The sequence below is a fragment of the Mytilus edulis genome, chromosome 12 (genome assembly GCF_963676685.1).
Source record: "Mytilus edulis chromosome 12, xbMytEdul2.2, whole genome shotgun sequence".
Lineage (NCBI taxonomy): Eukaryota > Metazoa > Mollusca > Bivalvia > Mytilida > Mytilidae > Mytilus > Mytilus edulis.
In genome coordinates this window covers 20502064-20552659 of record NC_092355.1, presented here as the reverse complement: position 1 = coordinate 20552659, position 50596 = coordinate 20502064, and the positions used below count along the sequence as shown (strand labels likewise).

The 50596-nt window shown below is 31.8% G+C and overlaps 2 protein-coding genes and 1 long non-coding RNA gene across 3 annotated transcripts; 2 read left to right on the top strand and 1 right to left on the bottom strand.

Moving 5' to 3' along the window:
- Positions 1-725: 725 nt before the first annotated feature.
- Positions 726-3643, bottom strand: LOC139497994 (uncharacterized). Its single transcript, XR_011657782.1, has 3 exons — positions 3429-3643; positions 2427-2492; positions 726-1714 (listed from the first exon to the last, which is right to left on the bottom strand). It is a non-coding gene; the product is annotated as an uncharacterized lncRNA (long non-coding RNA).
- A 3822-nt stretch (positions 3644-7465) lies between these two features.
- On the top strand, positions 7466-40107 carry LOC139497988 (uncharacterized). Its single transcript, XM_071286247.1, has 9 exons — positions 7466-7715; positions 8247-8335; positions 10527-10769; positions 12931-13101; positions 15238-15472; positions 36082-36299; positions 37557-37780; positions 38543-38729; positions 39917-40107. Exons 3-9 carry the CDS (start codon positions 10625-10627, stop codon positions 40105-40107), a joined length of 1371 nt encoding a protein of 456 aa, XP_071142348.1. The 5' UTR covers positions 7466-7715; positions 8247-8335; positions 10527-10624.
- Positions 40108-40250: 143 nt separating this feature from the next.
- LOC139497984 (ankyrin-1-like) lies at positions 40251-43028 on the top strand. Its single transcript, XM_071286243.1, has one exon. It carries the CDS (start codon positions 40251-40253, stop codon positions 43026-43028), a length of 2778 nt encoding a protein of 925 aa, XP_071142344.1.
- Positions 43029-50596: the final 7568 nt, after the last annotated feature.

Sequence of the window (50596 nt, the reverse complement as noted above, 5' to 3'; positions counted from 1 at the left end):
TGCCCTTGTTCTACTCGTTTTTATAACCGACTCTTCAGTATTTCAGTTAAATCGTCGATATTAAAACGCTCCATTGACTTTCAATGTTCCAAACGAGTTACTCCCCTTTGCTAACAGAGAACGCTGATTTTCGTTCTAATAATCAGAATTAGCTTGTTTTTCTGTCCGTATGCTATTTTTTTTCATTTTTTATAAACACTCTCACCTTACAGTTACTTTGTATTTGTTTGTGTTTCAGTACAGTTGGATAAATAATATAGTTGGAAAAAGGGGGAGGGTCAGGAGAACAACATATTTCATCAGCCAATTTTGAAATCTTCGGTTTTTTTTATATCTGGAACTGTAATTAAGGCACTGCTAATTTATGAAATTTGTTGTATGCAGTTGAAGTCATTCTTTCATTGATTTGAACATGTTGAAAAAATAAGACGATGTGGTCAGTTTTCCATTGACATTGACCATTCATTGAACAACACACATTTATGCAGCGCATTCTATAAAGATAAATTAAGGGTCTAGGAATGCTTGAAGGGGCCTTTATTTCATACAAACTGCATTTTTTAATGTCTGCAACCTTTTCTGTTATACTGTTTTGTCTGATAATCACTACAACAAACAGACACTAATCAGCACTATATATATTCCCCTTTTATTTTTGTGCAGTGAGTATTGGTCATAATTATCCCTTTGACACTCTGATGCATGAATCATAAATTCTTGCTCAGAGCAATTTTTAATATATAATGTTGTACTTGTTGCATTGTTATTCTAATAATGTCATGTAGTCCCTAGATCATCAAAGAATGACCCACTGATTTTCAATTAGCTGTATATTTAAATGGTCTGCTTTAGGTACATTATGAGCAAATACATTAACAATCAGGGCACCAGTAGCCAAGGCTGGTTTAGGCTTTTGACTTGGCCACTAAATATCTCTTAATTCTAATGCAATTAGTTTGAATCAAATTTTGTGAAATCCTCATTCCTTATAGTTAAGAAAATATCCATAATGTTTATACAAGTTTATCTTTCATATTTTTCACAAGTTGGGCCCTATATTGATAATATTAGTCTTTCTCCTTGCTTTTTAACCCTGTTATAATATTCAGCTGGAGAGGTTTTTTCATAGTCATATATATGTAATTTAATATCATGCTCAAATGAGAACCATTTTGATATATAGGTATAAGATCAAAATCAGCATTATAGGAGTAATAGTGATTCTACTCAGAATTGGTCTATCTGTATAAAAAAATGGAAATATTGTCTGACATAAGAGCACTTTCATTTTTATTGCTAAAAGTAAAGAAAATTACATTTAAGTTTTGAATAAAATACATTTGTAGTTTTACTAATGTCATAGACAATGAATGTCACCTTTCAAACTGTTGATAAACATTTCCAATAAAACAGTGTAATATCCTATAAGGAATAATGTATACTTCCTACCTCCTTAACAATGAATGATTTCCTACACATTTATTTTAATCACTGTATCCTTGTACATGAATCACATTGAATTTTCCTTTTCTATTCACATTGCCTAATTACTATTTATTCTCATAGCAATTTTGAAGTAAAATTTACACATGATTGTTGATGAATATTTTGAAATCAATCCTTCCTTTATCCAATTGACATCATAAAATCTATGTTTTACTTCTAGTGTAGATAAATAGGTCACTTTTTCATAGTTTGAATATCTTCATTTAATCTGAAATATAATAATAAGGATAACAAATCATTTGTCATTAAGAATTTAACTCACTGTAAACAAGTCAACTACCATAACTAAACACACAATTTCACACAAATCATGTACATTGTGTATGTTTCAAACATGTCAAATACATTGGAATATTTTAACTAATATATAAATATACTATGATCATTATAACTTCTCTAAAAATTGTGATCACCTTCATCATAAATGATTGTTCAAAACACACTATCAGGAATTCATCCTGTCAACAATACTTGTGAAATCAGGACCCAAGAAAATACATGTCATACATGTGTAATGAAACTGTTTGTAAATTTAATAATGTGCAGCTCCAAGTAATTAAAAGTCTTGATTGTTTTGAAGTTTCTTAAAAAAATTAGCTGATCATATTTTAAAAAGTGTTATTGTAAGCTGACATGTATATAATGACAGCAATGAGCATGAGCTTGAAGTTATATAATTAAAGAGATTCATTTTGTTCAATTGGAATTTCTATCAATTCAAATTCTAGTACCATACTTAAATTATAATCATGAATGCAACTAGTTCATTAAATGAAATTATAGATTTCAAATTTAGTTTGAGTTTAGGTTAAACTACTGATAAATTTATAAAACAGAATACATTTTGTAGTACAAATGTATCATAATTTTATCATGATTTGCAATCACACCTCATCTTCTTTTTTTACACTGAAATTTACCTGTTTTATATTCAATTCTAATTGATGACAAATTCTTTTTAAAGTACAGCACAGTCTGGTCAAATCCTGTATTAAAGAAAATAGAGAACACATGAATAATTGAAAAACTTGATATGCCAAAATTAAATGAGATAATTTATGCAAACAATTGATTAAAAATGATTTAATATCTTTACATTTTATTATACAAGGCTATCTTTTTGACACCTTTTTTATGTACAATGTATATATTTTCTTATTAATGCTATGATATGATAGAGGATATAAAAAAGGAGTTTTCCCTTAAACTATGAATACTTTGTACTTGCTAGCTAGCTACATTTACATAATGTGCACACACTTACAACCATATATAGCCTGATACTGGATAAATAAAGAGAAATAAATGACACATTTATAAAAAGTGCAATTATGTATCTCCACTTTAATTTCTCCTGAATGAAAGTAATAGTTATTTTGACAAAGATTTATAAACAATGAAGTCTGTCATACAATATTATATATTTGAACTCTCAATATTTTCAGAGTTATGTTGTTTTTTTAAACATCAATATTTCAAATTACTTATTCATAACTTTTCATTTGAAAAATACCCCCACATTTTTATTTCTACACTATTTTCAATGAAACGAAGTACCGATGAAATAAATTCAAATTCAGGTTTGTCTAATACTTGTCAATCTTATATTAGACAATCAATCAGTAAATTTATGTAAATATTTGATTGTTTTTTTTCTGAAATCAAATGGTTATTTATTCGTAAATAAATAAAGAACACTACAAATAACAAATAGTGTTATATGCTCGAATCCACATTTATTTTCGACTTAAGAAATACACTTCATAGTGATCACGCGGTTAGATTATAAAATAACATGGTCAAGTTGAAATTCGATAACACCTCCCCCTTTTTTGGTTAGAAAAGAAAACAACACCTAACGTTTCCCGAATTTAACAAATCGTATGAAAAAAAAAACATAAGATAAGTGATATTGTACTTACGGTTGGATATTCGAGTCATGTTTTCCGTCAGGACCATCATCAAATCGTATAAAAACTTCATAAACAGCTGACACGCACTTGCTTGTTTTGATGCCTTTTCAAGCTTTAAAATGACGTTGCGTGTAAGAATAAATGTGCTGACAACCAATAGAAACGACTACATGACGTCACAATTAGATTGCGATAGAATCTTTGAAAGCTTATGGAGAACTGCCTTAACATTACTGCGCATCCCGATGCACATATATAACCTTCAATTCACATTCAGCATCCAATGGATATTACCTTGAAAAAGAATACAACGGAGTAGTTCAGAGCTTTTTAGAAAGCTAAAACTTATAATTTTCTTAATTTTCAAAGTGAATATCACTGATGCGTTTTGTTTTAATCTGTGTCAAAAAAGCGTTTACCATAATGTAATAGGTGTTTGCACATAACGTAATTGGTGTTTGGACATAACGTAATAGGTGTTTGCACATAACATAATAGATGTTTGGACATAATGTAATAGGCATTTGCACATAACTTACATGGTGTTTGCACATAATGTAAGCGGTATTTGCACATAACGTAATAGTGTTTGCACATAATGATGTAGTTGTTATACATAACTTAATAGGTATTTGCACATAACGCAATAGGTCTTTGCACATAAGGTAAACTATGTTTGCACATAGGGTAAACGATGTTTGCACATAAGGGGAACGATGTTTGCACATAAGGTAAACGAGAATTGCACAAAACGTATAAGTTGTTTGCACATAATGTAAATGGCATTTGCACATGACGTAATGAATGCTCACAGAGAGTATCAATTCTATACCATGATGTGTTGTGTTTTTCACTGGAGATCCATATGTATTAACACAACGCGAAAAGACTACAATACCATGAGGTTTACATAGAACAAAGGTATATCAAAACAAAACCTTTAGAACATTCGGCATAACAATAACACTTGAGACCGGACGCAATTTTTAACTGACTTACGTAAAAGAAGAATAGACATAACATAGATAAAATATGAGAGAATGTAAAGGTGGTTGATCATAAAGTTTCGAAGTATTCACAGAATATATAGTAGTAAAAGCATGATGTAATGCTTATTGTACACAACAAACTTTAGCAATGACATATAATACTACTGTTTGACCAAACAAATAACTAATTTGACATAACACAAAGATGCCGTGACAAGAAATACAGACATTTAAACATTGCAATATAAGCGGGAGTTTGGCTAGCGATAAAACTAGTTTCAACCCAACATCGTGTCTCAAAATATCCTGTACCAATTCAGGAATATGACAGTTGTTATCAAATAGTTCGTTTCTATGTTGGTGTTTGCTTTGTTTCAGTTCAATGTTTCTATTGTTCCGTTGTTTTCCTCTTATAGTAGATAGGTTTACTTCGGGGTTAGTTTGTTAACCGGATTTGTCTTCGCTTAAACGATGTATGACTATTGAACAGCGGAATACTGCTGTTGCCTTTATTTAACAGAAATTTTAATATTCATTTGCATTTTCTATCCGATGCAGCTCATATGTAAACAATAAAAGGACAAGAAAAACATTCAGATTTAACATACGATAAGAAAGGACGAGATTCCTGGCATGAATAGGTTATTTTGAATATTCTCGACCATTTAACAATCAAAGCGTACACAAAGATCACACACAATAGTACACACATACGTAGAAGAAAGTACTGACACATTGACATGCACAATAATAATAATAATAATAACATACAATTAGAAAAGTCTGCTCAAAGAATAAAAAGCCAGTACTAATTTTACTGGCAAGTCAATCTGTCACTTTACACTCTACTATCGGTTGCTGTACTGAATAGAAAATTACACTACTTTAATATATAGGTATAAATATTAACCGGCATCTTTTTAATTGGACTCATAAATCTAGTTAGAGAGTTTAAACCTTAGTGTTAGTAGAATTCGTATGATCTTGAATGTAAAGTACAGTTGGCACTTGCTCTTTAATTTCAGGAAATGATTCTTTGAACATTGCCGTTAACAAAAACGCAACACAAGTTTCAACACGGAATAATAACGTTTTAAGATTTGGACCTAGGAATGCTAATAATGGAAAGAGAAATCAGGTTGCAAATAAAGGTGACTGTACGCACACTACTGATACAGATCCTGTTAAATGGTGGACAGTAGATTTTGGAAATATGTATACCATCGAAAGCGTTCACATCTTTGCAAGAACAGATTGCTGTCGTGAGCCTATTGATATAATTTATTTATAATGTGTTCAACAGTTCAAAAAACCTTTTTCTTTGTTGAACAAACTTTTATTCCTTTTAAGTTCGTGCATGACAATTTCTGAATACTGTTTCCTCCGATTTTACTATGATGATCATTAACATATTGAGCAAGGCGGCTCATGCAAGTGACCAAGGAGCATCTTCCCCTTCCAAAGCAACTGACATCAGGCTCGTTTTGCTTATTAATTTCTTATCTTCGTAGACTATTTACTGTCTTTTCATCGTAGTTTATTTTGCCTTTGTGCTTTGAATTTTTTTATTTTTATAGTCCTCCTTGGTACCTGCCATCTTTTTACCATTTTTTTTAACCTTTGTTTGATGTTGTTTTGTGTATGTTTATACTCGGCAACCTGTGTGTTGTCTGCATGTACTCCACAGACTTGTATTGTTAACCCTTGATTAAAGCGTATAAGCGTGTATGTCTCTATTGATATCCTATATTCGTGGATTAGGAAATATAAATTACATGAATATTTGAAATGAACATACATTTATTAGTTTATTTTATTTATGTTTTGACACACATTAGTTACCTTTTTAGCACTTCTCTGTAGTACTGCGCTCTGGTAAAATTTGTAAATAAGACTAACTTGCATAAGACAGTTAAGCACCTAGAGATTTATATTTAAAGGCAGTTATGGGATAACGATCTGATAACGACCAACCAATTTGTGATGGTGTTACATATTTCATCAAAATTTAATAGTTGATTTTTAGTTGCATTACGTTCAGCGGTTATCGAAATGATGAACTTATTAAGTTTTATTTCTAACGAATATTTACAAAGGTGTACTGAGACTTATGTTTGACAAAATAAGTTCAATGATTAAATGAATACACATGGTACACATTTCAAAGTAAAAATACACTTTCAATCTGGTAAAAATCATAGGTTATAAATAATTCAGTTCCTTATTTGATACATTTTGTAGTAGTTGTTTCATATTTTGGCAAAATGCACCTGTGCTATTGTAATGGAACAATTCAATACATCTATTTATAAGAACATTGTTTTTATTTCAATGTGTATTTATCTAGGACACAAAGACAGTACTAACCAGTGTTCCACAAGGGAAATAAAAATAGTCAATCTGAAATTCAAGATATAATTAGTGCCCTTCAGTAAGAAATTTTCGTAAATCCTCAGATACTGGGTAACTAAAATGCTGAGAAAGGGAAATGCATCATTGTCAATCTGTAATCCCAGCGATAACAATTGCTTTGTGACATTAAAACTCGTCAATCTTTAAACACACTGAGAGCTACAATAAGGTAACCATTTATTGTATAATGTTTAATGTTAGTTTCTTGTGTATATTCCGAAGTTCAGTATGACGTCCATTATCACTGAACTAGTATATATATTTTGTTAGGGGCCAGCTAAAGCACGGCTCCGGGTGCAGGAGTTTCACGAGTCATTGAAAACCCATCGGTGGCCTTCGGTTGTTGTCTGCTCTTTGGTCGGGTTATTGTCTCTCTGACACATTCACAATTTCAATTCACAAATAAATTACAATTTTAAACCACAGGGATGACAATTGGTACAGACGGTTAATAATTCATTTCTAAACTTAATCTCAATCTCAGGAAAAACTTGTGCGCCGGAAAGGTTTTGAGTCAGGCAAAGGTTATATTGTCAATATTTTTATGTAAGTGTTCCAATATGTAATGAATCATGTACCAAAATTGTCTCAGATATAAAGACAAGTAAACATGATAAATCACAAATGATATGAATTGTATTTCAGTTGAAAAGCACAGCGACTTTGAAATACGACTACATAATACATCTGATTGGAGTAGTCAGTATTGTCTGTGCTATAAGCAAATTGGACAGGCACCTACTGAATTGTATGTTAACTGTACAGACCACCTATCAGGGAAATATTTGACAGTATATAAGAAAGATGATTATCACCATTATCCTTTGACATTGTGTGAAGTAGAGGTTTATGGAAATGAAGTTACTGGAAAAACAGTTAATACGAATGCTCTGAAGCCAACAACCGAAATAACCACTATTACAAATCAAATACGACAAATGACTACCAATACCCGCAATAACTACGATATCTAACCAACAGGTATAACGTAGCGTTATAAATATTAATTTAAAATCTGACTGTACGACCCTGTTGTATTCAAAATCATTTCTAAAATAGCTTTCATAAAACAGACTCAGTCTCATTTGTGTTTTTTAAATTTTATTTAGTACTTTATGATTCCTATATCCCTCCATTCATGTTTAGAAGTTTCAACCACAGTTAATGTATATCCATTGAATACTGCAAATTTTGTGCCGTTTTACTTTGATGATTTTTTTTCATGTTCAATTGAAAATGAAATATAATTACTCTTTATAGATATATTGACAGTATATAAGAAACATTATTATCACCATTATCCTTTGACATTGAGTGTAATGGAGATGTATGGAACTGAACTTACTGGAAACACAATTAATACACATATATCAAGGCCAACAACACTTAGAATATCACATGGACATCACATAAAACATAAATCAAGGCCAACAACTCTCTGAACTTCACTAAGCGATCTTAAAACACATGAAAATAATTTGATTACCAGATTTAATATTCATGGCAAAACAACAGGTATTATAGCTAACTGAAAATTTTTAACATCAATCATAGCGACGTTAATATGTTAAATTTTGTAACACTTCTTCTGAAACAGCTTATATCCATCACAGCTAATGTGAAGTTTGTCTGCAAGAGACTTTTTCATTTTACAAGACCATTATAGTAATATATGTTTTTAATGAGTTTTCTTTTTGTATCAAGTATTAACGCCGAAAGCCGGTTTGCTTACTTTTGTGAAATGAAGACCGTTTAGGACACCGATAAATTAGGTAAATCAACTCTTATATTTGATTATGTCAATAAAACGCCAAAATACCCTGTTCATATAAAACAGTAATCATAACTCGTGGATCTGTTTCCCTGGTGTATGATTACACGTTATGTTTCAATTATTTTGTTGCATTTAAACCTGCTTACTTTAACATGAAGCAATGGCCTATAAGGATTTCATTCGATCACTTAAATTTAATCGGAAGATCAAATAGGGCGCGTTGTTTAAAAATATTTTTGAAAACGTTGCTCAGCTCTTATTAAGTATAAACAGTCGTAATAACGTGCTCTGAATATTAATTGATTATACTATGGTGACGAAAATAATATGCATCTTAGTTGCCTAATTCGTATAATTTGTGCGGTAACGTAGTGCTGAATATAATGAATATAAAAGGTTTTTTGTTTATATATATTCTTGTAGAAAACAGTATCTCCTCTTCTATAACAAATTTCAAATTTTTATTTTACGATCCTTTCTTACCATTAATTATTATTCAACAGTTCTTTCGCCAAGAAGTATACTTTAAGGAAACTGGCTTGTCACGTTTTATATTTTTTTTTCAGATTTTCGGAATCCTATGGTTTTAACCATTTGAATGCTTTGAAAAAATTTGCCCAGTGACCCCCATTTTCTTTTTGTAAATCTTTTACATGTATGATTATAAGCCATCTGTAAAAGTCTTATAAAATTTTAATTACTTTTTAACAGTTTTTGAGAAATCAACTTGTCAATGAAAAAGCTATGAAAAGTCAAGAGAAAATATTTTCCCGTCAAAATTTCAATGGCTAATATCTCGAAAACAAGCACGGTGACCTATATATTTTTTTGCTCTTTGGATTCCTTTATTAATCCCCTATCTATATAAACTAGTTTTTTAAAATGTTAATTACTTTGAAACTGAGAAGCGAACTCCCTTAATTGATACACTTTCTAATATTATATATTGTACGAGACCTTCTTTTGTCGTTAACTACTTTCAAATTACCTGTGAACCAACATGAATAAAAATTGAACGATACCTTTCTAGATGATTCTTCTTAAGCAGCTGTGGGACGGCCTCGTTTCATCATTCGCCGTTGCAGCATATAGTGCATTCTGGGTTAGATTTTCAAAAGCGTGCACAAAAACGTTGTGATTTGATAAAAACTTTCTATAAACAATTTAGTTTTCAATTTGGAGTACGAACAATGAAATAACCCATAGGCTTTTGGGATATGAAACGACAAATTATGGTCGTTACAATTCACTTTCTATTGAAGAACTTATAAAACAAATCATGCTTGTTGTATAAATCGAGCAAACCATTAGGTTTTTCATATTCATGTTCGTGAAAAGAATTTACGGCAAAGAGATCTGTATTTCGATAAGGACCTACTGTTTATTTACTGAAGACAATGTCCTGATCCTTTGACCTAGCAATTTTTTTGGAATATATTGTTGATTTAAGGCAGCAACCATTTAATTTTCTGGGGGGGGATATGGATATGGATTATTTTGGGGAAAAAAAGGTTTGTTTCTAGTTTTTTAAGAAGAAAATAATTTGTTTTCCACCCTTAGAAAAACAAATTGTTTGTTTCACCCTCAGCTGCCACTGTATGTAATGCTAAAGTTGATAGAAAAAAATTGTTTTCGACTTGTCGCGAAAAAAATAGACCCCCCCCTCAGAAAATCAAATGGTTGCTGCCTAATATTGAGGTCACACATTTCGTATTTGCTGTAAACCGACCGACTATAGTTTATCCCTGTCGACCCTAATTTTATGGCGTCGATAACATAAAACAACCCTACTTTCATACTTTGATTTAGATGTAGATGTTACCCGAAGCACATAATTTGCTTTAGGTGTTGCCCATATCTTCCTTTTTCTTATTTTAATCAATTCCAATTGCTAATCTCGATTAAGAAACTCATGCTAATATTATTTTTTAGGTTATACCCAATGGAGTTTTAAGGAACTGTTTCCCTCAAAACAATGGAATCCACCGAACCCACCATTCTATCTTTTCATACAGCCAGTAACCTCATCGATGGAATGTTCGATAATATGTACTGGATACCCTAGATGTAGAGCGGTCTTTACTTACAAAAACACATGTTTTGGATTATCCTCGTTAACACCAAACCCAAAACTAATTTCAACAGTACGGGTATTCACCAAACAACCAGTAGACGGTATGTAACTTTTGAATATAAATGCGGCAAATCGTTTCAGAGTTTTTTTAATAACAAAAATAAAAAATTATTTTGACCCGACCAATGCTTACGACTATCTTCATATCATAGATATTTTGACTGCTTTCTTCGTTAGCATTTAAATCCGCTAGCTTCTACATTATATGTTAACAATTTTAATTTGTATTCTCAAAACTTCTTTTTGTTCTGTCTTAGGATTGTTGGATTGCTGCCACTAGATTGGTAATTTTAAGGAAATTTTGCTGTATTTAATTATTATCTTGAATATTATTATAGATAGAGATAAACTGTAATTAGCAATAATATTCATCAAAGTAAGATCTACAAATAAGTCAACATGACCAAAATGGTCAATTGACCCCCTAAGGAGTTGTTGCCATTTATAGTCATTTTTTACCAATTTTTCGTAAATTTTTGTAATCTTCTACAAAAATATTATCCTCTGAAACTACTTGGCCAAATTTAAATAAACTTAGCCACAATCATTATAAGGGTATCTAGTTTAACAATGTGTGCGGTGAACCGGTCAACTAACCAAGATGACCGCATGGCTAAAAATAGAACATAGGGGTAAAATGTAGATTTTGGCTTATAACTCTGAAACCAAAGAATTTAGAACAAATCTGAAACAAACAAAACAGTTAAATTGTTTATTAAGTCAATATCTATCTGCCCTGAATTTTTCATATGCATTGGACAACTGTTCGTTAGGTTGTTGCCCCCCAATTGATAATTTTTAAAGAAACTTTGCCATTTTTTGTTATTATCTTGAATACTATTATAGATAGAGATAAACTGTAAACAACATAATATTTAGCAAAGTAAGATCTACAAATCAGTACATTACCAAATTGGTCAGTTGACCCCTTAAGGAGTTATTGCCCTTTATAGTAAATTTTTAACAATTTTCATTAATTTGGTAAATTGTTCTAAATTTTCACAAAATATTTTCCTCTGTAACGAAAGGGCCAATTTTAATATAGATAAATTGTAAGTAGCAAGAATGTTCAATAGAGTAAGATGTACAAACACATCACCATCACCAAAACACAATTTTGTCATGAATCCATCCGTGTAATTTGTTTAATATGCACATACACCAAGGTGAGTGACACAGGCTGTTAAGAGCCTCTAGTTTATTCTTTTGCTCATAATGTTGTGAAAAACAAACTATATCTGCTTCTTTTTTTTTATCCATTTGTGTCAATGTATGTTTTAATCAATCAATCATAATGACACTGGCTTTCATTATTAAAAAAATAAAAACAAAAAGTTTAATAATTTCATGCGTCCGAAGCGCTTGACCTTCTTATTGATTCGTGCGCCCATGGGGACTCTTTAAATATTGAGAAGAAACGCGCGTGTTGCTTACAAAAGTATAAGCCTTAACTTTGTTGAGTTTTATATAAAATAATGAACAAAGGCTTGATCTATCTCTTTTATATATGTTACAGGCATTTTTTAAATTTAGGCATTTTGTAAAATGACTGAATTTTTAGCCAATTTAGGAAATGCCTAAACTCGTCAGCATTATACAAAATGACTAAAATACCTGGTCATTTTGTAAAATGACTGAAATTTTGAGCGCAAAATTCCACAAATTGCCGGTTGAGTTTCAGGCAATTTGTAGAACATGTAGAAAGAGGATATCATTGATATACATATTGCAAACATTGCATCAATTCATTTCTTTATTCACCTGATCATAACGACACTGGCTTTGTTTAGTAATTATGTTTATCCACAGACAATTTATACATGTTACACAACCGATAATTGTTTAAGGCATGTAATATAATATATTTATCCAGGATTGGGACATTTTTATGGCAAATTGGTTTTCATTATTAGTAAATTTCCTTATTAAATTGACCTTCTAACTAATTTGCGTAGACAATTATACGCCTGATATCTTTGCTGAGTTTTGAATAACATGATAAACAAAGGCTTTAACTGTCTGTTTTATACACATAAAATCATAGCAAAAATTGTAATGCCAGTTAACATTTATCCACCAAACTTGACATAGACTTATTGCCAAGCCTTCCCTAATACAAATTCATGACAGTGGATGTATATATGTAAAGCGCGCCATGCATTGTGGTTAGTACTGATGCTTATGTAATATTTTGTTTTACAGAATGTAATGGTTGGGACTTTGTTTATTATAACGGACTATGTATGCTGTTTATTGCTATTGATTTGAATTGGTTTGAAGCAAGAACATATTGTGAAAACAAGAATAGCCACTTGCTCGTCCTAGATTCTGAACTAAAGGTCAACGAAACTAAAGAGTTCTTAAATACTTACTGTAAGTTCGGATAATTGCTTATATCATTTGATATAGGTACAAGTAATTTTACAATGATGTACTTTAACCTAACCTATCAGATGCAATTTTTTTAAGTTCCACTCAGCTTTTTAATTTTTTCCTCGCCTGGCCCGAAGGGCCAAGTTTAATTTTCTTATCACATAGCGTCCGTGTAGGCCGTCGTCGTAAATTTTTACAAACACTTTTCCTCTGAAACTACGGGAATTTTTTTTATCACTTGGCCACAATCATCATAAGGGTATCTATTTGAAAAATGTGTCCGATACCGCGCCTGTCAACCAACATGGCCAAAATGGTTGAAAATAGAACATATGTGTGAGATGCAGATTTTGGGTTTTATCTCTGAAACTAAAGCAATTAGAGAAAACTGGCATGGGATAAAATGAAATGTTCTTTTTTTGGGTTATTATCTTGAATACTATTATGGATAGAGATAAACTGTAATCAGCAATAATGTTCAGCAAAGTAGGATCTAATAATAGGTCAACACGACCAAAATTTTTAATTGAACTCTTAAAAGAAAACAGAAAACTGCCAACGACAGACAAAAGTGGAAAATATTCGTTACTGCCCTACACGCCAATGGCATACAAGGGCAGTAAGTAAGTAAGTAAGTAAGTTAAAAGAAAAATCTTTATTTTTTTTTTAAATTTTTGGTGTCGGCCGTTGTTGTTATCTTTTACAAAAATCTTCTCCTCTGAAAATTATCAGACAAATTTAACCAAACTTGGCAAAACTCATTATAAAGGTATCTTGTTTAAAAACTGTGTCCTATGGTCCCACCATCCGACCAACATGGCCGACATGACTAGAAATATAATATATAAGTAAACTACAGATTTTTGATTAAAAGGAGGGACGAAAGATACCAAAGGGACAGTCAAACCCATAAAACGAAAATAAACTGACAACGCCATGGCTAAAAATGAAAAAGACAAACAGAAAAAATAGACATGACACAACATAGAAAAGTAAAGAATAAGCAACACGAACCAAATCAAAAACTAGGGGTGATCGCAGATGCTCCGGAAGGGTAAGCAGATCCTGATCAACATGTGACACTCGTCGTGTTGCTCATGTTATTACAAATCCGGTAAATGTTCTAATTCGGTAGGTCACATTCATGAAAGGGAAGGGAATTGTAATTACGACGTAAGGAACATATCCGATTCCATTTGTGAAACGGTTATTCAATAACGGTCAACCAACTCGTGGTGGCGTCCGCTACTTCAGAATTAAGAGCAAATCTGATTTTACATAAAAACGTTCATCAGGTTTCGATCTACCTACCCATTAAATAATCTAACAAATCAGATAACCCGTTTTGGGGTTGCTGTCCTGATTTTGGTAATTTTAAGAAAATTTTGCAGTTTTTTGTTATTTTGTAAATACTTTTAGATAAACTGTTTTTAGCAATAATATTCAACAAAATAAGATTTACAAATGTCACCATTACCAAAATCGCCAAGTGACGTCTTATAGGAGTTATTGTCCGTAAAAGGCATTTTCTGCAATTTTTTGAAAATTTTTGTTTGTGTCTCTAACTTAACTCTTTGGCCAAATTAAACCAAACTTGGCCTTGATCTTTATTAGGATATCTATAACTATTGATCATGATTTTATATTTACAAATAATTAACAAAAGCACAATAAATGCAGATGAACGACACAGGTTCTTGAGAGGTTCTAGTTGTAATTATTCACCATATAATTTTTCCATAGATCGAGAAAACTAGCAGCTTTATTTATGTACAAAAAATTAACGAAAAACAAATATGTAACACATAAACAAACGACAACCACTGAATTACAGGCTCCTTTCTTAAATGTTCATAACATACTAAATGTATGTTCATATTGAAATTGATAGAAAACCTAAACTTGGGAATTTTGGAAATAAAGGAGGAGGGATAAAAAAAAAATTCCTGTCCCCAATAACCTATGATACTTTTGCTGAAATTCTCCAGTCATTCAATATTTTACAAAATTCTTCCATCAACACTTTACATACTTTAAACTACGTTCTGAATGGCCGCGATTTCGCGGGTGTGTTATAGTAACAGTTTATACTAAGAACTTATGTTAAATGGCATAAAAACATTTCTTTTATTTTAGATCACGATTTACGCTCCCTTTACGTTGGAGCATCCGACGAGACAAAGGAAGGAGAATGGAAATGGGTCACCAAGACAAAGATATCTGGTTATTTTAATTTCCAGCCAGGCCAACCTAACAACATTAATTCCAATCATCCTAATAAAGTAGCAAATTGTGGGGCTGTTATGTCTAAAGGTGAATTAGACTTATACGATGTGTACTGTTACGGGAAGAGACAATTTATTTGTGAAATGTAATTAAGGGGGTAGACCTTGGTTCAGGGAGATAACTCTTTAAATCAGTTAAGCGTTTGTAAAAGTCAAGTTCATCAATGTTTTTTAAGCATTTACCTGAAACAGATTAAAAATAATCTATGTAACCTAGAAGCTTAGAATATGTTTTTGAAAATGGTTGACACAAACGTACTGATGATTTAAAGAGTTATTTCCCTGAACCTAGGTCTACCTCCTTAAAGTCAACCTGATGTTTTCAAATGATAATCATATACCAAGCATCTGTCAATTTTTTTATTTATCAATCGGTAATTGTCTTGCATTTTTTCTTCTCTCCTAGTTGTAAGGGGTCAGTGAAAAAACTATTTGATTTTTTTGTTATCCTAACTTGAACTTTTAATGTCGTCCCTAATAACTCCAAGGTTTTTCCTTCGGACACATGAAGGAGTACAGATTAAAGGTATTCATGAATTTTAATTTAATGTCTCATTCCTTTTATCAGGCGTCAATAAATAAAGTCTCCTCCTCACCATTATAATATATCATTCGGTTGATACAGGAGTGTTAGTGTCAGCTCAGTAGTAAGTACGTCGGTACTGACATGATTTAACAAACTTTTTTAAAATTGTCCGTTTAAAAATTTTGAAATTATTAGGAAACTAAGGTTTTAACTCCCTCAGGCAAAGTTGATTTTAGATGAATTTGGCTATCAATTTTAGGTATTTTTGTCATAAAGCTCTGCAACGGTTTCGGTACTTATACATCCTCGGATTTTAAATGTATGGCTTTGAGCGTTTCTGATGAAGGTAAATCCAGAAAAGCGCTTCGGACGCATTGAAATCCTTAAACGTGTCGTTTTCAATTTTTTTCAATTTTTTAATTTTCATAATTGATCACTCTGATTCATGCTACGATTGTCGATTGATATTGACAAGTATTTAGCGATATTTAATACCATTGTCATATAGGTTGAAGGTTTGGCTATCCAGAAAACCAGGTTTAACCCACCATTCCTTTTCTTAAAATGTCAATTAGCAAGTCAGGAATATGTCAGTTGTTATCAAAAGTTTGTTTTTATGTATGTTGCATCGGCGTTTGGTTTGGATGCACTTCAGTGTTCCTGTTGTTCTGTTGGTTTCCTCTTATAGTTGATGTTCCTTCTGTTTTAGTTTGTAACCCGGATATGTTTTCTCTCCATCGACTTTTGAGTTTTGAACAGCGGTATACTACAATTGCCTTTATTCATCAGTGAAATAGAAGCTGTTGTCACTTACAGTTAATCTGAATTCATCTCGGTAATTTTTAGATTCCTAGTTTAATTGTTCACCAGCATGATGTATTGTTGATTTGATCAATTTCATGTGTTTTTTTATGTCATTGTGTTGTCTATACTTCTATTAAGTACGGGGATATTGCCCGTAGGCAGAGACATATAATACATGTATTATATGTCTCTGCCGTAGGTAATATTGTTTATGACAGGAACATTTATTTTCACACCTTATACTTATATCACTGTTTATTATATCGTGATTAGGGAAATGAGCTTTCAATCATAAAGTTTTAAATGCCTTATAGAATTCAGACTGAGACAAGAATTTATAAATTGTAAAACAAACAAATAATTAGTTGTCTCTGTCCATTATTGTAATCGAAGTTATCAATGAACACTTTAACCTAGAATGACCAAGCGAGGTTTTTCAATGAATTCCTTCTTTTTTGTTTTGTTTTATTATTGATCAAAGCAAGGAGGTTATATGGTCTAAATCAAACAGAAATCCACGAATTACGTATCTAATTTTTTGTTGTTATAATCAGCGATCCACGAATTTACGTATACCACGAAACGTCTTTTTTTCTCTATCCACGAAAATTGATACCCACGAAAATAAATGAATCCACAGTATTTAGTCATGTGTATCGTTAAAACTATAGGTTCTAATGTTCATTTGTAATTATGTATATTATATTTTACCTTTTTACGAAGTTTGTCATATGTGCCGGTGTTGCAATGTATATCATATATATTTATCTGAAAACTGTATTAGTTTCCCGTTTGAATTGTTTTACATTGTCATATCGGGGCCTTTTATAGCTGACTATGCGGTATGGGCTTTTCTCATTGTTGAAGGCCGTACGTTGACCTATAGTTGTTAATTTCTGTGTCATTTTGGTCTATTGTGGACAGTTGTCTCATTGACATCCATACCACATCTTCTTTTTTTATATTAATAAAACTGGCAAACGAGTTCTTATTGTTAGACCCATATTTTGCATATGTTAAATTAATATTTGATAGGAATATGTAAATTGATGTCTAGCATTGCATTTTAAAAATTGTTTCTCGTTATTTTGATGTTGCTTAGGTTTAAACAGAGTTAAAGTGGATGGAAATCTGCAGAAAATCGATCAATGAACTTCAATCATTTCTTTATAAGATCAGGACTCAAATGTAGTTCTCAAGAAGTCATGGAGATTTTTGCTCCTTAACTTTCAATAATCTAAATCACTTATTAATAAGCTATTTTTACACATTCAGAAAGCATCTTGTTTTTGACGGTGATTAATACGTGTTTCCGTAGAGTTTTTACCTATAACATGTATAATCAACTGAATTCATACACTATCGTGAAATTTTACGTCGTTTGCTTTCAACTCATAATTATAAAGTTGAACCCAATAGTATGTCGCTTAGGACAATTTAAAGAGTTGCCGTATAAGTTTTAATGGTTTATGAATTATGATTATGATTTTGATAAATCAAAATTATGATAAGAAAAGTTAAAAGAATTACTAGTTTTTGAGAGATTATCAAAATAAATTATTACTAATAAATGAATTATGCTCCTAGACTTAAGTATTAACCAGTGCACACCCAACAGATTTAGTGCAAAGAAAATGCACAAACTGTTGCAATGCCAAAATGTTAAAATCAAAATCGTCAGAATGTAAGATTATGAGTATGCATTTGTGTCCATATATATCAATATATATTTAGTTATGTATGATTTATCAAAAACTAAAATAAAACTTTATTCCAATAAAAACAATATTGTAGATTTTGTCAAAGCTTTAATCATGCCAATGTCGAATCGCACAACCTCGCTGCCTTGGTGCCAATGCGATTTCTTTTTACATTTTAACCTTCATTTGAATCTTCTAAATCTTTGGATGAGACTTGACCCTAATGTTGCTTCTTATTCATAGTGGATAACGGCTGATTGTCCACAAAGAACTTTCACTGCCATCCAAGAGACGTTTATTTCGTAGATTTAGTTGAACAATTTATTTTCTTATTCTTTCATACTTTATATATATGATATTGACGGATGAACTTAGTTTTAGTTACTTGTATTAAAAGAATTAAAAATTATAGATGTTCCATGAGTGTTTACAATTCATGTTTTATATTGTCAAATGAATAAAATTCATCACATTGTCTCTGTCCTTTGCAATGATTATACCGTCTTTTGGTATTATAGCGCGCATTTGTGTATAGTGCGCACCCCTTTTATTGTTCATAATTGTAGTCATGTATAAAGCGCACCCCTCTTACAAGAAACATGACCCAGGGTATAAATGTGCGCGTTATGCATACCAAAAGACGGTAGTTAAGAGTTTGGTATGGTCCTAGGTAAATACTAAAATAACTCAAATACCGACACCCGAGGAAAATTCGAAACGGAAAGTCCATAATCAAGGTGTCAGACCACCAATCACTCCCTCCGTAGAAAGGTGATATATGTACAGTTCAGGATATATCTGGTTTTGATGAACTTAAGGTAAAATATTAAGAAAATTGTGAAAATTGCAAAATTGATTGAACAGATAGGGCTTTTTGATAGGTGATCTGACACCTCAATGCTAACATCGTACGAATAGACAACAACTGTCATATTCCTGACGTTGTACAGTAAAAAAAAAGGCATTAGTAGTATACGGCTGTTCGAAACTCATAAATCGATTGAGAAAAAAAAAATCAAAAAAATCCGGGTTACAAACTAAAACTGAGGGAAACGCATCAAATATAAGAGGAGAACAACAACGCAACAGAAACACAACATTAAAATGTAACAACACAAATAGATACGAACTATAATGTAACAATGGCCATTTTCCTCACTTGGAACAGGACATTTTAAGAAAAAAACAATTGTGGGTTGAACCTGATTTAGTGGGCATGCCAAACTTCCCGCTTGTATGGCAATGTTAAATAACATTACAATGACAATATTACATGACAGGAATGCAATACAAATTAATTGGAGAACATATGGGACAGAGAAACACACAAATAATAGCTTACAAAAGGTACCAGGCTTAAAATCTAATACGTCAGACGTGCGTTTCGCCCACACAAGACTAACCAGTGACGCTCAGATGAAAAAAGTTCGAAAGCCAAAACAATTACAAAGTTGAAGAGCGCCAAGGACCAAAAGTCCCAAAAAGTTGTGCCAAATAGGTATTTGGTATGTAGAAAATGGTGGACAAAACCTTTTGTAATAGTTAGATAAACCGTTCACTTGTATGACAGTCGCATTATATTGAAACAATGTTTGAACACATCAAACAGATTTGATAGGTGAAAATGTCAAAAATATTGGTACAGCAGTCAACATCGTGTTATAATCTTAGTCATTATAAAAATCAATGAATATGTCAACAAGTAAAAACAAAAGCAAATAGACAAAGCATATGAGCCAACAAAAGACGAGAATACAAAAACTTATCATTGCACCAAAATTAACACAATGCTGGGATGTATAAGCACCGTCAAATGGATATTACCAAAAAAAAAAATAGTAATGTTAATAATTTACATAGATAAATAAAAGAACACTATTACACGTACGGTAAGACCGCATTAGCCTCAGCTTATATTGTTATAATATGTTTTTTTCATATTTACTTTCTTCTTAAGGTGTGTCAACATTTCAATGTTCATTTTGAACCAAACCGACTACAGATATATCGAAAAGACAGTGTGAGCCAAGGCTCAGTATTGAAGACCGTATGATGGCCTATAATGGTTTTCTTTAACAAATTGTGACCTTAATGGAGAGTCATCTCATTGGCACTAATACCACATCTTCTTATATCTATTAGCACTATAATTTTATAGGCTTAAACAAATCTTCTAAATTTTCATGTTTTCATAATACTCAAATTTGACAAAACCAATGAAGACATTGTAATATAAATATTTCTGCAGAACAGTTTAAGAATGACCAACAACTATTTTTCAAAAGGTAAAAAAACCCTTAATTATCGGTAAACTGACTATTTAGGTCAAATTGACTTACTTCACATCTTATTTTGTACAAATGACGTATATTTTGTTTATTGATATTTGTTAAAGATTCTCTCTATCAAATATAGTTTCCAAACATACACAAAAAGGTATCGATCTAATGAGTTTAGCCCTTTCAAATGACATTTTTAATAGGTTGTTCTATTAAACGCTGTCCAATGTTATTTTGTCTGTTGAGGAGAGCATTACCATTGACAATCATTCCACATATCCTTTTTATTAATATAAAAACAGGGTAAACAATATTCATTTCAAAACAATTACTCCTATAACTTGATGGGTGATTTGGAGATTTCTGCCTGTTGACACCTTTACTTATTTTTACGAAAGCCGAGAAGGCTCACCTATAATTCAGAATTCAACATTCGGAATTCAGCAATATTCGTTTTATAATGTTATAAACTTAGTTATTATTGTAATAATTACTATTTGTTTTCCTTGTGATATGAAAATTTAATACCTGTCTGTATATCATCTACTCCTTCTTATATAAAGAAATTCTATATATTTGTCCATGGCATAATCTGTATAGGAGGGTTTGCTTTCATTTCATCTGAGTGTGTTTACTGGTTTGAAATCGACCCCTGTAATCCTATGGGTTTAACTGACACCCTTACCACCATCCCAAACATACACCACTACGCTGTTTATATTCCTTGTCTTTATTTACTCTCTAAAAACATGCATGTTCATTAAACCCCGAAAATATCTTATTTGAAACAAATAGCGAAAATCCGATTAGCGTTAAAATTAAATATAGAATTGCATAAAACTTAGGTAGTAAAAGCTTTCTCATGATCGACAGATAATTTCTCTGGCAAAACTTTGTAAAAAAAGTTTTCTCAATTATCCGTATTTTGACATGTAGATACGGACCTCCATGTAGTTTATATCTATAATTTGGAAGGGATTATTTAAGGGGGAAAAGCAAGGCGACAAACAGGTGACGCGGATTCTAGCACTTTTCTAGCTTTGGGGGTGCTCTCTCTCAACATTTTTTACATGCCTATGAGTCTAACAAAAATCCCTTTTTTGTCATTTGCCCTTGTATAAACGCATATTTCTGAAGGGAATGTACTAGTTCCGTGAAAAGTTTTCTCAGAAAGATGTTTGATTGTGAAAAAAAGTTCAGAGATATATTATATCCTATATTTATTTGCAATCCCCTTTCCACTGACGCGATAAGAACGTGTACATATCTTGCTGATAAAGGCGATATCAATCTCCCGCGATTTTTAGTGTGGTGAAAGCATACTTACACAATACTGAGTACATACAAAAACGCAACACAACACGTTTGAAACTTTTATTACAGTTACTCCATTATCTACTATAATAAAAGCAACAAAAAAATAATAACCTGGGGTATTGCACATGTTTCTTAATTCATTTGGATCGATCATAATAGTTTAACGAGTGCATGAGTGAATGAATTCTGCTTAACGTACAGAAGCACATAAACTATATGCATATTCCTGATGTGAACATGTGAATAAATGATAAATAAACTCTGCTTTGTGTTTGTCCTATATGTTGAGCCTGATACCAATTTCAAAGTCTTTTGATTGATCTAGCGGACAAAGGTTCGAACTTACGACATTCTGTACTCAGACAACCATGCTAACAACGAGACCATCTAGTTTGTTTAGTATAATCATGGATGTTTAAATATTACTTCCATGGTATAATATATTCTTCCCTGAACAAATATGTTTTATAAAGTCCTGTTATTTACATAGCTACTGATATATTTCATGGGAGATAAATTGTTTCAATCTTTAGACAAAATAATGTTCCATTTGTTGTTGCGTTTTAATTGACACTCAATATACAAACGGACAGCAATGACCGATCATCATCAATTACAGAACTATTAAACTCATTATGTATGTTTATCTTAAGCCAGCAAATTCTCAAGATTCTTATACTATAATCTGACAAGTAAATAACCTGTGTATTCCTTATCTTTATCTTGATCTTGTATTTAACATTATTTTTTTGATTGTCCATCATACACTATTAACAGGATCACTCTCCTTGATAAACTGTCTGCTTATAGAGTTGATACTGATTTAAACTTGATACTATTTGGTGATCAATCTATGAGTATTGAAGACAATGTGCAGATAGTCCAGGCTGTTCATGAATATATAAACAATTCAGAGAGATTTATATAATGAAATGTATTTGATAGTCTAAAACCAAATTAACTTTTACTTTGTATGTCTCTGTTTTATATTATATTAAGCTGTTAGACCCGAACCAGCTGAAAAATAATTAAAATTGAAACAAAAGTTATAATGAAACGACAGTACATTGAAATTAATATTATTAAAAATAGCTAAAAAGCTAATAAATGCACCTTTAGTTCTATATCATTCATATATTCAATTTGTATATCTTTAATTTCTTAAATCTATTTTTTTCTTCTCTTATTATGAACATTCTAAATTCTTTTTATCTTATAATAATTCTTTAATGTATCAATATGTTTACTACTCGCTGTCCTTTTTCTTCAGGTGCAATAATTTAGTAAAAATAAGTACATGATATCAAACATGTTGTTTTAAAAAATAGTTATTAAATTCATTATTTCAAATAGCTGACTGGAGACCATTTAATTTAATGTGAGACCTCTAAATCATTGTTGGAGTTTATTACCTAGAATATTAAAACTTTTTTTCATAATTAATTCTTTCATAATTTTTCTGAGTTAACATTTGAAGCATTTTTAAAATAGTCATACTTTTGATCTGAGTTAACTATTTGAAACATCATTCCAGTCAGCTAAGAGGTATTTTTGAAAAAATTAATTCTGTTTTGTCATTATGTTTGTGTATGTGTTGTTTTGTTTGAATGTAATATAGTGTACCTTGTTTTGTGGAGAGGGCTTACATAGGCTATGCCTGTTGCCCAATCCAATTCAATTTATTTTAATAAAATATTGTTTAAACTAATCTTGTATTTAATTTGAAGTCGGTCGCAGTTGAAAGTTAGCTCTTATAATAATAATAATTACTGTATTTAAAGAATGAGACTCAATTAGCATTCACTAATCTACCTTGAGACCCTCACAATAATAATACAGAAAACACATATTATAGATATTACAGTCTTTGAACATATCATACTATATATATAAAATTAATTATTGTCTGTAGAAAAGGAAAAATAAAAGCAAATTATACATTTAATTTATTGCTCAGACTTGTATATAAAGATGTCTTTTTTTGGAACTCATAATTGATAATAAATAGTTACTATCTTTTTAAATATAACCATTTTTATTTGTTCTAGTACTTTAATTTATGATACTGCAGTTAATGACAAGTGTATAGGGAGGCACGCGCGGGAAATGTTTATTTGTAACAGTTGATTGACATACAGTTACACATGCGATGCTAATTTTCATTTTCCACATCACGTATCTTGAATTTTGACTAGACTGTATTTAACTTAATAAAAAAAGAGACATATAGAAAAAGTTGGCCAAGTTTTGTAATAAATAATTTTGTTTTGAACATGCTCCAAATTGTCCACCTAACAGGACGGACTCCATCGGCCGTCAACAGATACTTACGGGGTACACCAGATGAGTAACGGAGTTTAACGGATATGAACGGACACGAACAAATTGTATAAAGTAACAAATTGAGATGCTATCCGTTACTCATCCGTGCGCGTTATCCGGTACAGTGATCAGGGCACGGTCAAACGATCTGTATACGTTTTGGTGAAATTATGATTGTTCGTTCCAGAACAGTTACTATGGGATTTTGTTTATTAGTTAAAAAAAAGGGAAGGTATTTTTTCACATATCTTTAAAATGAGTATCAATACCAAATAGGTTTTTTATACATGATGTATCAGAATTTCTAAACAATATCTTCAAAAATGTCAAATTTAGATTCCACAAAAGCGATGATAGATTTGAATAGTTGAAATTGAAATAGCTGAAGAAAGATTTTTAACTTTAAAACATCCGTGCAATCTTGCATTATATTTTGCCTGATAGGAACCAGCAAGGTGACGTCGCGTTAGTCCTACAACTATTATTCTGACATCGAATTATTCCGACAACCCATTACTCCGACAGCTCATTATTCCGACAGCTCATTTTACCGACAATGCATCTGCCATAACTTTATGGGTTAAGTTTCTCTAAAATGACCAACTCCATTCTTCATATTATTTATATTTGTCCGATTTTATTCCCATTATTCGCCTCATGTTGGATATTTGCTGGATATTTGTCTCAGTTCCTTGGAGATACACATTCTTATTAATTGACCCCATGAGGATTATTGCCCTTTGAAGTCATTGTTTTGCAATTTTTTGTACACTTTTGTAATCTTTTACAAAATTCTTATCCTCAGACTCTTCAGGGTCAAATTAAACCAAACTTAGCCTGAACCATCCTCAGGGAATGTTGTTTAGCAAAATGTATCTGAAAACCTCGCCCATCAACCAAGATGGCCGCCATGGCTAAAAATAGAAAAGGGGTAAAAAACAGTCCAGCTTATATCTCTGAAACTTAATCATCAAGATCTATCTACCGTTGAAATTTTCACACGCTTCAGACAACCTGCTGTTTGATTAATTCCCTAAATTGGTAATTTTTAGGACATTTGGCAGTTGCATTCTTTATTTTCTTGCCTATATAGCATGTATAGTTCTTGAGTGTCCTTTGTTTAATATGCACTGCAGCACGTAGACCAAGGTGAGCGACACAAAAACCTCATGTTTTGTCTTGTCATCTCTTCGTTTCATATGTTCAGTAGATCCAATTGTAATTAACACCTCTCGTCATCTTTACAAAAACTTTTTATTACCTTTGATTATGACTTAAGCATAAGAGCAACCTTAGTCTTATAAACAATAGCTGGAAATTTTGTCGGATGAATTCGAGTCAACATCAATGTGTTGACTTTTGAAGAGGGTTAATTACTTGGGGAGTATGAAATCTGCAACAAAATACAGATGGATAGTTTTATATACGAGTCCGATAAAGTGATGCTTGATCTAAGGTCAGTACTGTAAAAAATATCTTTATCTGATTCGCATCTTTTTCGTTTTACAGTGAAGATATCCACCTGGATTCGCACCTATAGTCATAGTGAAGAAGAACTGATTAATATGACGTTAAACGGTTGTACGCTTTTTCTTTTTTTCAAACATGATACATTTGGGGGGGGGGGTAGGTAGTATTTGTATTATCGTGTAATGGACATACTTTGAGGGAGGTAATAGACTATGAAACTAGGATTGAAAAACAACGTAGGGGTGGATGTTAGGACGGTGCTGAGGGGGACATTTTGAACCAGAGACTTACAGGGGTAGATTTCAAAACGGCAAAAGCACAGAGATATGATATAGATATAGATTATATTATGGACAAAAAAATAGATATACACTATTTATATAAGGTTGAGTAGTTAACATAAAGACAGGCATACAATTTTCATATCACAACTAAAACATATATCAATTATTACAATATGTATGTTATAACATTTGATAAAAATTATTTCCCAATTCTGAAATCCAAATTCTGAATGCCGAATTCTGAATGCTGAATTCTGAATTATAGATGAGCCTTCTCGGCTTTCGTAGATTTAATATATCTAGTCATTCTTTTTGTTTAAGAACTTTCTCTTATATGTTATAGTTTTCAAAATAAGAGCCGAAAAACTGAATAAAACAATAAAATTCACAAATGAATGTCCGATTTCCTGAATATTCTGTAGGAGATATATATAAACATATATCTACCTTAACCTTCTGGTCAATTTTATTTTGGCAGATTTGCTCTGACTTCTAGAGTTTTTGAGATATTAGTCAAAACTTAATTATTTATATTTTCATGTTCTAATTTTCAATTCATTGACATTTTAGAGGCACGTCTTCAGTCAAAATGTGGTGTCAAATATTTCTGTACTAGAAAGACAAGTTTTTCATTTTTACTGTGTCAGATTTGTTCTAACTGCTTTAATACTAAACTATGACAACACTACGTTTACGTTCTATGTTGGCCACAGCGACCATTGTTGTTGATGAATGAAATCTACAGAATACAATGTTTACTTAACAAGATTGTTTGGTGACATTTAACTTGATATTTAAGAGAAGACATTTAAAAAAAAGTTTACTACACCGAATGAATAAACAAATGACGACGTATTAAAAAATTCAAAATTTGGTAACAATTATCATAGCATACCATAAAAAATACTATAAAGTCCATTTGCGAACAGAATGAATTTCTAATTCAAACATTAATCCAACTCGAGTTATCTACCTTGATAAAAGAAACGAAAGTAGAAAAACTGACAATTAATCATCAGTTCCGTCGTATAGAATAATACGATCAAAACGTGTTTTAAAGTTGTTATTGGATCACAGAAGTAGGTATGTATAGTGTTTTGTTTTCTTTAAAAAAAACCACACTTCTAATGAAAAGACGATTAACGCCATACTAGTATTAAAGATCAATCATAAACAGTTCATTATGTACAGTAGTCAATTTGTTCATGCATGTCTATTTTGAAATCATGTATATACATTTACAATCACACTTTCATTTTGAACGAGTTTAACAAAAAATGGCATTGCCAATGTATGTATGTTATAACCAGTAACCAGTGGTGTGTGTACGTTGAGGGGGTGCCAGGTGGTTATGGGTCTATTGAGAGAAAATTAAAGCTATGAGTTACTTAGAGATATACGGTTTCTGTATTAAAGTATATGTGTGCTATTTAATTTATTGTGGCTTATGGTTTCTACATTTTCTTTTTCTTTTTTCTAATTCTAAAAAATTATTTGAATATTTAGAATAAGGTTATTTTATTGAAGCAAGAAGCTGTTAACTAAATTTTTTTTATCATATTCTAAAAAAACTGCTTATTGAATTTTTCATCATCTCTGTTGAAAAAAACTCGAAAAAATTTAGTTCAAATGCTATTACAGCCAATTTAAATTGTTGGCATCATATGAGAGGAAGATAGTAACAGTTAAACCTTTCTTTCCTGTACTTGAGTATTTGATTTAATGTTGAACCTGCTTATGTGTAATATATTAAGGTAGCACAAAACAAAGTTTTTTTTTTACTTCCAATCACTAACCTTAAAAATGTTCTAACTTTCTTATGAATGCATAAAGAATAATAAAAGAGGTACATATAGATAGATTAAAGATTACTCTTTTAAATGTTAACATTATAACTGTTTACATAATTGTTGCATAATACTAAAATTTAATTAATTTGAAAGAGTAATCTGTTACCTATCCATAACTACCTCTGTTATAAATATTCAAGCATTATTAAGAAAGTAACAGCATTTTAAAACTTAGGAGTTGGAGTTATAATATCTTTGTATTGTGCTACCTTAAGCTGTTATTCATGGAATCCATAGATTTGTCGGAAATTTATACATGGCCTGGACCGTGATATTCGAATTTCATTCTAAGCGTTAGCGAGGGATATAATGAACGAATATCTTTGTGTAAATAGTCAACAAATATATTTATGGCTTCCAGGAATTATTTCGATTAAAATACAATACCTGTCAAATACGGTCATTTAAAAACTGAAGCAAGGGGTGGGTATGTTGTGTCGGGCTGTTTCTTTAGATAAAAATAAATCGTTATAATAAATTTGTAGCTTTCATGCATCATTACGTAACTAAATAAACTCATCATAGATAGCAGGACTAAATTTTGTATATACGCCAGACGCGCGTTTCGTCTACAAAAGACTCATCAGTGACGCTCGAATCCAAAAAAGTTAAAAAGACCAAATAGAGAACGAAGTTGCAGAGCATTGAGGACCAAATTTCCTAAAAGTTTTGCCAAACCCAGCTAAAGTAATTTATGCCTCAGGTAGAAAAGTATACCGCTCGAAATAATGTGCTTAATTCTCTTAATTCTCAAACCCAACATTTGCCATTTATAAATTACATGTTTTCGAAAGCTACCATCAAATCAAAAGCTTCCATGTTGACCTGTTGAAATCAGTAAAAATATTCGAATAATGCATAGAGTAGAAAAAACACAACACCTACACGAACCTCATAAATCCGTTTTGATATAATTTTATACGCATGTCGATGGTTCGTGTAACTTAAACCCTTCAGCTTTAGCGTTTTCATTTGTACGACGTCATGTTTTGAAATGACTAAAATGCGCCAAAAGAATAAATGGATTTTTATTCTTGTTTTATTTTTTGTCATTAATATAACCGGGTGATTTGCAGATTTTTGTTTTTTTTTCAATTTTCTATCTGAATGTTATATATTAAAATGTATACAATAGCCTGTTTGTTTGCTACTGGTTTCAGCCATATATATTTCATCCGTTATTTGATCGTCCGGATGAAATACATATAACTGAAACCAATAGCCCCAAAAGCTATAAACTTATTAAGTAAAATACTGACCAGATGAAAACGACAAAAATCAACACTACATAATTGTTACTGTGAAACACAAAGAATTAGTGGAACAATACTTTTTTTTAATTCAAAAGAAAGGTTCAATCATCGGACTTTATCTAAAACAGTCAACAATCAACTATAAAAACATACCAGAATCAAAATATTCTCGATAAATGTTTCCACTGATATCATTCAAATAGATAGGCTTATGTTAACATATAAATATTATATTAAATTAAGTTGGAAAATTGAAAAACAAACCACAATATACAAATCACCGGGTACCATGTATGACCAAAACATTCCCATAAGAACCAAATGCCAAATATGAACATTTGACCAAAATTTACAAACTTTAAATCTAAGTTTCACAGTCCATCATGTGTATGGTAGTGAAACACGTTTTTAAAGAAGTTCTTGTTAAAAGAGGCAGAGCCAGTAAAAGCAAATAATATTAAGGCTCCCGATAAGGGTCTCAATAATAATAATAATAAAATACAACGGATTTTTTTTTACATATACAGTTTAAAGCTTAAAAATGTTAATCAATTTAATGAATAATAGCAACGATTGACGATACATAAATTGCCTTTGATGCACATTCTTCTTCATACGAGGAGATACTAACTGTAATATTTAAAAATATAAAATATATTTATATTCAAAGTTAACAATTTTACAGGGCGGATTTTGATTTTGTATGATAAATGCGTAGACCTTTTCTAGTATACCTCCAATGGTTGGCTTGCGGTTATGTTTTTTTTCCTGTTTATCTCTATCTATTAAATAATTTGCAAAGGATTTGAAAATAGAAAAAAAAAGCTTCTGAAGAACAGATGGAAAAATTACGAAAAACTATATTTCAAAGGTAATAACCCCTTAATTCTAAGTCAAATGCCTAGTTAGGCCCAATTGACTTTATTTGTACACCTTATTATATTAAACATAAAATCAAACAATAGTACTATTTGTCTTCAAAGGGTAGGCTCGCATATAGGTCTGAATATACGATTTGTCCACGTTGACGTATATTTTTTTTTATCAAACTTCATTAGAGATACTCTCTTTCAAAAATAGTTTTCTAAAGAATGCAGAAAAGGTATCGATCTGATGAGCCCTTTCAAGGTTTTTTTTTATAGTACATGTATGTTGCACTGTCCCAGATTATGGCAGGATTTGGAGCCTAGTAACAAGTTTAACCCCACCTTTTTCTGTATTTGTCCGAATCAAGTGAGTAGCCTGTAATTAAGGATTTAAAATTTTTGTTTGTCGCTATATAACACATGTTTTTCATTTATTATTTTGTACAGAATACAGATCGATAATTTTCTCGTTTGTATTGTTTCACATTTGTCATTTTTGGGTCTTCTGTAGCTGACTATGCGGTATGAGTTTTATTTACTATTAGAGGACGTATGGTAGGTAACCTATAGTTGAACATGTCTATTAAATATTAGTCAAAACTTAATTATTTATATTTTCATGTTCTAATTTTCAATTCATTGACATTTTAGAGGCACGTCTTCAGTCAAAATGTGGTGTCAAATATTTCTGTACTAGAAAGACAAGTTTTTCATTTTTACTGTGTTAGATTTGTTCTAACTGCTTTAATACTTAACTATGACAACACTACGTTTACGTTCTATGTTGGCCACAGCGACCATTGTTGTTGATGAATGAAATCTACAGAATAAAATGTTTACTTAACAAGATTGTTTGGTGACATTTAACTTGATATTTTAGAGAAGACATTTAAAAAAAAGTTTACTACACCGAATGAATAAACAAATGACGACGTATTAAAAAATTCAAAATTTGGTAACAATTATCATAGCATACCATAAAAAATACTATAAAGTCCATTTGCGAACAGAATGAATTTCTAATTCAAACATTAATCCAACTCGAGTTATCTACCTTGATAAAAGAAACGAAAGTAGAAAAACTGACAATTAATCATCAGTTCCGTCGTATAATACGATCAAAACGTGTTTTAAAGTTGTTATTGGATCACAGAAGTAGGAATGTATGTATAGTGTTTTGTTTTCTTAAAAAAAAAACACACTTCTAATGAAAAGACGATTAACGCCATACTAGTATTAAAGATCAATCATAAACAGTTCATTATGTACAGTAGTCAATTTGTTCATGCATGTCTATTTTGAAATCATGTATATACATTTACAATCACACTTTCATTTTGAACGAGTTTAACAAAAAATGGCATTGCCAATGTATGTATGTTATAACCAGTAACCAGTGGTGTGTGTACGTTGAGGGGGTGCCAGGTGGTTATGGGTCTATTGAGAGAAAATTAAAGCTATGAGTTACTTAGAGATATACGGTTTCTGTATTAAAGTATATGTGTGCTATTTAATTTATTGTGGCTTATGGTATCTACATTTTCTTTTTCTTTTTTCTAATTCTAAAAAATTATTTGAATATTTAGAATAAGGTTATTTTATTGAAGCAAGAAGCTGTTAACTAAATTTTTTATCATATTCTAAAAAAACTGCTTATTGAATTTTTCATCAACTCTGTTGAAAAAAACTCGAAAAAATTTAGTTCAAATGCTATAACAGCCAATTTAAATTGTTGGCATCATATGAGAGGAAGATAGTAACAGTTAAACCTTTCTTTCCTGTACTTGAGTATTTGATTTAATGTTGAATTAATGTTGAACCTGCTTATGTGTAATATATTAAGGTAGCACAAAACAAAGTTTTTTTTTACTTCCAATCACTAACCTTAAAAATGTTGTAACTTTCTTATGAATGCATAAAGAATAATAAAAGAGGTACATATAGATAGATTAAAGATTACTCTTTTAAATGTTAACATTATAATTGTTTACATAATTGTTGCATAATACTAAAATTTAATTAATTTGAAAGAGTAATCTGTTACCTATCCATCATTTTTGTCCATAACTACCTCTGTTATAAATATTCAAGCATTATTAAGAAAGTAACAGCATTTTAAAACTTAGTAGTTGGAGTTATAATATCTTTGTATTGTGCTACCTTAAGCTGTTATTCATGGAATCCATAGATTTGTCGGAAATTTATACATGGCCTGGACCGTGATATTCGAATTTCATTCTAAGCGTTAGCGAGGGATATAATGAACGAATATCTTTGTGTAAATAGTCAACAAATATATTTATGGCTTCCAGGAATTATTTCGATTAAAATACAATACCTGTCAAATACGGTCATTTAAAAACTGAAGCAAGGGGTGGGTATGTTGTGTCGGGCTGTTTCTTTAGATGAAAATAAATCGTTATAATAAATTTGTAGCTTTCATGCATCATTACGTAACTAAATAAACTCATTATAGATAGCAGGACTAAATTTTGTATATACGCCAGACGCGCGTTTCGTCTACAAAAGACTCATCAGTGACGCTCGAATCCAAAAAAGTTAAAAAGACCAAATAGAGAACGAAGTTGCAGAGCATTGAGGACCAAATTTCCTAAAAGTTTTGCCAAATCCAGCTAAAGTAATTTATGCCTCAGGTAGAAAAGTATACCGCTCGAAATAATGTGCTTAATTCTCTTAATTCTCAAACCCAACATTTGCCATTTATAAATTACATGTTTTCGAAAGCTACCATCAAATCAAAAGCTTCCATGTTGACCTGTTGAAATCAGTAAATATATTCGAATAATGCATAGAGTAGAAAAAACACAACACCTACACGAACCTCATAAATCCGTTTTGATATAATTTTATACGCATGTCGATGGTTCGTGTAACTTAAACCCTTCAGCTTTAGCGTTTTCATTTGTACGACGTCATGTTTTGAAATGACTAAAATGCGCCAAAAGAATAAATGGATTTTTATTCTTGTTTTATTTTTTGTCATTAATATAACCGGGTGATTTGCAGATTTTTGTTTTTTTTTCAATTTTCTATCTGAATGTTATATATTAAAATGTATACAATAGCCTGTTTGTTTGCTACTGGTTTCAGCCATATATATTTCATCCGTTATTTGATCGTCCGGATGAAATACATATAACTGAAACCAATAGCCCCAAAAGCTATAAACTTATTAAGTAAAATACTGACCAGATGAAAACGACAAAAATCAACACTACATAATTGTTACTGTGAAACACAAAGCATTAGTGGAACAATACTTTTTTTTAATTCAAAAGAAAGGTTCAATCATCGGACTTTATCTAAAACAGTCAACAATCAACTATAAAAACATACCAGAATCAAAATATTCTCGATAAATGTTTCCACTGATATCATTCAAATAGATAGGCTTATGTTAACATATAAATATTATATTAAATTAAGTTGGAAAATTGAAAAATAAACCACAATATACAAATCACCGGGTACCATGTATGACCAAAACATTCCCATAAGAACCAAATGCCAAATATGAACATTTGACCAAAATTTACAAACTTTAAATCTAAGTTTCACAGTCCATCATGTGTATGGTAGTGAAACACGTTTTTAAAGAAGTTCTTGTTAAAAGAAGCAGAGCCAGTGAAAGCAAATAATATTAAGGCTCCCGATAAGGGTCTCAATAATAATAATAAAAAAATACAACGGATTTTTTTTTACATATACAGTTTAAAGCTTAAAAATGTTAATCAATTTAATGAATAATAGCAAAGATTGACGATACATAAATTGCCTTTGATGCACATTCTTCTTCATACGAGGAGATACTAACTGTAATATCTAAAAATATAAAATATATTTATATTCAAAGTTAACAATTTTACAGGGCGGATTTTGATTTTGTATGATAAATGCGTAGACCTTTTCTAGTATACCTCCAATGGTTGGCTTGCGGTTATGTTTTTTTTTCCTGTTTTTCTCTATCTATTAAATAATTTGCAAAGGATTTGAAAATAGAAAAAAAAGCTTCTGAAGAACAGATGGAAAAATTACGAAAAACTATATTTCAAAGGTAATAACCCCTTAATTCTAAGTCAAATGCCTAGTTAGGCCCAATTGACTTTATTTGTACACCTTATTATATTAAACATAAAATCAAACAATAGTACTATTTGTCTTCAAAGGGTAGGCTCGCATATAGGTCTGAATATACGATTTGTCCACGTTGACGTATATTTTTTTTTTATCAAACTTTATTAGAGATACTCTCTTTAAAAAATAGTTTTCTAAAGAATGCAGAAAAGGTATCGATCTGATGAGCCCTTTCAAGGTTTTTTTTTTATAGTACATGTATGTTGCACTGTCCCAGATTATGGCAGGATTTGGAGCCTAGTAACAAGTTTAACCCCACCTTTTTCTGTATTTGTCTGAATCAAGTGAGTAGCCTGTAATTAAGGATTTTTTTGTTTGTCGCTATATAACACATGTTTTTCATTTATTATTTTGTACAGAATACAGATCGATAATTTTCTCGTTTGTATTGTTTCACATTTGTCATTTTTGGGTCTTCTGTAGCTGACTATGCGGTATGAGTTTTATTTACTATTAGAGGACGTATGGTGGGTAACCTATAGTTGAACATGTCTATGTGTTTGGTCTGATATTGGGATCTGTCTGATTTCCAATCATACCACATCTTCTTCAGTTGAATTCTTTACTGATTTTTTTTATTTCTGGTCAATCGTTTTGTTTACGAATTTACTCTGTATATTTTATAGTTATCAACTAAGAGCCGAAAACTAAATTAACCAACTAAATCTAAAAACTGTTTCCGATTTTCTGAACATTCTGTAGGAGACATATATACATACAGACCTTGACCTTCATGTTTTATGAGGTCAATAAATTCAAGATTTCATATGTTATATATGTTAAAATCAATAGTGAGAGATGGGTAAACAAGAGGAAGTCAAAGTTAAAGTTTAATATACTTAGAGAGACACCGTTTCTTTATATTGTGCTATTTGTGTTATTCAAATGAAAGTGGCTGAGTGTAAACATTCACTTTTTTTATTAAAGAAAATAGCATTCATTGTGTAAATGAATCTACAATCACTTTCTTTTATTATAAAAAGCTGTTAAAATATTTTGTTTCATATCATATCGATTTTTCTAATCACCTCGGATAGATATTTTTACAATGAGAAAAATAGTACTAAATCTAGATCATAAAACAGCAAAGTTAAATGTTTAGCATCATAAGACAAAAAGATAGTACCAAACAATTGAGAATGGAAATGAGGATTGTGTCAAAGAGACAACGACCCGACCATAGAGCTGAAAACAGCACAAGGCTACAAATGGGCCTTCAACACAGCGAGAAATCCCACATTCGGAGGTGGGTTTTAGCTGGCCCTGAAACTAAAATGTGTCTTAGATCAGTAAACATAGACGTCACACTAAACTTAAAAACATATAACTGAACTAAAATTGTAAATTACATACAAGATTAACATGTACAAAGGCAATATTCACAGTAATACTGAGAACTCTGTCCTCTTTTTCGGGATGGCACAATTAACACGTTGATTCTGTTGGTTAAAATACGTAAAACAAGTGTTTTGCTTATAACATTGCAGTTATCCTGGCTTTCGCAATAGATTTTCTCAGCTGAAGCCTCCGTTGATTTTTTAAAATTCTATTTTGTACTGTTTTTTCAAATTCATATTCCTGGTTCGGACACTTGTGGATTCGAAATAGAAGTAACTATTTAGTGTTGTTAAATATGTGTTACTGTGTTTTGAACTTTTCTAGTTAATGAATGTATTTTGTGTTACGAAATATTATAAATCATGTTTTTTTTTCATTCTCTTTTAAATTATACCAAAACCTTTACTTATAAAAAAAATACACGATATGCAATCAAAAATTAAAAAACCTGTCTTGTCAATTACAAATTATATCAACTGTACTATTTTCCTTTTAAATACAATCTGATATTCTAGAATGTTTCTATTTTAGAATGGCGACATCCCTGTCACAGGAAGATATCAATTTTCTACGATTAGCTGGTTTGTTAATAAGAGTCGCACCTCATGCTGTAAGACGAAAGTTTGACTATGAGTTCCACCCTAAACAACTCAAACAATTTCTGTGTAAAAATCGACGTAAGATATATGACCTAACGTTTGAAAAGGGAGTCATCACATTGGTACAATATGATTTATTATATCCAAAAGGTAATATTCTAAGATATTTAAGATTCATTTTTATTTCAGAAAAAAGCAAAATTACAAAAAAAAAACGAACTCCCAGGAAATTTCTAAACGGAAAGTCCCTGAACGAATACTATAACAAAACCTGAAACACATTTTACTGTCTTATGTAGAAACTGGTTATTTAAACATGGTTTGATAGCTAGCCTAAAACTGTCACATGTATGACAGTCGTATAAAACTCCATTATAATGGCAAACTAATTGCTTGCTTCTTGTGAAATGTAAGAAGATACACAAAATACAGTAAAAAAGTAGTTCTTTGGATGATCAGTTTATGAACATTCTTATAAAGGAACATACTTTTTTACTTACCTGTATGAGACTAAGTTCACTGTACATATTAACAGTTTTGTTATACTAGTATAAAAGCAGTTATATTCTGGAATGCACCAGTAATCATTTTAACTTTAAACATTCATTTTAGTGTAGATAAAAGGTCATTTGAACTTCTTCTGACAAGTGTAAGACTTGGACAAAAGACCTAAGCTCAATGTGTCCATATGGCATTGCAACTACGTCGGATAAAAATTGTGAAATTAATTCCTATACCTTGTGTAAGGAAATGTTATACTTTTTCAAACGAAAACGTTCGTGTGTTCCAACTATTTCAAGGGTATATACATGCTATAAGTACTCGCTTTTAAGTCTTAGCATAAGCTCCTATCAGCTGGTAGACGTTTCGTCCCCGAAGGTTTCACCAGCCCAGTAGTCAACACCTCGGTGTTGACATGAATATCAATTATATGGTCATTTTTATAAATTTACTGTTTGGAAAAGTATGAATTATTCGAAATACTACGGATTTTCTAATCGGAGGCATAGATTACCTAAGCCGTATCTGGCAAAATGTTTTGGAGTCTTGGGTCATCACTGCTCTTATACTTTTTACTTGTTTTTTTTTATCTCTTTAATTATTTTGAAAACGAAACGCGCATATGACGACGAAACGCACGTCTGGCGTATTAAATTATAAGCCTGGTAACTTTGATAACAATTAGAAAACTCTGTATAAAAGATTCTTTTTCATGCAGCAACCATTTTTTTCTTATCGATCACATTATGGAGACCCTTTCAATTGTTGTTATTTATAATTTGTTCTTGTTCTTCAAATGCTGTGACAGAATATTAGGTTACCATCAACAGTTCATCATGTGTCATTGTCGATGATTGAGCAATATCAAATAGTAATTATTTTTTATTAATTTGATCTTTGTTTTAGGCTCTTCCAAAGTATCATCAGACAAGTTTGATGTATCATTGATGGTATGTTTACTTAGAAATTTCACAGATCTAGACATCCAAGATAGTCTTCCAATGGAAACTATTCATACTGATGCTGCAGATATTTCCAGGATAAAATTTTACAGAAACTCCATTGTTCATTCTGACAGCGGTAAAGTTGACGAAAACAAGTTTTCAGAAATTTGGAAGTGTGTAGCTGAGGTAATTTCTTCAATAATAAATTATAGTTAGTCAAAACTAGATTTTAACATTTTCAATCTTGATGACATTAAAAAGCCGTCAAAATACACATATTCTAATCTATAAGATATATTTATTCACCCGAAAAAGTAAAAATGGTATTAACATAAACATAGAAGGAGTTTAAAAAGAAAATAATCGAAAAAGGTTATCTCAATTTTTACAATTCAGTGTCACAAATTTACGGCAACAAGTTTGAAAAGTTATGCTTTTTTGCATTGAAAGCTGTACAAATGTTTTTTTTTAATTTGGTGTATATACGAATAGTAATGTCAAAGGCATGTTTAGTTGCCAATTCATTCGTTCTATGTAGGTAATCCAAATGAACTTATTGGTAACCTTTTGCTTCTGAAAAGTTGTTTAATATCAATGTTGTATTATTAGGTTCAAATGAAGTTTCATTATTCAATTGATTGTTAACAACTTGCATTTCTTAAATATCTCACAATGTTTATATACTGAACTGGTCTTTCATTCTAACTATCGTTTATTCAATCAGATTCTTATCTGGCTGTGGTAAACATTCGTTTTGGAGATTTCCAGTTCCGTATCATTGCAGTAGAAATTAAATATGATGTGTTTTTTGCATGGGAGTTTTAGGAACGACTGTTATTTATCGTTGGAGGAACATCTATTTAATTCTAAAATCTGAATTCACTTCTACCTGGAATATGTAACGTTTTATGGTTAACTGGTTGCCTATAGTACTATTTTGTGTTACAGGCAATACTCAGGCTAGCACCAGACATAAAGCCAGAGATTGATGCGTTAATAAGTTCATCGTTAACTAATGTCACAGATATCATAGATTTTTTACGGCTCGAGAAACAGTTGGAAAAAACAAATCAGCATATGGTTACAATCAACCGGAAGTTGGAGACTTTAGAAATAGAAAAAAATAATATAACAGGTATTTCTGATCTATGGGGAAAATGTCACTTTGTGGTCCCTAATTTCTATTCCTGCATAACTTTTCAATAATCTTAATAGTAAAATTAAACACAAAGTTATTATTGTGTTATAAATATTCGTTTGTTTTGACATCGCAAATAACTAAATTGTATAAATTTATATGATTGACAAGTGGGGGCATCATATATGTCCCATGGACACGTTTCATATTTATTTATTTTTTCTGAAAAGGGGGTTGGGGTAAAAAAAAAATATGGACAATGATGGAGGGGGTAATATGTTTTTTTATCTACACTTAAGTATATAAAAAGAAAATTTCTGCAAACTTCTTTAGTTTTGGAAAATTGGAAGGTGTAAAGAAAAGTTGGTAATGAATTTTATTTATAAGATTTAAGAAATTGTCAGTTTTCGAGAAAAAAAATTTGGGATCATAATTTATTTTGCTAATTCTTTGTATATGGTCTGAAATATACTAAGTATTGCGCAACAGCAAGAAATCTTCAATTTTAAATAAATTAAAATCATAACATCAATTTCAAGTTCTTTGACAACATTTATTCTGTGTCAGAAGCCTATAATGTGTCAAATGTTGACAATCAAAATTCAGACCTGTTCAAGCTTAACTATTGTGTCCATTTTGTGCCCCAACTGTTCAGGGTTGGACCTTTGCTGTTGTACCCAGACGCGCTTTTCAAAGCATTTTAAGTAGTAGAATCTGCAACTTTATGAGTAGGAAGAGTTTTGTTGATTATGATTTTTTTATTTTTTAAGCAAAGATATATGAAAGAAAGAACTGGAAGTATTACTTAACAAGATTTACGATTTACATCATAATTATTGTGGTAGTATCTCAGTTTCCCATAGCACTATTTACAATGTAACTAATTCATAAGCATATGCTGTGTGTGTCATCATGAAATGCTTTATCGTTTTCTTGTTTTTGAACACAATACATTTTGTGTATTCTGAATTATGAAATATATTATACGGTTTCAATAGGAGAAACTTACCGCTTAACCCACTCTTAGTTTTTTTTTCGGGGGGGGGGGGGGGGGGGGTTCTGGCAATTAAGTTATATTTCAGCTCCATTCTCGTCTCTTATACCTTGCTACGATTAATCTATTATCATTTACTGAAACATGATTAAATACATATCTGTCTATCTAAAACTAATTTTGTTTACAGAAATACAACTACGGACTTTGAAAGAATGGAGAAATACGGACAAAAAATACATTCATACCTCAGCAACAACCTTTATACAACAATCATTAAACCAAACGACGGGTGTTATTATTACTGGTTCTCCAGGCTGTGGAAAATCTGCAGTTGCTCATCATGTAGCATTGGAATTAGAAAGGAGAAATACGAAATAATTCCTTGTGATGATCCTTCAGAAATCTTTAAGCATTTTACAAAAAATAAATTCCAAGTTTTTGTAATTGATGATGTTTGTGGTAAATTCGCTCTTAATCAACAAAAAGCAGAAACATGGGAGCAAAACGATTGCAAATTAAGTATGCTAATTGAATCTTGTAATCAGAACGATGATAATGACGAAAATGATAGCAAATCAGTGCATAAGTTTATCATTACGTGCAGGGAAAATATATATGTTCACGAGGCATTCCTAAAACTTACTTGTTTTTCACTTGTACAATGCAGCTTTAGTACCGAATATAAAATTACTCCAAAAGAAAGAAGGACTATTGCATTGTCGTATTTGCCTGAGAAAACTGTGAACGACATAGAAAATATCTGTCTATACGATTTTTTCCCTCTTTTATGTTCTTTGTACTTTACAAACCTTAATCAAGATCATAGATTCTTTATCGATCCTGTTGAAATAATTGGAAATGAAATCATAAAAATGAAAAAACGATCTACATCATCTTTTCTCTGTATTTCTCTTCTTGTTCTTAGAAATAATAAATTTTGTATAGACGAATTAAGATCCGAGGATGTGAAACAGCTAGTTAAGGCTATATGCTGGGACTGTAAAATAGAACCTGTATCCATTGTATCGATACTTAACAGTTTTGAGTGTTTTGAAGGTGTCTATATTACAGAATCAGATGACTTTTACACAGCAATCCACGACAAAATGTTTGACATCATATCGGCAGCTATTGCACCATCTATAATGAAATGTTTAATAGAACACGTTGATATTGCATTTTTGTCAAACCGTACGTATATTTCATCATTTACTCAAAATAGTGTTCCTTTAGTTATTCAAATACCACAAGAGTTCGAAAGCCAGTTTCTACAACGACAAATAAAAGAAGCAATGAAAGGGAAATACTGGGAAGTATTTGGAAGCATTCATACAGAAAAAGAGGCATATAGAAAACTACTTCTTTTGTTTCTGAAAGAACAAGACGCATGTCAGCAAATTTCGTATGATTTCGATGAAGATGGAAATACGCCTTTGTATGTATCGTCTCACTTGGGATACATAGATTTTGTAGAATATTTTGTAGTAAATTATCCGTATCAAATAGAGGTTAAAGACAAGGAAGGAAGATCTCCATTTTATGTCGCATGTGAAAAGGGCCGCATTGCAGTTGTTACATATTTAATGAAATATAATGAGGACATTAATGCAGGAAACGCAGATGAAACAACAGCATTATCGGCAACCTGCCAAAATGGTCACATTCAGGTGGCTCAACTGTTATTAGACAACAATGCAGATATCAACATAACTAATATAAATAATCAGAACACACTGTATTTTGCTTGCTTGAGTGGGAATGTGAAATTGGTAAAACTTTTATTAACCGGTGATTATAATGTGGATGTCAAAAGTAGAGATGCTTTTGGACAAACTGGTTTACATGCAGCCTGCATAAAGGGACACACAGAAACCGTGAAAATATTGATAGAATTCGGTATGGATATTAATCAGAAAAATAAAAATGGTATGACACCACTGTACCTTGCATGTAGACAAGGTTGTCATGATACAGTGAAATACTTACTTGATTTAAACGGCGAAGCATTAAATAGTTGTGTAGATACTACCATAAAAAATACAAATGGATGGTCAGCTTTACATATAGCTTGTCAAAACGGACATAAAGAGGTAATTAAGTTATTAATCGATGTTGGTATGAATCTCAATGACACAACAAATAGCGGTTCTACACCACTACACAAGGCTTGTCAGAAAGGTCATTATGATACAGTAAAATACTTACTTGATTTAAACGGCGAAGCATTAAATAGTTGTGTAGATACTACCATAAAAAATACAAATGGATGGTCAGCTTTACATATAGCTTGTCAAAACGGACATAAAGAGGTAATTAAGTTATTAATCGATGTTGGTATGAATCTCAATGACACAACAAATAGCGGTTCTACACCACTACACAAGGCTTGTCAGAAAGGTCATTATGATACAGTAAAATACTTACTTGATTTAAACGGTCAAGCATTAAATAGTCGTGTGGATACAACAGTAAAAAACGACAAAGGATGTTCAGCTTTACATGCAGCATGTTCCAAAGGACATATAGAGGTAGTTAAGTTATTAATCGATGTTCGTATGAATCCTAATGACACAACGGATAGTGGTTCTACACCACTACAATTGGCTTGTAACGAAGGTCATTATGAAACAGTAAAATTCTTACTTGATTTAAACGGCCAAGAATTTAATAGTCGTGTAGATACAACAATAAAGGATAAAAAAGGATTGTCAGCTTTACATTTAGCGTGTCAAAACGGACATAAAGAGGTAATTAAGTTATTAATCGATGTTGGTATGAATATTAATGACACAACAAATGAAGGTTCTACACCATTACACTATGCTTGTTTTGGAGGTCAATATGAAACAGTGAAGTTCTTGCTTGATTTAAACGGCCAAGAATTTAATAGTCGTGTAGATACAACAGTAAAAATCGACAGAGGATGGTCAGCTTTAGATGTAGCATGTTTCAAAGGACATATAGAGGTAGTTAAGTTATTAATCGATGTTGGTATCAATCCTAATGACACAACGGATAGTGGTTCTACACCACTACACAAGGCTTGTCAGAAAGGTCATTATGATACAGTAAAATACTTACTTGATTTAAACGGTCAAGCACTCAATAGTTGTGTAAATACAACGCTAAAAGACGACAAAGGATGGTCAGCTTTTCATTTAGCGTGTCAAAACGGACATAAAGAAGTAATGAAGTTATTTATCGATGTTGGTATGAATATTGATGACACAACAAATAGCGATTTAAACGGTCCAGAATTAAATAATCGTGTTTGTACTACCATTAAAGACAAAGATTGATGGTTAGCTTTTACATGTAGCTTGTTCTAATGGACATTCAGAAATATCAAAGCTATTGATTGATTTCGGTATGAATATAAAGAAAAGAGACCATTCTGGAAAAACATGTTCACATAGCTTGATTCAATTGACATGGTGATATTGTGAAGATATTAATAAATTATTGTGCAGAAATTACAAATACAGGACAATTACAGACGTTCTCCGTATATGTTTGCTAAAGAAAATGGTTATTCCGATATTATGAAACCTTTGAAAGAATAGTTTAAACAACATTACGAAGAATATAATAAAGAGCGTATAAACATTGTAATCACAACCAATTAAGCACTATATAGGGATATCAATTTATTGAAACTTTTACTGACTATTTGTTTCTAATTAGATTTTGTGACGTCTAACTCTAAATGATCAAGATGTCTTAATACGTTCAATATACATATCTCATTAGTAAACAAGTAAGTCAACATTTGACGATTTGTACAAGTGAATAAAAGGTAGCGTTCAATTGCATTTCAGGTTTATCCTTATTCAAAGTATTTAAAACATAATAAATAGAAAATATAATTTGTAATTTGTTATTGTTTAATATATGTAAGTTTGATGTCTTAAAGCTACTAAAGTCGCTGCATGCTGAACATAGGGATTATCATCCTGTGGCGTATGTAGGCGGTGGCGGCTGCGTCGTAAACTGTTTGTTTAAAGCGCTATGAGAGAAAGAATAGGATCTGGATGTTTCATTTCTTGTATACAAATACTTTGTGAGATGGAGTGTCGTTTGTCATATGCCCATTGTTCTTGAACTCTTTTTAGTTGTTCGGCGAATGTTTGATAGCAATGATAGTTATTTACTGTGTGTTATAGGGTAATTATATATGGGATATTGGTTCCTTGCAACGCATTCATGTTCGTCAGACAAGTTTTACCTAATTTCGAACTCATTTCATAGAACAGTGATTAAGGTTTAAGTAACGTGGTTAGGTTTCGTTCGCAAATACTATAAGCTGAATGTCAACTATATGTAGTGTATAAAATGATTGTAAGGGTTACATGTCGTCTGACAGGTTTGTCTGGCCTTTACTTCATTTTCATGGTCTTTTGCAAATAATATCTTTTGGTGTATTGGTATTTTATTTCAAGTACTTTAAGCACTAGGTCAACCATAATTAGTGTACGAAAAAATTAAAAGGGACATTAACCTTACATAACATGACATTAAGAGTGTTACATAGTTATATGTTTTTTTTTAATAATAAATGGGTTGTTATCCAACGCTCGATGAAACTCATATCTCTTTGTAACTCAACAAACTTATGAAGAAACAGAGACTACAATCTACCATGAATACCAATGTCTCTATATTTAAAACACATGTTGATATATGACAAGGCATCCATGAAGTTGGGCAACATTTGAGAAGGAATGTAAACTAATGAGGGATTGTACTTAGATCTCAACACATGTTTTTTTAATACCGTTTCAATCAAAGCCTTAATAAGAATATAAAAGAACATAGAATAAAAATTAAAGGTAAAATAAACTTTTAAATGCATTACAAAACAACAACAACAGACTGAATTACAAACACAAAACACTTACATCGTCCAGAAAAATGCATTCCAAAGCTTAAAGCCTGCTTACATATTCCAACTTGATAGGAAATCATGCAATCCTGCTCGTCATTGTTACTAGTACGTAATATTAATTTTAAAGTGAAATGATAATTGTGATCGGAACATCTCTTAAAGTCTGAACAATAGATTTTTCAATCAATTTCAATCTTTCAGTCAATTTTCAGACTGTATCCACTGTGGTAAAATAGGAACTGTACAAATGATTCGCTAGCAATAAGATAAGATGTGTTCAGATTGTATAGTAGTTTTTATTTATACTATCTGTTTACCTCAACAACGTACTGAATTGTCAGAAAAGGTTCTGAACAGTGCTGAATTAACTGCAGGTAAAACGTCTGAATAGTCTTTGAGTGCACCGCAATAAGTCTGAAAATTGACCAAGAGACTGAATACGACTGAATCATTTTTTGGTCCAACTTTTCAGATTGTGTTTAGATTCAAATGATCACTTTTAGACCAAATTCGGATACTAGTGTATGTCTGTCAAAGACGATATTATACGACAGCGTCATTAATCAACAGACATGAATACACAAGTTTACTGAAACTGTGTAAATTACTTGATATAGTAAAAAGTTTAAATATCTTTTCTGGAACAGTTGACAACTTACCTAAACGTTAACTGACACATACATTCAGGCTCAGGATAAGTCATGATCTTGTGTATTTCACCATTATTTCCATCTAGCGCCACTAAGTTGGCACGTTCTTTCATTACTGTGATAAATCGCGTTAAAAAGTGTTTCCGTAAAAAGATACATTTATTCTTGTGTCAGACACAAATTTGTGTAGTTATGAGAACTAAAAGTTAATCAGAGCAATAAATTGTGAGTAACGGGAAAACGGAATAAATTCCAGAAGCTGGGGGTAATGTATCGTCTTTAATTACAACGAAAGCCACAATATGCAATCTCTCGAGAAGTAGATTCTCTGGCTTTGACATACATAATGGATGCATATATATATATATATATGGATTTCCTTACTGTAATGAACACTGTTGATTAGGAAAATATCACTAGTCTATGTAATCAGATACCTATTACTGCAATTACAAATATGGTATAAAAATGTCGGAAGTTAGTTTACCTAGTAATTTTTATATCAAGTCCGACAAAACTAATGAGTCGCACATCTGTATCTATCTGAAGTCAGAAGATTGTAATTCAGTTAATGTGATAAGTTGCTGTTTTTCATATTTGATTCTTCGTGTTTCTGTCTACGTCATAAATCAGGTTATTGGTTTTTTCAATTCTTTTTTTATGACAGTTCGAAAACAGGTGAATCAACAAATTCTAATAAAACCAAACGCTCAACTATATAAACCAACAGAACGACTGGAAATCCCCTTTCATGTTTTCTCTTGTTGCCAGCATTATACCACCATAAATACAAACGGAAGGTGAAGCAGGTATCCTAATTGTATTCTTGAGAGAATATACAATATTTTCAGTCTGATATAAGTACTGTTTGAATTTGTGATCATTTTATCCAAAATATAAAGCACTCCATTACAAGTTGGTTGACAATAATAGAATTTCTTTTTTATAAATGAAAATAGAAGATGAAGAGCCAATGAGACAACTCTACATCCAAATAACAATTTTAAAAAAGTAAACCATTATAGGTCAATGTACGGCCTTCAACACGGAGCCTTGCCTCACACCGAACAACAAGCTATAAAGGGTCCCAAAATTACTAGTGTAAACCCATTCAAACGGGAAAACCAACTGTCAAAACGAGAAACGAGAAACACGTACGAATTAATAAGCAGACGACAACTACTGTACATCAGATTTCTGACTTAGGACAGGTGCAAACATTTGCAGCGGGATTAAGCGTTAAATAGATCTAAATCTAGCCTATTTAAATAACATATCGTGCCGAATTTGACGGGGTTTGTACTTACATTCACAACCTAACGGGTGACACAAAAAGAGAAGGATCTGCTTGCTCTACTGGGAAATAAAAGTCTCCCCATAGTGTTTGTCATGCCATTAGTAGTTTGTTTAAAACTAATGAGTTATACCATCCCTTCTAGTACTTTTTATACTCTTTGAAGAATTTCATGTGTGGGATTTAGCAATTATGAGTGAAATACATCTGGTCGAACAGTATGCCGGATGTATTAAACTTTAAACTTTATAATTAATGAACACATTTGGACATTGTTGGATGAGGAACGTAAAAAAAATATTCGGTTGTTACTAAAAACAACTAAGTAAACAACGTGCTACATATTCAATAGTGTTAATATCTTAATTTTAGTTTATCTCTTCTTAACATAAAAGAAATACAATGTTTTGTTACCTTCTGTGACGTCCTAAAATTGACATTTATTAAACAAACACTACTTCATTAATTGTCCTTCGCCATCCAAAAAATATCGCACATTGTAGTATCTGCTTACCCTTCCGGAGCACCCTACGTTTTAGTGAGGTCCGTGTTGCTCAGTCTTTAGTTTTCTATGGTCTCTATATTGTGTTTTATGTACTATTGTTGGTTTTGGTTGCTGCGGCATTGTTTGTTTTACCTGTGGTATATTTCGCCTATCCGTTGATAGATATTGGGAAATCGTAAAGATAATAAAATTGAGAATAGAAATGTGGAACATGTCAAAGAGACACCAACCCGATAAAGGAGCAGATAACACGTATGAACCTATATATTTAAGAGGGTTAACGTTTTATAGGTTAAACTATTTTACAGATATTCCAAGTATTTCTTTTGATATTTTATTGGTAATCTTATCTCATTTTCATGGTTCAGTGACTGAAAATTGAAAAACAAGGTCATAGAAATTTGGTAAATGTAGTTTCAGTCAGAACTTGACATTATTTCATGGTTCATGGTTCATGGATCATGGATTTTGGATGGTAAAGTGGTTTTATCGTCTTTCTCTGTTGCCATTTTTTACATGTAAAAGTCGGTTATGGGTCAGTTTAAACATACGAGGCAACCCTCCCGTTGTGAGCAGGAGACTCCCGCTTAACTTCCGAAATTCGTAAAATCTCCCGCTTGTCGGTACTCTCCCGCTTTTGGATACTTTAGCCTTGAATGTCAAGTCAACATTAATGTATTTATCAAAGTTGTACAAAATCGAACATGTAAAATGTTGTTTGTTTATAGTTAACACGTGTTTGGTTAATTAAAATAAGGTCTGTTCGATTGTGATATCGAGTTTATGCACTAGTGAACTCAGGTGGTTTAAAGTCATTCGAGCCATTGCAGTCAAAGTGTACAGTAGCATTTTATTAGTTTGTCTTCGACTTGTACTTTTCGTATTATGGCAAGTTCTGAACGTAAAGAAAGTCACCTCTATGACATTAGAATGCTGACATAACAGATAGAGACATGTTAACCAAAATTGCAGACATAACCTTAAACAATTCTTAAGTTATAATGATTGCTGATAAGTCACCAGCAGGATGGGATACAGTCATAGAATACCTGTCAGACAAGCTTGCCTAGGTTTCTGATGATGAGAAGAAAATTAGGTCCGCTGTAACACGGACCTTGACGCACCAAGCAGTACAAATAACAAGAGCGTTTTAAAGATCAAGGTGATAAGTATTGTTTGCATAATGTATGGTTTTTCATCATATTGATTTGAATATAAAAATTAATTGTATAAAATGAACATTTAGATACTATTCAGTACATGTAATTTTAATATGAAAAAGAATCCCTCTTCGTGATCTGTTTAGGATTGAGAAGAACATATTATATATTTGAAAGATAATGATAAAAATTTATTCGTTTTATACATGATTGGTAATGGTTATCCTATCCAGTTTATCACGATTCAACCAGTTATACTGTTATATTTAACAAGAACTATATAACAATGCTGAATTTGTTTCAGAAGCTTATCCAGAGAAAGGATCACTTTTGTCCTACATGTAGTTAAACAACACGTTTGGGAATAAATATATAAATAATTCAGTTCTTCTTTTATGGTATCCAGTTCAGTATACATCAGATTTTTAATCAGTACTAACTATTAAAAAAGTTAGAAAGGATAAACAGATATCTGACATGTGCAGTAGATAAAATATATAGTTATCATGAGCTTTATCTCAATTTTAATACAGTAACCAAGAGTTTCATTTTGAATATTATTGTCTAAATTACGCATTTGGGATGATACTAGTGGGATTCTTTTAGGTTTAGTATTTTTTTAGAAACTATTTGTCTTAATCGCTGGGCTGATTGTTAGTTAAATCTAGTGATAGTTATATTAAGACACTGGGCTTTAATCAATTAATCCACTGGACAGGTTGTTATTGAAGCCGCTGGACCAGTTGTTAGTGAAACCACTATTCGTGTTGTTTTTTAAAAACATAGTACAAATTGTAGTTAAAAACACTGGGCTGATAAATAATTAAGCGTCTGGGCATGTTGTTATTGACGTCACTTGGCGTGTTGTTATTGACACCACAAGGCGTGTTATTGGCGTGTTATTGACGCCACTGAGTCTGTTATTATTGACGCCACTGGGCTTGTTATCATTGACGCCACTGGGCGTGTTTATTATTGACGCCTCTTGGTGTGTTATTGACACCACTGGGCGTGTTGTTATTGACGCTACTGGGCGAGTTATTATTGACACCACTTGGAGTGTTGTTATTGACACCACTGGACGTGTTGTTATTGATGCAACTGTGCGTGTTGTTATTGACGCCACTGGGCGTGTTGTTAATGATGCCACTGGGCGAGTAATTATTGACGCCACTGGGCGAGTAATTATTGACGCCACTGGGCGTGTTGTTATTGATACCACTGAGCGAGTTTTTATTGACGCCACTGGGCGTGTTATTATTGACGTCTCTTGGCGTGTTATTGACGCCACTGGGCCTGTTGTTATTGACGCCACTGGGCGTGTTGATATTGACGCCATTTGCCGAGTTATTATTGACGCCACTGGGCGTGTCTTTTATTGACGCCACTGGGCGTGTTGTAATTGACACCACTGGGCGTGTTGTTATTAACACCACTGGACAAGGTTGTTATTGACGCCACTGGGCGTGTTGTTATTAAAGCCTCTGGGTAGGTTGACATTGAAACCACTGGGCAAGATGCTATTAAAGCCACTGGGCATGTTGTAATTCAAACCATGGGGAAGAAGTTATCTAAGCCATTAGGCCTGTTGTTATTAATGCACCAATGAGTATGCTGTTTTAGACGCAACTTGGCAATTTGGTATTGAAGCCACTTGGCAGATTGTTTGTTAAGCCACTGGGCAGGTTGTTTTAGACGCCACTTGGCAGGTTGGTATTGAAGACATTGGGCAGGTTGTTTGTAAAACCACTTGGCAAGTTGTTATAGAAGACACCTGGCTGGTTATTGTTGAAGCCACTTGACTGGTTGTTATTTACGCAACTGGACATATTATTATTAATACATATGGGCATGATGTTGTTGAAGCCACTGGGCATGTCGTTATAAAAGATATACTAGTAGGCTGATAGTTATATTAAGCCACTGGGCATGCTATTAATGCCACTGGGCAGGTTGGTATTGAAGCCACTGGGAAGGTTAACGCTGTTTGTAAAGCCAATGAGCCGGTTGTTTATGAAGACACAGGGCAGGTTCTTATTAACATCAGTGGGCAGCATGTTGTTGAAGACATTTTACTTGTTGTTGTTGAAACCACTCGACATTTATTAATTGAAGCTACTAGGCTGATAGCTGATAGCTGATATTTAAGCCATTCGGCATGTTGTTATTGATGCCACTGGCCAAATTGTTATTGAAGATACTGGACTTGTAGTCGTTAAAGACTATTGGGGAGTTGTTGTTGAAAACACTTGGCTTGGTGTTGAGGACATTGGGTTAGTAGATGTTGAAGACACTGGGCTTGGTGTTGAGGACATTGGGTGGGTAGATGTTAAAGACACTGAGCTTGGTGTTGAGGACATTGGGTTGATAGAT

Coding starts and splice junctions, on each gene's coding strand:
- LOC139497984 (XM_071286243.1), top strand. CDS start 40,251: ATGCTAATTGAATCTTGTAATCAGAACGATGATAATGACGAAAATGAT.
- LOC139497988 (XM_071286247.1), top strand. CDS start 10,625: ATGGAATGTTCGATAATATGTACTGGATACCCTAGATGTAGAGCGGTC. Junction 10,770..12,930: donor CACCAAACAACCAGTAGACG/GTATGTAACTTT, acceptor TTTGTTTTACAG/AATGTAATGGTTGGGACTTT. Junction 13,102..15,237: donor AGAGTTCTTAAATACTTACT/GTAAGTTCGGAT, acceptor CTTTTATTTTAG/ATCACGATTTACGCTCCCTT.